The 65,242-nt window shown below is 47.0% G+C and overlaps 2 protein-coding genes and 1 pseudogene across 2 annotated transcripts in view; 1 reads left to right on the forward strand and 2 right to left on the reverse strand.

The window, feature by feature from the left end:
• The first annotated feature begins 2,853 nt into the window (after nucleotides 1-2,853).
• LOC134367149 (G-protein coupled receptor 143) lies at nucleotides 2,854-52,175 on the forward strand. The gene is made up of 9 exons (XM_063083792.1): nucleotides 2,854-3,118; nucleotides 10,807-10,916; nucleotides 11,935-12,029; nucleotides 25,371-25,463; nucleotides 27,733-27,842; nucleotides 29,315-29,423; nucleotides 30,547-30,664; nucleotides 32,234-32,477; nucleotides 52,081-52,175. The coding sequence occupies exons 1-9, from the start codon at nucleotides 2,869-2,871 to the stop codon at nucleotides 52,173-52,175; spliced, it is 1,224 nt and encodes a 407-aa protein (XP_062939862.1). The 5' UTR covers nucleotides 2,854-2,868.
• LOC134367741 (cytochrome c oxidase subunit 6B1-like) lies at nucleotides 17,520-17,766 on the reverse strand (annotated as a pseudogene).
• A 10,068-nt stretch (nucleotides 52,176-62,243) lies between the features above and the next one.
• The window catches only part of LOC134366820 (F-box-like/WD repeat-containing protein TBL1X), an 18,398-nt gene continuing 15,399 nt past the window's right edge, over nucleotides 62,244-65,242 (reverse strand). The window contains exons 10-12 of the mRNA XM_063083279.1: nucleotides 63,457-63,622; nucleotides 62,942-63,043; nucleotides 62,244-62,270 (exon numbers count right to left, since the gene is read on the reverse strand). Coding sequence (XP_062939349.1) covers nucleotides 62,244-62,270; nucleotides 62,942-63,043; nucleotides 63,457-63,622 — 295 coding nt within the window. The remainder of the gene's footprint in view (nucleotides 62,271-62,941; nucleotides 63,044-63,456; nucleotides 63,623-65,242) is intronic.

Below are 65,242 nucleotides of genomic sequence, written 5' to 3' on the forward strand. Positions count from 1 at the left end.
CTCTGTTAGTAGGCTTACAGGAACTGCAACCTATGGCCCTTTGCCTGTTTTGTGAGTAAAGTTTTATTGAAGCATAGATATAGCCATTCACTTCTGTATTACCTACATCAGTTTAAATATCAGTAAAATCCACCTGAAAGGCTCATTTTGAGTATTAAATGAGATGATGATAGTAAAATTTGAAGCATGGTGCTTACACATACTGCATAAATTATTTTGTTATTTCAATCTTATTTGTTATTTACATCCACATTATTGTGAATAACAGTCTCCTCGCTTAGGCCTTTCCTACCATCCATCTACCTCCAGCTACCTCCTCCACTGGACTCTGGAATTCCTGAGATTCTTACCATGAACTCAGTCCTTGTGGTTGAGACATGTGGATGTCAAGGGGACTCACTGTGAGAAATAAGTTGCCTGGGAGAGAAACCCACTGAGCCTCTCCCAGCAGTTATTACATCTGACCCAGTGGGAATGGCAGGCAAATGTGGATTGTGGGGAGAAGAGACATCCAACGTCATGGGTATTTCCAGGGGACAGATGCCCAGGGTAGCCCAGACTGAAAAGGGAGAGTGAATCCAGGTGGAAGGGAGAGAAAAAGGAGGCAGAGTAAACAGAAAAATGAACATATGTTCATGTACTCGAAGTCCTGATTTTTACTGCAAAATATCTCAAAGTTCATGTTCAGCAATGCCATCTTTGTATTTCTGACATCTGCAGTACTTCCAGATGTTTCTGCCTCCCACTTAGTGTGTGAGCACACGAGTGTGTATTTGCTTTGCCTCATTTACTGTTTCTCATATTTGTACTTGCACTGTTTCACGAAAAAGTTTCTGTTATCTCAGTTTTATTCCTCATACTAATTTCAAGTTCTTTCTTACTTTGATGACAGTTAAAAAATAGTCTTATATCCATGATTGTGCACGTCGTCTGTGAGGCCCATGTTTTGCATAGTCGTCTGCGCGGTTCAGGCCTAAGAATCTGCATTCGCAACAATTTCCTCCCTAAGGAAATATTGACCACTGACCCCCGTGGGAGGCTGGACCTTGAATGCCATTGGAGTCAGCCAGAGCCCCTGGGCCAGTGCCCCCAAGTTTGCATGTGGAAGCAGACAGGGGAGGTGTGTACAGCAGGGACATAACACAGACACTGAAATTCAGATGCCCTTGCACGGACTGGCCACACAAACCCTTAGCACTGGGGCAGATATACAGATGCTCCTATTTTGTTTTTATCTTTGAAAGCACATTCTGTACACTAACCTTCAGAAGCAACCTCTGCTTATCCAGAGAGAAGGAAAACGGAGATCCACTGTCCAAATTAGATATTTTCAATATCAACATTTGGGGTTCCTACTGTTTGGTGCTTTCTACTGTTTTTACAACCATGTGTGTAATATAGAGGAGCTGTTAAGGTTTTCGACCATGCGGGTCTGTTCCGACGCCCACCAGGGTAGCTGCAGCATGGGCAGGCTGCGTGTGCAGACGTGCCAGGTCTTGATTCTTTTGAAGTGCTGGTGTTTGAGGCCCATTGTTCCATGAGGCTCCGCTTCCCGTCTGGCAGTGGAGCCTCCTGGCTTCCGTCCGTGGGGTCCCAGCAGACAGGAAGCCCCGGGCTGTGGTCCCCGGAGGAAGAAAGCGCAGGAGCTGAGCTCAAACGTTGCCTTCTAGCATCTCAGAGCTGGGGTGGACATTTAGAGGAGCCGCTGGGATGGGAGGGTAAGTAAGTGTTTGCATCTGTGTCCAGTAAGACAAGAGCCCACGAAAACAATGGGGCCTCCTGAGCTTTGGCAGATGGAAAAAAATTCCAGAGAAGGGCCCGTCTTACCGGGAGAGAGGAGGAAGACTGTCTCTTGCGGTGGCAAAGGAACCTGTTAGGTTTATTGGTGATGACAAATACGACAGAGGTGGGGAGTTTTGTTTGAAACAAAAGCCACAATCTAGAGAGGTCTTTTCTATTTTTAACCTTGAAGATCTTTTTCAATATCACGCACTATGCTTATTGTTATCATGAGCACTGATATTATTTGAAATTATGTGTATTGACTAAGCCAAGATTTGCAATGTGTGAGAAATATATCGAAAAATTGTGAGGAAAAATTTGAATACACTTGAATAAGTTTTTTTTTTAAAAAAAACAGTATTGATTTTGAAAGTTAATTCAGTGTCAAAAACAACCCTATATTGTTGCAGCTGAGTAGAAATGGAGCAAACCTGAAAGTTGAGGTGCAGTGTGTGTGTGTGTGTGTGTGTGTGTGTGTGTGTGTGTGTGTGTGTGTGTGTGTGTCTAGTTATGCTAAGTACTGTCCCCTTTCCTTAGGATTTCTCTTAAAGTCCATTCGTTAACTTTAAACGGAAACCCTACCTCTGTGGGGTTGTTTCCATGGGGCAGAGGGACAATAAAAAAGCACGATTTTAACAACAGTCCCAACTTAGGAGAGATGCAGTCACAGCCAGCCACAGTTTATGAAAATGTTCTGAAAAGCATCATGAGGCCTGTTTTTCTAGCAAAGCCAGTTAAGACCAGATGGCAGGGTTGGGGCTGTGGACTGTGGAGAACTAAACCTCCGGGGAGGCTTGGACAATGGGAAGAAAGCTGACCTCCCCGACCTCTCCTCTCGCGCTTCTTCTTGCCACACACACCCCCCGTCCTCCTCCCGACCAAGCATCATCCTCGTGAGGCCTTGTGGCATTGGCAGAGGAAGCACAGCCCCCACCGAGCCTGGCGCCCTTTCTGCAAGCGCGGGGGGGTTGGGGTGGGCGAGAGGCCCAGGGCACATGATGCCGCCCCCGCCAGCCCGCCCAGCACATGACCCAGGGCGGCCAGCGGGGTCTTGGCAGACCCGAGCTGCGTCCCCCAGCACGGCCCATGGCCTCCCCGCGCCTGGGGACCTTCTGCTGCCCCACGCGGGACGCGGCCACGCAGCTGGTGCTGAACTTCCAGCCGCGGGCCTTCCACGCTCTGTGCCTCGGCAGCGGCGCGCTCCGCCTGGCGCTCGGCCTCCTGCAGCTGCTAACCGGCCGCCGGCCTCCGGGCCCCGCGACCCCCTCGACCGCCCCGCCCGCCTCCGTGCGCATCCTGCGCGCCGCCGTCGCCTGCGATTTGCTCGGCTGCTTGGGTAAGGGCCGCGACCCGCGGGTGGGGCGACCTGGGCCAGCGTGGGGGGGGGGGGGGAAACACCTGCTCCGTGGGGGGTGAGGACGCGCGGCCCGCGGGGCTCCTGCTCCGTGCGGGGTGAAGGCTCGCGTCTCGTGGTGGGGACCTGTTCCCTGCTGGGTGAGGGCTCCAGACCTCATCAGTGTCCGGCTGAAGGCGCGCGGCCCGCGGGAGGGACCTGCTCTGTGCGTGGTGAGAGCGCGTGGTCCGCGGGGGAACCTGCTCCATGCGGGGTAAAGACGCGCGGGCCGCGGAGGGGAACCTGATCCTCCGGAGTGACGGCGCGCGGAACGCGGGGGGTGGGACCAAGTCCTGCGGGTGACGGGGCGCAGCCGGCGGGGTACCTGCTCCGTGCGGGGTGAGGGCGCGCGGAAAGGTAGGGAACCTACTCCATGCGTGCTGAGGGCGTGGGGTCCACAGGCTGTCCTGATCCGTGCGGGGTGAGGGCGCGTGGCCGGCGGCGGGGTCCCTGCTTCTGTGGGTGAAGGCGCGCGACAGAGGGGGGTCCTGCTCCGTGTGGTGTGAGAGCGCACATCCAGCGGCAGGGGGAACTGCTCCTGCAGCTGAGGGGGCGCTGCCCGCGGGAGACACCTGCTCCTGCGGTGAGGGCGGCGGCCTACATGGGGACCTGCTCCGTGCGGTGCGAGGGCGCACGGCCCGCGCAGTTCCTTCTTTATGCCGGATGAGGGCGCGGGGCCCAAGTTTGGGGGACCTGCTCCTACGGGGTGAGGGCTAAGACTTTATTGCTGTCCGGGTGAGGGCGCTCTGTCCGCGCGGCGACCCGCTCCAACCGGGATGAAAGTACACCGCTCGCGGGTGGGACCTGTTCCGTGCGGTATAAAGGTGCGTGGCCCGCGCAGGGGGACCAGCTCCTGCTGGGTGAGAGCGCGGTCCGCGAGGGGGAGGACTTGCTCCTGTGGGGTGAGGGCGTGTGGCCCGCAGGAGGACCCGCTCCGTGCGGGGTGACGGCGCCAAATTTTATCGTGTTCGGATGAAGCGCGCGTCCCGCGGTAGGGACAATATTATCTATGATGTCCCTCTCTGATACCTTCTCTATGATGCTATTACCCATAATGTCCCATCAGGTCACCCCTCTCTATGATATGACCGAAGATGTCCCTGTATGAAACCCTTCTGTGTGATCCTACTGTCTATGATGTCCCTGTATGACACCCCCTCTATGATGCTATTATCTATAATGCCCCTCTATGATTCCTCTCTCTCTCTCTGTTATCTATGATGCCCCTCTATGATACCCCACTCCATGATGCTGTTATCTACGATTTCCCTGATTCCCCTTTTCATGACATTATGCATGATGTCCCTCTATACCACCCCTGTCTATGGTATTATCAGTAATGTACCTTTCTGATACCCCCTGTATGATATCTATGATGTCCCTCTATGATACCCCACTCTATGATATCACCTAAGAAGTCCCTCTATGAAACCCTTCCCTATGATGCCATTATCTATGATATCCCCTCTATGATACCCGTATGTATATTATCTATGATATCCCCACTATGACACCCGTCTCTATGATAGTAGCTAAGACGTCACTCAACGAAACTCTTCTCTATGACCCTACTGTCTATGATGTCCCTCTATGATTCGTCCCGCTAGATTACCTATAATGCCCTCTATGATTCCTCTTTCTATGATATTATCTATAATGCCCCTCTATGATTCGGCTCGCTGATGTTATCTATAATGCCTCTCTATGATTTGGCTCTCTATGATACTATTTGTAATGCCCCGCTATGATATTATCTAGTAATGCTCCCCTATGATTCCTCTATATTATCTATAATGCCTCTCTCAGATTCGGCCCTCTATGATGTTATCTATAATGCCTGGCTATGATTCGGCTCTCTATGAGGTTACTTATAATTCCCCTCTATGATTCGGCTCTCTATGATACTATCTTTAATGCCCCTCTATGATTCGGCTCTCTATGATACTATCTATAATGCCCGATTATGATTCGGCTATGATGTTACCTATAATGCCCCTCTATGATTCAGCTCTCTATGATAATATGTGTAAGGCCCCTCTATGATTCGGCTCTCTATGATACTTTCTATAATGCCACTCTATGATTCGGCTCTCTATGATACTTTCTATAATGCCCCTCTATGATTCGGCTCTCAGATATTATCTATAATGCCTCTCTATGATTCCACTCTCTATGATATTATGTGTCAGGCCGGTCTGTGATTCAGCTCTCTTTGATAGCATCTATAACGCCCCTCTATGATTCGGCTCTTTATGATACTATCTGTTATGCCCCTCTATGATTCCGCTCTCTATGATACTACCTAGAATGCCCCTCTATGATTCGGCGTCCAGATATTATCTATAATGCCCCTCTATGATTCAGCTCTCTACGATATTGTGTGTTAGGGTCGTCTATGATTCGGCTCTCTATGAATATATCTATAGTGCCCGGCTATGATTCAGCTTCCTTATGTTATCTATAATGCCAGTCTATAACTCAGCTCTCTATATTATCTATAATGCTCCTCTATGATTCCCTCTCTATGATTTTATCTATAATGCCCGGCTATGATTGGCTCGCTGATGTTATCTATAATGCCCGTCTATGATTCTGCTCTCTATGATATCATGTGTAAGGACCCTCTATGATTCCGCCGTAGGGGAACATACTCCATCCGGGTGGAGGTTGCGCGGTCTGTGGGGGTCCAGCTCCCTGTGGGGTGAGGGGGTGCGTCCGACGGGGAGATATGCTCTTGGGGATTGAGAGCGCCTCGGCCGCGGGGCTGAGGAGGTGGAGATTGGCTCCTGCTGGGTAACGGCGCACGGCCAGCTGTGGGCACCTGTTCCGTGGAGAGGGAGGGCTCTCGTCTTGGGGAGCAGGGGATCCGCTCCGTGCGCTGGGAGGGCACGTGGCCTGCGGTGGGTACCGGCTCCATACAGCGTGAGGACTCCAGACTTTGTTGGTGTCCGGTTGACGGGGTGGGGACTTGCTCTGCATCGCTGAGAGCGCGCAGCCCACGTGACAAGGACCTGCTCCTACGGGATGCGCGATCCTGATTTTACCGGTGTCCCGGTGAGGTCCCGCGGTCCTCTGGGGGCGACATGCTGTTGAGGGGTGAGGGCACGCGGCCGGGGGGGTGGGGAGGTGGCGATCTGTTCCTGCTGGTAGCGGCGGGTGGCCTGCTGTGGGCAACTACTCCGTGAAAGGTGCGGGCTCGCGTCTCGCGTGGCGGGGCATCTGCTCTGTGGGGTGGGAGGGCGCGCGGCTCGCGGGAGTCTTGTTTCCTGTGAAGTGAGATGATGCGACACTCGCAGAAACGTGGGCCAATCGTACGGTGTGAAGACTCACAGCCCTTGGCCTGACGTTCTCACTGAGCCATAAGGGTAAAAGGGCAGCGCGGGGAACTGCTGCGCCGTCTTGGGCGAGGGCATTCCACTGGCTTCTGGGACCTGCTCCGTCAGGGCTAAAGGCGCAGGACCCTCATTGGTGAGATCCCGTGACCCTGGCGGGGGCGTGCTCCGTGCGTGCGGGGTGAGGGTGCGCTGCGGGTTTGGAGACCTGCTTACTGCGTTGGGGGACTAGAGACTTTATCGGTGTCCCCTTGAGGCACGCGTCCCACTCTAGGGACCCGTTAATGGTAGAGTGAGGTTGCGCGTCCCGCAGTGGGGTATCATGCACCATTCAGCTGCAGGACGCGCGGCCCGCGGGGGTCCTGCTCCCTGTGGGGTGAGGTCCTGCAGTCAGCTCGGGGCGACCAGCTCTTGAGGGGTGAAGGCCCGCAACCCGCGGGAGTCCTGCATCCTGTGGGCTGAGGTCCCGCGGACGGCTGGATGTGACATGTTCTTCAGGGGTGAGGGCGCACCGTCCTGCTGGGGTCCAGCTCCCTGTAGGGTGAGGTCCCGCGGTATGCTGGGGGCGACCTGCTCTTCAGGGGTCATGGAGCGGGACCTGCGGGTTCCTGCGTGCTGTGGGGTGAGGTCCCGCTGTCCCCTAGGGGCGACATGCTCTTGAAGCGTGGAGGTGTGCGGCCCCCTGGGGTCCTGCTCCCTATGGGGTGATGTCCTGCGGTCAACTCGGGGCGACCAGCTCTTGAGCGGTGAAAGCGCCCGACCAGCTGGAATCCTGCATCCTGTGGGCTAAGGTCCCGCGGACGGCTGGATGTGACATGTTCTTCAGGGATGAGGGCGCACCGTTCCGCTGGGTTCCTGCTCCCTGTGGGGTGAGGTCCCACGGTCTGTTGGGGACGACATGTTCTTAAAGGGTGAAGACGCTCGGCCCGCGGGACGGATCTGGTCCTTGAAGTCTGGGCCTTACAGGTGTCCAGGCGAGGCGTGCATCCCATGATAGGGACCTGCTCAGTGCAGAGGGAGGGCGCGCTTCCCGCGGTAGACGAGTATACTCCATTTGGAGGGAGGGCATACGGCCCGCGGGAGTCTCGTTCCCTGTGAAGTGAGATGATGCGACACTGGCGGGAACGTGGGCCCAGAGTAAGATCTGAGGGCTCACGGCCGGTGGGTGACCTTCTCAGTGCGGGATAAGGGCACATGGCCAGCGCGGGGAACTATGGCGTCTGTGGTGAAGGCATTCCCCTGGATTCTGGGACCTGCTCCGTGAGTGGTAATGGCGCGCGACCCACGTTGGCGACCTGATCCTGCGTGGTGAGGGCATGCGGTCCGAGGCACAGTGGGGGACTTGTTCCTGTGGGGTGAGGGACCATGGCCCACGTGGGTACTTCCTGCGTGCCGGGTCAGGGTGCGCGTCTCGCCGGTGTACATGCTTCGTGCGGATTGTGGTCTCTAGATCTTTCAGGTGTCGAGGTGACTGTGCGTGGCCCGCGGGGGTCCTGCTCCCTGTGGGGTGGGGGCCTGCGGTCCGCTGTCGGGGACCTGCTCTTGAGGGGTTCGGGCGCGGGGTCCGCGGGAGTGGGGAGGTGGTGATGTGCCCCTGCTGTGTGATGGCGCGCGGCCCGCTGTGGGTACGTGCTCCATGAAGAGCGGGGCTCGCGTGTCGCCGGGCAGGGCATCAGCTTCGTGTGGTGGGAGGGCGCGCGGCCTTCGGGAGATCGTGCTTTTTGTGGGATGAGGGCGCGGGTGCCAAGTCAGGGTGACCTGCTGCGTGTGGGGCGAGAGCTCCAAACCTTATCCGTGTCAGGGTGAGGGCGCACGCCTCGCAGAGGTCCTGCTCAGTGCGTAGTGAGGGCGCGCACCCCGCTGGGGGCCCTGCTTTGTGTGGGGTGAATGCTCCAGACTGTACTGGTGTCCCAGTTAGGGCTCTCAGTCGCGGGTTGGGCGGGACATCTGAGCACAGATAAAGGGGGTCATCCAGGAGTGCTTTTCTAGGGAATTCTGCAAATACGATGGTCGGTAAAATTCATGTCCCAGGGACGTTGGTTTTTCAGGTTTGGTTTTTACACCACAGGTGCGCAAGCTGCTGTCCAGGACCGAATCCGGCTTGCTGCTCATTTCCTATGGCCCATGAGCTAAGAGTGGATGTACATCTTTAAATGTTTTTTAAAATCGAGAGAGGAATAGTATATGTTGCCATGTGACTGTCACATGACGTTTAATTGTCAGTGCCCATAAGTAAAGTTTATGGGAACGCAGCTATGCTGTGCGTTTGTGCGTTGTCTAGGGCTGCCTTTGCCCTGCAAATGCAAAGTTAAGTTCTGGTCAGACAAAGCCAGAAATATTTACTATCTGGCCCTTTACAGAACAAGTTTGCCAACATCTGCTTTAAATTATAGCATGGCACTTTTTACAGACATCTAAGCTAGATTTTGCCATTTTGTTTAACATTTTATGTTGGAAAATTTCCAGCATATGTAAATGTAGTAAATGATATATAAACGAATATAATAAATCCCCCTTACCCTTCATTCAGCTCATCTACACCGCCTCCTCACCCTCCTCATTGGATTAATTTGAAGCAAATCCCAGAATTTTTATCATTTCATCCCTACAGATTCCAGTGTACAGCTCTAGAAGACAAAGAGTCTTAAACATATATAACCTTAATATCATTATCACTTTAAAATGATTAAAACCAATTCTTTAATGTCATCAGTGTATGTTTAGTTGTATCATAAATGTTTTTATTGTTTTTGTTTTGTACAATAGATTTCTTTGAATCGGGGTCAAAATACTGTCCACACTGGCAATTGGGTGATAGGGGCTGACCATTTTGGAATCATGTATTTGCAGAATGTTTGTCCTTGAAGGCTGTTAGGTATTTGCTAACTGCCCTCCATACCCCACCTTGTGCAAGTTTCTGGGCACAGGGCTGTGTGTCTAGGGCCCAGCTGTTCTGTCCCCTTGCCCAGAGTGCCAAAAACGTGACTGAAGGTGCTCAAGAAACTTGACTTCAAATAAATGCTTTGCAACCTCAAGTTACTTTATCAGACTTGAGGAATAAGACAGGGAAGCAATATTTCCTTTTTATTAGGGGTAAAATCACTTGGGTGCATGCTAATTCAATCAAAACTGCTTTTCTTCCTGATTCTGCTAAGTCGTTTTGGAAAAGCATCTTAATAGTAACTTAGTTTCTATAACTTGAATATCTGGAAGTAAAGGTGTACCCAGACATCTTTTGATGGTTAGTGAAATATTATGCGTACATCTTTTAGCCTAAGAAAGGGTGGTGGATAGTGTTGTGGGCAAATGAGGAGAAAGCAGAAGTCAGAAGAAGGCTGGTGACCTGTCCCCTTACAGAAAAATAAGAAATACGATGCCTACCTCATAGGGCTTTTATTGAGCTCAAAGGAGTGCTATGTGCCAAAAATTATATACAGAAGAAAGGCATTATTTTTGTTAGCAGTGGCTTGATAATGAGAAATAGTATGTCTTAGTGTTCCCAGTTCTCCTTTAGTAGTGTATTACATAGTGTATGTTTAAACAAAGGGTATTGTATTACCTAATGAAAAAACCATAATATGTACGGTAAGTGTGTGCGCTGTTTTAAGTAGCATTAGATATTTGAGTCTAATAGCAAGGGAAACTCACAAATAATAAATGTTAAAAGCAAATTTTTGAGAGCTAATTTGTGAAAATCTTAAATGTAGGTTTTTAAAAAGGAATGAAGGATTTATATATTTAAACTTCCAAACTGTGCTTTTTGAATAATTCGTTTTTATATGAGGTATAATTAACATGGACATTAAAATTGCAGCTGAGAAGTACAGATTGCTATTCACAAAATCACTTTGCAATGCCAAGCAAACAAACAAAAAAAATTAGGGACGAGATTGTAGCCAAAGATGGTTCAATTTGAAATCAGAGTGCCTGGGATTGCTTTGCTATCATAAGAGTTATTTTCTGAGTAACACAGTCTTTTTTCTTTCTCTCTCTCTGCACACTCTAATATGTGTGGATTTTTCTTACTTACTTCCATTCCCTTCTCTTCCCTTCCATCCTCTCCCCTCCCCTTCCCCTCTCTTCCTCCCTTCCTATCTATCATCTATCTTTATGTGTCATGTTTATCTTCTATCATATCTATCTAGCTTCCTCACTATCATATCTGTTGTCTATCTGTCTGTCTGTCTGTCTATATCTCTGTCTGTCCATCTATCTATCTGTTATCTGTACAAAGCAAAAAAAGGCAGCTTTAGATTTGAATTAGGATCAGACACCAAGCATCATTTAATTCTCACGTAGGTATCATAATCCGGTCTTCGGTGTGGTTAGGACTCCCAGATTTCGTTGAGAACATCTCCGATGTGAACGGAACAGACATCTGGCCTGCCACTTTCTGCGTGGGGAGTGCGGTAGGTGCGCCCGCCTTTGTTCCCCTCTCCTCCCTACCTGCGTTCCTGTCACACTGCTGTCCTCAAAGGGCAGCCCCAGCAGCCCCTGGGCATCTGCTAGAAATGCAAAGGCTCAGGCCATGCCCCAGACCTACTGATCAGGAACGCTGGCTGGAGCTCAGCCAGGTCTGTGTTTTAATAAACCCTCCAGGGGATGCTGATGCACACGCAAGTGTGGCTTCTCCACCCTCAGCCCTGGAAGCACAAGTGTGCGCCCTTACCCTACTTACCCTAAACGGAGCCACAAGCACACAAAAACATTATCAATTAAGTGAAGGAAATATATTGAAATATATAATGGTAACATATAAACATTTTATATTTAACTTATATCACACAAACATTTTATATTCAAACATATTATGTTACATATAATAATAACATATACTAAACATATTCATGGTTTATAAACCATGAAATAAATAAATATGTATAATACACATGCACACGTTATGCTCTGTTCACCAAGTGGATGCTCAAGGGAGTGATGTAAAGCTTACCCAGGTGGTGCTGATTCTCTGTCCTGTAGCAGAATTGCCCGCTTCCTTCCTTCCCTTCCATGGCCTCCTGATGAAGCATCTGTCTCAGCCCACAACGGCAAGGCTTAGTGATCTTCCAACACCCTGAGCCCCCTTCCATCCCCTTCTACTTGGAAGGACTTTCTGAGCCTTTTCTGCCTGTACTCATTCATTCCCAGAGAAAAAGCTTCTACTTCCGAGCCCCTAGAACCCTCATGCCAGTTTAAACTGCACTTCTTGGAGCCTTGTCTACTGTGCCTGCAAGTGTGCCAGAAAGTGGGTTTGTCAGTGAGGTCCAGCTGAGCAGACAGAGGACAGAGGCCACAGCCGGCCCTCAGTTCCAGAGACCGCGTCCACATGTGTGCCAGGAGCCTTCCTGTGTTGCCTGTCATCTCACGGATGGGCTGGACATCTCATGCCTGTCTGCGGGAGCTTTGATGCTGGGCTCTTCCTGCTTGCAGATGTGGATCCAGCTGTTGTACAGCGCCTGCTTCTGGTGGCTGTTCTGCTATGCAGTGGATGCCTACCTGGTGATACGGAGATCGGCAGGACTGAGGTATGTGCTGCCAAAATGAGCAGGGATTTCTGCCCTAGTTCCATCTCATGAGGGAAGTGTGGAGCTACCACCGAGCATTTGCAAGGGTTTTGCAGTAGGGCAGGTGCCCTCAGTCAAACTATCATCTGGCCCCTCCACCCAGAAACATCTATGACAGCTCATTTGTGTCAGAGGCCAAAGGCAGATTCAAAATATTGAGGAGTTCAAAACCTTGAAAATAAGTAATTCAAGAAATTAAATATTTGGAACTGAAGAAATACTAAAAAAGGATTGGTGCGAATATAAGCAATTTTTCATTGTATACAAAGGTCAGAGGAAAAACATTCTTCTGAGAATATATTGACACTTTATGCTAAACACGGAATTGAGACCCTGGAGTTGCAGGTGGCTGTCTGGAGGGGATCACACAGTGGCTAGTAAGTTGGGCACTGGTGGCTTTGAACTCCTGCCCAAGTGCTCGGTAGCTGTGTGACTGTTGGCAAATTGCTTAACCTCTCTGGACTTCTGTTTTCTCAGCTGTTAAATGGTACCCACCTCATAAGGCCACTGGCAGGAGCAAGTAAACGCAGTGAAATGTGTACATGGACAGTGCCTGGCACGTAGCAGGCTCTCCGTAGGTGTCGCTGTTAGTGTAGCTGGGATGTGAATGTGTGTTGAGGAAAGAGCAACACACAAGAGAACTTGTGTGACAGACGAGCTGGACGCAGAAGGGCAGGGCGAGCATCCAGGTCTTCTGGCTCCAAGTCCAGGAAGCATTTGTCCCCCACCAAGTTCATGGTCTGCTTGAATCAGGTCCCCTTTGGATGGAGCCCCTGCGTGCTTTCTATCAACAATTTTATAAAGTTCACACGTTAAAAAGTGTGAAATCCAGCAGTTTTTAGTATATTCACACTGTTATGCAACCATCACCATCATTTAATTTTATGATGTTCTAAACATCCCCAGAAGAATCACTGTGCCAGTTACCAGTCACTCACCATTCTACCATCCTTCCAGCCTCTGGCAACCCCAAATCTACTTTCTGTCTCCCCGGATTTGCGTGTTCTGGATATTTCATTTAAATGGAATCATAAAATATGTGATCTTGTGTGTGTGGCTTTTTAAACAGCATAATATTTTCAAGGTTTATCCATGTTGTAGCAAGTGTCAGTACTTTATTCCTACTATGGTCTGAATATTTGTGTCCCCCCAAATTTGTATGTTGAAATGGTGTTAGGAGGTGGGGCTTTTGGGGAGGTGATTAGATCAGGAAGGTGGAGTCCTTGTGAATGTGCTTAGTGCTTTTATAAACGAGACCCCAGAGAGTAGTCTTGTCCCTTCCAGTGTGTGAAGACACAGAAAGTGTCATCTGTGATCCAGAAGGGGGCCCTCACCAGACACTGAATCTGCCAGCACCTTGATCTTGCACCTCCAGCCTCCGGAACTGTGATAAATATAACATCTGTTGTTTATAAGCCACCCAGTTTGTGGTATTTTGTTACAGCAGCCCAAATAGGCTAAGACAATTCCTTTTTATTGCTGAATAACATTCCGGTGTATGAATATGCTGTATTTTGTTTTTTCATTTATCAGTTGATGAGCATTTAGGGTGTTTCCATTGTGCTTAATATTAGGAATAACGCTTCAATGAACATTTGTATACTAGTGTTTGTGTGAACATGTTTTCATCATATAATCCTGGGCATACACCTGGGAGTGGAGTTGCTGAACCACATGGTAACTCTAGGTATAATCTTGTAAGAAACTGTTAAACTGCCTTCCAAAGTGACTGCACCATTTTGCCAGCAGTGTATGAGAGTTCCAGTTTCTCCCCAGCCTCGCTAACACTTCTTATCTGTTCATTTGTTTTAATTTTAGCTGTCCTAGAGTGTGTGAGGTGGTAACTCATTGTGGTTGTGATTTCAGCAGTGGCTAATAACGTTGATCATCTTTTTGTGTGCTTGCTGGCCATTTGCATACCTTCTTGTAGAAATGTCTATTCAACTGCTTTGCCCATTTTTAAATTGGATTATTTGTCTTTTTATTATGGAGTTGTAAGAGTCCATTATATATTCTAGATACAAGTACCTTATTAGATATGTGATCTGCAAAGTTTTCTCCCATTCTGTGTGTTGTTTTTCCACTTACTTCGTGGTATCTTTTGAAGCACAAGAGCTTTTCATTTTCATGAAGTCCAATTTAAAATTGTTTTTCTTTGGTTTATTATGCTCTTGCGGTCGTATTTAAGAAACCATTGCCTAACCCAAGGTCACAAAGATTTATACCTATGTTTTCTTATGGTTCAAACACTTCCATTCAGTCTGCATTAGTCCATTTCTGCTGCTTATAACAAAATACACAGAACTGGGCAATTTATAAAGAACACGAAATTTATTGCTTACAGTTTCTGAGCCTGGGACATCCAAAGTCCAGGGAACACATCTGGTGAGGATCTTGGTGGTGACTTCAGTGACGTGGGTATCACATTGTGAAATAGCAGAGCAGAGAGAACAAGAGACCAACTTCCTCATTCTCTCTCCTTTTAAAGCCCTCAGAACCACGCCTCTGACCACCATTACTAATCCATTCACTACTGCACGGTCCTACAATCTAATCACCTCTTCAAGGCCCCACCTTACAATTACCATAATAGCACTTCCTACTGCTTAACAGTCACAGTGGGGGCCAAGTTTCTAATACATGAAACATGGGGGACACATTTCAAGCTTCAGTGAATTTTGGGGGAACATAATTCAATGCACTACAGAGTCTATTTAGGTCCATTTTGAGTTAATTTTTGTGTACAAGTGAGGAATGGGTCCATCTTTATTCTTTTGCATATGGGTATTGCTTTGTTCCAGCACCATTTGTTGGATAAATTCACTCTTAAAACAAATATCAGTAAACAAATAGAGATTATATGCAGATTGTAGAGTATATTGGGTAGTCTAGATAGATCCCTGTTCTAAAACCATTGACGTCCCTTATATGTGTCACATCATCATTATCTTTGATCTCTCTGGCCTGTGGTTCGGTGCTTACTTCATTTTCTATGCTTTTCCCTTCCTTTTTTTTTTTTTTTTTTTTTTTTTAACTTATCTACCAAACTCTTACACATCTGTATGGAACACAGATATTTCTGGCTGTGAAAATCCTCCAGAGAAGATGGTCAAAGCCAAAGGCAGCCAACCAGGTGGATCAGTGAGGATTCTTTTTGGCTGCATAAAATACATAAAATAATAGTGTCTTAAACATGATAGAACTTCTCTTTCATGCTAAAGGAGCCCAGTGGTGGGCAATCCAGGGTTCTTCTGATGGACATCAGAAACTCAGGCTTCTTTTACCACCCTGCTCCACCAGCCTATTGTTTGACTTCCATCCTCAAGGTGTCATGGCCCAGTATAGCTGCTGGTGCCCCAGCCATCACACCTGCATTCCAAGCAGCAAGAAGGAGGAAGAGGGTGATACAGAAAGGGCCCATTTCCCCTGAGCCAGTTTTAAGCAGCATCTCTGGAAGTTTCACACAACGCTACTTACATATTCTTGGCCAGAACTTAGTTTTGTGGTGCTATGGTCTGAATGTCCCCTCCAAAGTTCATGTGGAACTTAATCTTCAATATGGCATTTGAGAGGTGGGGCCTTTAAAAGGTGATTGGATTGTGAGGACTGTGCCCACATGCCTGGGTTCATTCATTCATGGAGTAATGGGTTAATAGTTTAATGGGTTGTCAGGAAGTAGACTGGGGGCTTCATAAGGAGAGTGAGTGAGCATGTTAGATGCGCTCTTGCCATGTGATTTCCTGCATTGCTATGGACTCTGTAGAGAGTTCCCACCCAGGAGAAGGTCCTCACCAGATATGCCCCCTGGACTTGGACTTCCCAGCCTCCAAACTGTAAGAAATACATTTCATTTCTTTATAAATTACCCAGTTTCAGGTATTTTGTTATCAGCAACAGAAAACAGAGTAGTACACGTGGTCACACTTAGCTGCAGGAAGAGGTAGGAAGCATGGTCTGCTAGCCAAGCATGTCACTGCTCTGTGTGACAAGTTAATAAAGATAAAGGAGAGAATGGCTTTGGGTAGGCAACTAGCAGCATGGGAAGGCCTTGTTCCTGCAGCCTATGCAATGGTGTGTCTCCAACCATTCCCTCAATCAGATTTGGAGGGATCAGAGCAACGACAAAATTAGAGATCTCATAGACCACCAGTTATGGAGATAAGAAGAGCCTTGGAGTGCTGGCAGCAGCTGGAAGAAGTGCATTACTCCTGTTGTCATAGGAAGATGCATTACTTCACCGTCACCCATGGTGGGGATGCAAGGGAGATGGGGCCAGATGGGACAGGGTGGGCACTGTCTGTACCCAGAGGACAGACGAGCCCCGAGAGAGCAGGAGAGGCAATCAGGAAGCCCTCCTCACACCCAGGAGCGTGTTTGCAAATATATTTTGCAGCTCAGTGTTCAGGTAGGCAGGATGCTGGGTGCCAGAGACTAAAGGATACTGGGCAGAGCCTAGCTTCTGAGGACCCACCATCATGCAGAAGGTGCACATTCAAGGTGAGACATCCAGACATCTTGCCTCCGAGGGGCAAGAGCAAGGGCAGGTTTCCAGTACTAGGATGACTGTCTGTTGTGAGTGGGGTAGGCTCTCCCATCAAAGAGGAACACGCTACACAGCAGAGAAACAAGACAGCTGCTCAGTGGCTGTGCAGATCAAGTCCTCACCCCTACCTGGTGGAAGTTGTACTTCCTGGAGCCTGGGTGTGGGGTCTCCAAGAGGATCCCCCTGGATGGTTTGAGCCACAGCTGAGAGTGTGGGATCAGAAGCCTCCGTAGCTTCTCTGTAGGAGCCAGCTTGCCTGGGGTGGGGTTCATTCTGCGGGTGGCTGTTGAGAGACCGCAGCTGGTGGGGACGGTAGTGTCCTGCTGAATTCCAGGGTAGGGGCTGCAATTTGTAGGTATGTCTGGATTAAACTCCACACTCTCTTCTAGATCCTTTCAGTACTTAGCTATTTTCTTTGGCACAGGAGTATTGGTTCTTGTAATCCAAATCTTAACAAATGTCATTAAGGCAGATATAAAATTAAAATTTAAACTGCTACTCTGGTTTCAGGTTGTGGGATATACAGGTGTTAAACAATAACAGAAGGTGCTTGGGATCTTTGAAAAGTGACTTGAATTGAAGTCACTCCTTGCTCTAAGAAAATGACAGTGTGAGAATAAAGAGGGTCTAGGGAGGACTTTCACTCACTTGGACGTGGAAGCTGTCCAGGGGTTGGACAAAGGAACTGTGGTCTTCAGCTGGGGCCTGGATGCTTGGAGCTGGGTTGGAGCTCAGACTCTCACCCCTTGGGCATTTCAGATGCCTCAGTTATTATTTATTTATTTTCACAGGTTTCCAATGTGTTTTTATTATTAGTTAAGTCATGCTTCAGAGTCCCAGGGTAGGTCTCCCTTTACCACACCCCAGGAGAAGGACAGAAGACAGAGGAGAGGTGAGGTGCAGCCAGATCAGATCTTCTCAGGAAATGTGCCTTCAGCCCAATAGTCATCCCAAGCTGAGACTCAGGCTATGTGGTAGAGGGACATGTACACACAGTGGTACCACTCACACACAGAAACATTGCTTTTTTAGTGGTCATTGCCTTCTCGCAGTGGTGGAAGTCCAGGTAGTTCTGGTCTGGTTCTGGATGGGGAAGTGGCTGTCAGAAGGAGCAATCTTGTAATTCTTGATTTTGGTCTTGATGTCTTCTGCCATGGTGCTGACTCCTCAAGATGCTCTTGTAGCACTTGAAGCTCAGTGCTGGATGCCTAAGTTATTGGTGTGGCTGCCGCTGCATAACTGGGCCGCACCTGAGCCCTATCCTGCACGCCTGTTTGGGGGCAGAGAACTATTGACCGGGCTTTGGTGAGCTCCAGCCCCAGACTTGCCTGGCCTCACGCCTGCCCGCTGTCCCACCTCAGCCCACAATTGTCATGCAGCCCAAGGGTAGGGTCTGGAATGAGAGACTGTGCACTCTTAGTGCTCCAGCCCTTTGCTGAAAGCCACTCCACTGGGTATCTGCGCCTCCTGGGCAGGACCCCGCATTGCTCAGACACACCCGACATGCTCCCAGCCCCAGGAAGGCCAAGGAAGGGCTCCTCCTGGCACTGCTTCCAATGTGGGAGGCAAAATATGTTGGAGTCGGTCCCTTATGGCCGCCCAGACAGCTAGCTACAAAATATTTCTCCTTTTGAAGCTCATTCCCCTGTGTGCAATTCCGTGTCTCTTCCCTCTCATCTCATTATAGAAGGGCATCCCATCCCACTCAGATCCCTGACTGCTCCCTTTGTCTACACAGCTTATCTTTCTGAGTTAAAATCCCAATGAGATGGGGGTCACGCTACTTTCCAGGAGTCTGGTGGAATTAGGAATGATGGCCGGCACGTCTGATGGAGCCCTAGCCCCCCGGGGTCCCATCAGACAGAAGAGGCCAAGCGAAGGCGGTGCTGGACCAGTCAGTCAGCTCTGCCTGTGCTACGCTCCCTCTTCCCAGCTGCTTGTGCAAGGCGGTGCCTCAGATCCTGTGGGGAAACAGGGTGGGGTGTAATGAAGCACAAAGAGGAGTGATGCGGACTGTCCAGGAATGTTAACTATGCAGGGAATGGGGACTGGGGAGGTGGGGAAGGAAGAAATGGAACCCCTGCTCTCGTGGATGATCTAATAACCACCGGTCTCTCGAGTCTGGACTCCTTCCTGTTTGGACTGAGCATTCAGATGGTTGCACTTGCACGTTAGGTAGAGGTGGCTTTGGGAAGGAGTGGGGATAGGAGCTCCTTACTTATCAGGTGAAGCCCGCACTGATGTGGCCTTAGGTCTCCCTGGGGGATGCAGGGCCCAAGGACAGGGCCCCTGGTTCATGTCCTTCTTCTGGGAAGCCCCAGATTCAGGGCAAGTTTAGCTCCAGACCCAACTGGATTTACTTCCATATTGGAGATTCAGGCGGTAAACAGAGACCAGACAAAACCAAGAATCTTCCCTTTTCTTCCCTTTCTGTCATCTCCCCCAAAACTTGGAGTCACAGCCACTGGCTGATTTCTTCCCAAAGCTACCTCCCCACTTTCTTACTGAATTTTTCTTCAGATTCTGTTTTGTTTTGTTTTTTTTGGTGGTTGGCAGGTGCAGGCATCTGAACCCTTGACCTTGGTGTTACAAGGCTGTGCTCTAACCAACTGAGCCAGCCACCCAGCCTTCATATTCTGTGTTTTGTAAACTTTAAGACTGTTCTTTATTGCAGTACTTTTTTTGAAAAAATGATGAGTCTTCCAGTGCATTCTCAATATACTTAGACAAAAGTCAACACCATCCTGTGACCCACAGGGACCTCACCACAAGTCCTCCCTCTATCCTCCTTCATTCATTCTCCCTGCTCCAGCCACACCATGCTCCCAGCTTCTAGAACCTGCCCCCATTCCTTGGCTGTGGCCCCTTCCTCTGTCTTCGAAGCCAGCAATGCTGGGTCAAGTCTTCACACTTCCATTCTTCTTGTTCTGTGCAGTTGGTAAAGCCTCTCTGCTTTTGTGGACTCATCAGGTGACATTGGGCCCACACGAATAATCCAGGTTGATCTCTTCATCTCAAAAATCCTTAACTTCATCACATCTGCAAAGTCTCTTTTGCCATGTAACAGAACATATTCACAGGCTCTGGAGATGAGGACGTGGACGTCTTTGGGGGCCCTTATTGGGGCTATCCGAAGTGTTTGGCCACTTTCACTTATAAACATCAGCTCATCTCTTAGATTAATCACAGCTCTGAACTTGATTTCATGTAAAATCTTCTTCACCTAAGCCAGGGCTTCTGTGGCTGCCCCCTCCCCAGCCAGAGTGGCAAGGACATTGCTTCTTGTATGTCACCCTCTCAAGATTGTCACCCCATGAGGGCAGGGCTTTGTGTTGCTCTTAGTGTTTCCAGTGCCTACAGCAGGCAGAAACTTTGCTCAGTAAACACTCAGCCAGTGGACATTGAGTGAGATTCATCACTCTGACACAACTCTATGTTATTCTTTTGATTGAGATATAATTCATATACCATAACATTCACCCTTTAGAATGGAAGATTCAGTGGTGTCTATTGCATTCACAAAATATATTTACTAGTATAACTACCAACCCTAGAACATTTCCACAACCCCAGAACCCATTACCAGTCACTCTCCATCCCCCCATACCCTATCCCCTGGCAACCACTAATCTACTTTCTGTCTCTATGCATTTGCCTCTTCTGGACATTTCATATAAATGGAATCATGTGATATGTGGTTTTCTGCGTCTGGCTTCTTTCACTCAGCATGATGTTTTGAGGTCCATTCACATTGTTGCGTATGTCAATGCTTCATACCTTTGAACTCAGCATTGCCTTTGCACATACCTGAAGGCTGTGCGTATAGGTTAAGAGTGTAGGAAGACTCTCCTATCATTGGCCCCTCTTCTCTAAATAATGTGCAGCCAAATGAAGTTCCTAGAGTGACCATACTGATGGTCCAGCAAATATTTCCAACCTTCCTGAGCACAAGATGACCCCATTGCTGGGGTCTCCTTAACTGTCTTCAAACTTCCTGTCTTACTTCCTGTCCTGGAACTTCCTGTTCTAATACTTCCTGTCCTCACAATTCCTGTCCTCGAACTTCCTGTCCTTGAACTTCCTGTCATACTTCCTCTCCTCCAACTGATCTCACACTTCATGTCTGCAAACTCCCAGTCCTCAAACTTCGTGTCCCCACACTTCCTGTCCTTGAACTTACTGTCTTATACTTCCTGTCCTCCAACTGTCCTTACACTTCCTGTCCTTGAACTTCCTGTCTCATACTTCCTGTCTTCGAACTTCCTGTCCTTGAACTTCCTATCTCATATTTCTGGTAGTTCAACTGTCCTCACACTGACTGTCCTTGAACTTCCTGTCCTCAAACTGTCCTCACATTTCCTGTCTTTGCACTTCCTGTCTCATACTTCCTGTCCTCAAACTTCCTGTCCTCACACTCCCTGTCCTCCTACATCCTGTCCTCAAATTTCCTGTCCTTACTCTCCTCAAACTCAATGGCCAGCCTCATATCATAAGTAATAGAAAGCAGTGGGGGCCTGTTAGTCTGTTTTTGTGTGGCTATAACAGAATACCCGAGACTGGGTGATTTATAAAGAACTGGGGTTTATTTGGCTTATGATTCTGGGACAGCTGCATCTGACACGGGCCTCAGGCTCCTTCTATTCATGGCTGAAAGTAGCAGGCAGCTGGTGGGTAAAGCAGATCACATGGCAAGAGGAAGCAAGAGAGAGAGAGAGGAAGTGCCAGGGTCTTTTTAAGCAACGAGCTCTCATGGGAACTAATAGAGTGAGAACTCGCTCATTAATCCCCCCTGCCCCAGGGAGAGCATTAATCCATTCATGAGGGATCCACCCCATGACTCAAACAGCTCCCAACACTGCCACATTGGGGTCAGATTTCCATGTGAGTTTTGGTGGGGGCAAGACATCCAAACTATCATTCTGCCCCGGCCCCCCAAAAGTCATGTCACTGTCACATACAAATACAATTATTCCATCCCAGCAGTCCCAAAAGTCTTAGCTTGTTCCAGCACCAACTTCAAAGTCCAAAGTCTCATCTGAGACCAAAGGCAAAACTTCCAGCCAGGAACCTGTAAAAATCAAAACCAAATTTATCTACTTCCAAGATACAATAGTGGAACAGACACTGGCTATACATTCCCATTTCAAAAGGGAGGAGTAGACCAGAAGAAAGGAGAAACAGGCCCCAAACAAGCCCAAAGCACATCAGGATAGACATTAAGTCTTAAAGCTCCAAAATAATCTTCTTTGACTCCAAGTCCTGCATCTTGGGCACAATGGAGCATCTGGGCCCCCAAAGCACTGGGCAGCCACACTCCCAGTGCTGTGCAAGGCATAGCCCATTGAGCTGCACTGGTGCCTGCAGCTTTTCCAGGTGGGCGTTCCATGTTGCCAGTGGCCCTACAGCTCTGGGGTCCTGGTGGCAGCCCTGCTGTGTTGGCTCTCCTAGACATTTCTCTGTTGGGGGGGGGGGTCTCTGTGGGAGCTCCGATCCCACTTTCCTGCTTGGCATTGCTCTAGTAGATGGCTTCTGCAGTGGCTCCACATGTGTGGCAGGTATCTGCCTGGGCCCCCAGGCTTTTCTGTACATCCTCTGAAATTGGGGTGGAGGCTGCCATACCTCCACAGCTCTCATGTTCTGCCAGCCTGAAGACTTAACATGATGTGGATGCCACCAAGTGTATTAGTCAGGGTTCTCCAGAGAGACAGAATCAATAGAAAACATTATAATTATATGAGAGGGATTTGTTAGGAGAATTAGCTCACGTGGCTATGAAGAAAAGTCCCACGATAGGCTGTCTATAAGCTACATTCCAGTAGCGTGGCTCACTCCAAGTCCAAAGGCCTCAAAACCAGGGAAGCTGATGGTATCCTTGGTGTAAGTCCTGGATCCCTAAAGCTGAAGAGTCTCAAGCTCTGATGTCCACAGACAGGAGAGAAGAGTTTATCCCAGCTCCAGCAGATCAAGAGAGCTTCACCTCTTTCCTCTGTCTTTTGTTCTCTCTGGGTCCCCAGCAGATTGGATGGTTCCCACCCACACTGAGGGTGGGTCTTTCCCACCCGGTCCACTCAGACTCTCATAGTAATCTCTGCTGGAAACACCCTCATGGACGCACCTGAAAAGATATTTTTACCAGGTTTCTCAGCATTCCTTCATCTAACCAAGTTGGCACCTAGAATTAACCTTCACAAAAAGGTTTCCAGCTTCTGTTCTCCAGAGGTGTTACACAAACCGCACTTGGGGCTGCTTGAGGCAGGGATGCTCCAGCTGGAGCAGCTGGGATGCAGGGAGTGGGTTCCTGAGGGAAGTGGTGCCCCAGGTCTGTTCTCTGGGACACCTTGGGTCTCCTATGCCTCAGGGGTCTGTGTTGGGAGAGGTGCCCTTCCAGATTTCTGAAATGTCATCATGGCTTTTCTCCCATTGTCTTACCTGTTAGCACCTGGCTGCCTCACCGCCAAGCTAATGTCCTTAGCAACCAGTCTATCTGCTTCACCCTTGCGTTTTTCTCCTGCTCTCTGCTTCTCTACCACATGTCCAGGCTGCAAATTTTCTAAATCTTTATGCTCTGCTTCTCTTTTAAATTCTGGCTTTACATCATGCCTTTTCTGCCATAACTGCTGAGTTATGGTTATTGCAAGCACCATGCAACTTCCTGAATGCATTGCTGCTTAGAAATTTTTTCTGCCAAACATTCTGGTTCACAGCTCTTCAGTCCCACCTTCCACAAAGTCCTAGGGCATGAACACAATGCAGCCAAGTTCCTTACTGTGGTGTAGCAAAGGTGGTATTTTGTCCAATTCCCAATAAGTTTACCTAAGACCTCATCATCAGCATGACTTTTACTGTCCACATTTCTATCAACATTCTGGTCACAACCATTTAACCAATCTCTAAAATGTTCCAAACTTTCCCTCATCTTCTTGTCTTCTTTTAGGTCCTCCAATCTCCTCCAACCTTTGCCCATTGCCCAGTTCCAAAGGTGCTTCCACATTTTTAGCTATATGTATAGCAACACCCCACTCCTTGGTACCAATTTTCTGCATTAGTCCATTTTTGTGTTGCTGTAACAGAATACCTGAGACTGGGTAATTTATAAAGAACAGAAGTTTATTTGGTTTACAGTTCTGGGACAGCTGCATGGCCTGATGTCCACTGGCCCTGACTATAGTGGCACAGGCAGGCCATTGAGAGTTTTATCTTTCCTGTGGCTAAGAGCAACCCAAGGCTCTGAGAAGAGGGTTCTGCCCAGATCATGCTGCTAGTAATCACCAGGTGTTTTGGCCTCAGGGCATCTTCCTGGGATTAGGCTAGCAGGCTGTGGATAAGAGGGAGGCTGAGTGGGCCTGGAGGGTTGAGAGGAGCAAGGCACAGGTACCAGGCCTGTGAGATATTGTCTTAGCTAATTTGGGCTGCTCTAACAAAGTACCACAGACTGGGTGTCTTATAAACAACAGACATTTATTGCTCACAGTTCTGGAGGCTAGATGTTTAAGTTCAAGGTGCCAGAAGATTTGGTGTCTGATAAGGGCACACTTCCTGGTTCACAGATGGTGCCTTCTCACTGTGTCCTCACATGGTGGAAGGGATGAGGGAGCTCTCTGGGTTCTCTTTTATAAGGGCATTAATCTCATTCATGAGGGCTCCACCCTCATGACCTCATTTCCACCCAAAGGCCCCACCTCCTAACACCATCACCTTGGGGGTTAGAATTTCAACATAGGAATTTATGTGTGGGAGGGGACACAAACATTCAGTATATAGTAGATGGGAACTGAAAAATTTGTTCAGAGGGTGCTAGAGATGGAATTGTCTATTCCATGGTTTTATTGAAAGTGGGTCCCATTTAGGTCAAGTCTCAAAATTAGCAGCTAGTCCCCTAGGCTGGCTAAAATCAAAAGTGGAAAATAGCAAGTGTTGACAAAGATATGGAGGAACTGGAATCTTTGTACATTGCTGGTGGGAATGTAAAACGGTACATTTGCTGCAGGAAGTAGTTTGGTGGTTCCTCAAAAAGTTAAATGTAGAAATACCATCTGACCCACCAACTCCACTCCTAGATGTAGACCCAAAAGCAAGAAAGCAAGGACTCAGAGAAACACTTGCACATGCATGTTCATAGCAGCACCGTTCGCAATAGCTAACAGGTGGAACAAACTACATATCCATTGACGAATGAATGAATAAACAAAATATGATATAACCGTATAGCATGTTATTATTCACCAATAAAAAGGAATGAAGTTCTGACACATTGTGTCACATGGATGAACCTCAAAAATATTATGCTAAGTGAAAGAAGCCAGACACAAAAGGCCACATACTGTATGATCCCATCTATATAAAATGTCCAGAATGGGCAAATTCACAGAGATGGAAAGTAGCAGGAAGCAGCAGTTGCCAGGGGTTGGGGGTGGGGGGATGGGGAGTGACTGTTTAATGGTATGGGGTCTCCTTTTGGGGGGATGAAAATGCATTGGAACTAGGCAGAGGTGGTTGCATGACATTGCAAATGTACTAAGTGCCACTGAATTGTTCACATTCCAATAGGTAATTTTATGTTACATGCATTTCACCTTGATTGAAAAAAACCAAAAAACAACAACCCACAACCTCAGTAGCAACATAAGGACACTCTCTGTAGAAGGGTTTTGCTGTGTGTGTACTTCCCTGACCTTTCCAGGGCATGGAAGCAGTCTGGTGGTCTCACTGGGGACTTTTTGTCCCCCTATGCTGTTGCTGCCTGCTTTTTTCCTCTCCAGCACCATCCTGCTGTACCACATCATGGCCTGGGGCCTGGCCACCCTACTCTGCCTGGAGGGAGCTGTCATGCTTTACTACCCTTCTGTGTCCAGGTAAGCCAGCACGCCTGGCAGCCCAGGTGTTCCAACCCCAGGCCCATTCTGTGTTCTGCAGGAAATGGACATGCCCTGACCCACAGGGGTCACCTTGCAGGTCACCCCATTGTCTTGTGCCATGTGAGGCCACTCACAATCACGACCTGGAGGGCTCACTGCAGGGCCTTGCACCCGTGATTTCCTTCCCGGCCTCTGCTTTTCTCGTTTGCATGCTCACAGCAGGTATGCAAAGCTTTTGGTATATCCTCTCCGTACTGGTGAAGCTTCCTCATGCCCACTCTTTAATTTTTATTCTTCACGCTTCCTCTGGAGGAGCAGGTGAGTTTAACATTTTAAGCAGGAGTTCGAGATGAGAAGCAAACGGGAGCTCTGGGAGGAGCTAATTCTGTGCCTCTGCTTCCTGCGCTTTCTCCCTTTTCTTCCATCCTGCACTCTTGGCTACCCTGAACACAGATGCAGGAAGATGTGGCCACTGAAACTGTTTCAGGCATTTCTTCAAGTTTAAAATCCCATCAATGCAACCATTTACAAGGCCTGAAGGCACCTGCAAGGACATATATTCTAACTTCCTATGGAAAACTGGAAAACAGGTGAGCAGTACCTGTGATTTTAGGGCTGTGTGGACTGGGATCAGCACAGCACAGCCCTCAGGATAAATTTGGCACTTTGCCTGATTTTGTACATAAAGTTTTATTGGAACCCAGCCCATTTTTTTATGTACTGTCTATGGCTGCTTTTGCACTACAACATCAGAGTAGAGTCGTTGTGACAGAGACTGTGGTATGACCCACAAAGCAGAGAATACTTACTATCTGTCCCTTTACAGAAAAAAATTGCTGGCCCACGGTGTAGATCATTTCTCCCCCTTCTTTTTCAATTTCTTTCAGCTACTCAGTTAGCGGTCTCCAAACTGGTTTTGTCTTATCAGCCGTGAATACTCACAGGAGCTCCGTGTAGATCCATTCGTGTGCTCTCTTTCCTGGAGAACTTGAATAGGGCAGATACAGTGTCAGCAGCTGCTATAAGAGAACGCACTTAATTGGAAAGGGAGTTTCTGTCGCTTGCCCTCACCTGTGGGACCCTGGAGACCCCTGGCAAAGTGGAATCTGCGCCTAAGGGCATGAATGCTGGGGGGCTCACAAGGTGCCCCGAGGTGCTGTCAGGTCTTCAGGAAGCATCTTAATCCTTAATCAGCTCTTAGTCCTCACATCTCCCAACCTAGAGCCTTTGGGTCCTTCAAGCTCGCAGGCTCACTCTCATTTGCATGTACTTTCTGTCTTGGCAGTGGAGTCACTTCTCTTGCTCCTTGTCTCCCTTTCTCCCCTTGAGCCTTTCCAGACTGCATTGTAGCCTTCATAGCTGAAAATGAAAGTGCCTATTAAAAAGGAGGTGGCAGCATGGAAATCCTTCCTATGGCAAGATGGGTATTGCATTTTTCCTGCCTGATTTTTCATATTTTCTGCCATATTTACCTTTTGGTTTGAACGCTCCATGAATATTAAAAGTGCTTTTGTTTTTATCATTTCACCTTCTGTGGCCACAGGGGCTGGCTGTCATCTGCTTTTCTGCCTGCCCCTTTGGTTGGGCCTGCTCCATCTTCTCTCCCCTTTGCCTTGGTTCTCTCTGCCTCTGCACCATTTTTCTTCTCTCCTACATTATGCATTTCTTAGCTGATAGTTCCTACTTGGTAACATCCACTGTGTGGCTCCCCACACATCCTACGGTGACCGGCAATGCCTATGACTCATAAGTATAAAACCTTATCCCTTTCCCTGAAAAGAAACACAGAAGGAATTGATATCCATAATCATGAGAACAAATTTCCTTTGAAATATGAAGCTCAGGTATTTTGAGTTGCTCAGGGAGAGGGACGAGATGTCATTCATGCTACTGGCTAATGTGTAGCATGTAGTAAGTGCTCAAAACCTAACTAGTTGAGTGCCTTTGTTTCTACTTGAATTTTGTGATTTTTTCCTTGAAGAGACCCCATGTAGGGAATCCTCTACCCCAGAGTGTCTTTTCCTTAAATGCCTTACAGGTCCTCCCATTTACGAGACAGAAACATGATTGATTTCCTTATTCTCCTGCAATTTATTGCTTGTTCTCAGACATGAGGAATGAGTCAGATTTCCTTTCGGCAGGGTCAGAAGTAGATTTATGCATTTCCCTTTTCGCTCTCACCCTCTTATCTCGGCTTCCAGATAAGTCTGCATGTTTTAGCCAAAGCTTTGCATTCAAGAAGAATGACTCAGTTTTCTTCTCTCAGGTGTGAAAGGGGTCTGGACCACACCATCCCCCACTATGTCACCATGTACTTGCCACTGCTCCTCGTCCTTGTGGCCAACCCCATCCTGTTCCAAAAGACAGTGACAGCAGGTAAATAATAGGGAAGTTCTCTGGGTACATGGACACTGGGTAGGACACCATGTCTGGGGCTCAGATAATGGCATGTCATCCTTCTGGAATTATCCAGGACAGTGGACCCCATTCATCATCCTCCAGAGGCATAAGCAGAATACAGTTGGATAAAGTAAACAGGTTTAAGAAATGAAAATGAGCAAGCCTGTTTAGTCATGGACCACACAGGTTCTCTGTCAACATTTGTTAGCTCAAGGCCATGACAAGTTGGCCTTTCATTTCTGTGCTGGGCTCATCCTGGGTCTGCCCTTGGCACGCCTTAGAGGCTCCCAGGAATGGCCTTAGGAAACTGTGGAGGTGAGGTAGGAGCAGAAGGGGAGAGAAGGGGTGGGGGGAAGGGATGCAGCAAAGACTGAGGAGTCTGGAGCCTGGTCACTCCCATGATGCTCTTGGCTTGTGTCTTTTCTCAGATGGGCAGGAAACAGGAAATGAGCCAGATGCAATGGGAAGAACTGGATAAGAGGAGTATCGTGAGTCAGTAGAATGTTAGGGAAAGACCTCTGGGCTGGGACTGGGGATTTCCATTCCAGCCCCTACCACCTCTTCAAGGAAGGGTGACCTGGAGCAAGTGTCCAGCTTCCTCGGGCTGCTGTGGATCCCTCAAGGGCAGAATGGGCATAAGGAAGTTTGCCTTCACAGAAGGGTTGTTTGAGGATCAGCTGTTGATTTTAGAATTTTAAAACATTGTTTAAAGTACTCTACCACTAGGAGCAGGAAATTATTGCTGCTATTTGGACCAGTCTATTTATATCTACATTTAAATATGGTGCATTAAACACAGGAATTTTTTTACAAAATTAAGTAAAAAATAGTGATTTAAGTATATCAAACCAATGAAAATGACTCATAGAAAAAAGGACTGAAAAGAAATACAGTAAAACGTTAACAGTGGAGGGACCATGGGTCATTAATTCTTCTGTAAACTTTTATACTTTCTAACTTGTCTATAAGGAGAAACTTAAAATAGTTAAGTATTTTAAATTAACAGGTGTGTATTATTTTTATAATTGAGAAAATAAACCTTTAAAAATATAGTCCCTGAACTAGTAAAATCCAAATAAAACTGGAAGTTTAGTTCATATCAGTGTTAATTTCTTGTTTGTGACAAACGTCCTGTGGTTGTGTAAATTGTTAACACTGGGGGGAAGCTGGGCAAAGAGTATAGGTATACAGAAGCTTTCTGAGCTACCTTTGCAATTTTTAAGTCTGTCTATCTAACATTGCTTCAAAGTAAAAATTTTAAAAATATATATTCCTTAGCGTCTAGGAGGACTCCAGCTTGGAAGTTGTGAGGCATGGAGGTCAGTAGCTTGCTTTGCCTCATGCTCTCTGGTTTTGATTATGGGCTCACATCTGCTCTGATTCTGCTCTCTGTACTCAGTAAACAGAAATAATGAACACTGTGTGTGGTTCCCTTCTGTTCCTCCCAGTGGCCTCTTTACTAAAAGGACGACAAGGCATTTACACGGAGAACGAGCGACGGATGGGAGCTGTGATCAAGATCCGATTTTTCAAAATAATGCTGGTTTTAATTATTTGGTAACCTTTCTTCTATTTTTTTTTTTTTATTGTTTGTGGTAAGGGATAGGCAAATGGTTTGCCCTTTTGCTTTTCCAAGTGTGACCTGGAAGTTCCAAAGAGAAGAGTCTTTGGAGAGGAAATCTTTGAAACAGTGGTAGGTGCCCTTTGAGGAAATACATGGAGGACAGGGGAGCAAGTCCAGAGTGTATGAATTTCAGGAAGAATATCCAAATGTACGCAAATTATATATAACGCTCTTAGAACAAGAACTCCCCGATTTAGTTTTGAAATGTCTCTGCCATATGCATCCAGTATTTCATCCCATTTCTGGGATTAACTGAAATGAAGCAGTTGATCATACTTTCTAAATCCACCCATGTGCCTCACTCGTGACACCAGAATTTCTGTATCTCACAGAAGAGCAAGCGCACATCTTCCGTGTAAAGACTCGTACCTCAGTCATGAAGGGCAGAGAACAGGCTGAGCAATTTTGCTCTTCAGTTTTCCTCATCACTGGTGTCCTACCCAAAAGGACAGGTGGATGCTTTGAAAGTAGACCTGTAGCCAGTGCAAAAAAAGTGGAAATTAGAACAGCCTGCACTGCAGCAAATCAACACTTTGCAGGACAGGGCAAGCCTTTGTGGTCTTAATAACTAATCTGATATTAGGAGATTTGTTTGAACACCCTCCTAGGAGAGACTTAAATTATCTCTCACTAAAAATACACTCAGCTCATCATATCAAACTTCACTGACCCCCAAGAGTAACATTTTAAAGTTCCAGTATAAAATGTCAAAATAAGATTTGTTTTGGTCTACACTGAAACTTCGGGTTACTCCTCAAACAATGAATGAATTCTGGGTTATTTGACACGGTGCTAGAACTTTATACCCTGAAGTGGCACTGAGTGTTACCATTGGAAGGATTTGCTGATCTCTGCTTTAGACTGCGAGGAGTTACATTTCTTAAATTAAATTCTTGGTGTGCTGGTTCCTTGTGGTTTCTTACTGCTGAAGTGGTCTTCCCTCCACCAGGAATTAGGAATTTTAGGCCTTGGTAGAAATCATTCCCTGACCTCAGCATTTAAAAGTGAGTTTTGTTGCATGTTCTCTTTACCCATGGGCCATTTTCTTTCCAACAGTTGGTTGTCAAATATCATCAATGAAAGCCTTTTATTCTATCTTGAAATGCAACCAGATATCAATGGAGGCTCTTTGAAAGGTGTGAGAAGTGCAGCCAAGACCACGTGGTTTATTATGGTAGGTAGATTTAAAATTTTCAGCTTGGAAAGAAAAAACACGCAGAAGTATGATGTATTGTCATATAAATATATAGTGAGTTGAATAGTTTCCTGGGCTACCTATATCTGGCCTTTGTGTGCTAAGCTACCAGGTTTCATTCATTATTGGGATCATTATTAAATGGATACAACTCTGGTAAGTTAATTTGGCACAGTGCATCAAAACTGTCAGGCAGACTCACAATATCAGATCTTTTATCTTGAAGGAGTATTTCAGACCACGAAGAAGCCATAGGGATGAAGAAATTTCTAGTAGCATTATCCATAATTATAAAGCATTATAGGAAACCCAAATTTGAAAAAAAAAGTGGGGGGGATGGTTAAGTAAATTATAGTCTTTCATCCTGGTGGAATGTTACCCCGATTTTTTAAATGACTCTTATGAAATTTCTGATATTAAGTGGACAAGGTAGGATATGAAATTATACCAGTTACAACTACATAAACACATATGTATATAAAAATATTGGCTGGAAATACAAGAAATGATAATAGGGTGGAAGCGCCATGGGTAGACTTCTCCCCCGGTGTTTTGATTATATTACATTTACAATAAGAAAGGCATGCATGAGCTGAAGTCTCCACTGGCGGAGAGGTCCACTCTGTGCTACACAGAATTAATGCTTATGTTGCTTCCGAGTTGGGAAAGATCTGATTCACAAGAACCTTAAAATGAGGACAGCACTAGCCTCCTCAGTCCCTGTGCTTTGGTTTGGAGCTAACAAACCAAACACATGAAGTTAACCAAGGGAACCACACAAATGGAGGGATGTTTCCCAGACTCACCTTTGCCTGAACAACATTTGTTAAATCAAATTCTGAGTTGACAGTGCAAGGTAGAAAGCTACAGGAGAGCAAAGCACCTTAGGCAGAGGCGAGAACGTGCTTGGTTCCATTGCCTGGGTCACATGGATCTCCTCCCCCCACCTTCTTCCCCCTCCCTTCCCCTCCCCCTTTCTCCTTTTTATTTTTTCTTTTTTTTAAAGATGACCGGTAAGGGGATCTCAACCCTTGGCCTGGTGTTGTCAGCAGCACGCTCAGCCAGTCAGCTAACCGGCCATCCCTATATGGGATCCGAACCCATGGCCTTGGTGTTATCAGCACCGCACTCTCCCGAGTGAGCCACAGGCTGGCCCTGACCCTTTCTCCCTTTCTCTGCTTCCTCTCCCCCTTTTTCTCCCCTCCCTCCTCTCTTCCCTCCCCTTCACTCTCCCCCTCCCCTTTTTTTTCCTGGCAGCTGGCGGGTACAGGGATCAAACCCTGGACCTTTATGTTATCAGCACCATGCTCTAACCAATGGACCAACCAGCCAGCTCCTCCACCCCTATTTTCAGGCATGCTTTGAGGTACAGCACCTACTAGCGCCAATCTTTACCTTGCCCCAAACCAACCAACTAAGAGGTCACTCCTCAGTGAGGGCCGCCCAGTAGGCATCCTGGGCAGAGTTTAGCACTTTGAGGACAGAATGCTCTAATTCCCGCTGTACTGCGCTGAGTGCCATGTGTCTTCTTGCCTCCCTCTCTTCCAGGGAATACTGAATCCAGCCCAAGGATTCCTCTTATCTCTGGCCTTCTATGGCTGGACAGGATGCAGCCTGGATTTTCAGGCTCCCCGGAAGGAGATCCAGTGGGAATCTATGACGACCTCTGTCGCTGAGGGAACTTACCTGTCCCCAGGGGGCTCCTGTGTGCCCAGTGAAAACACCACTTCCAGGAAGATGGCACGTGTCAGTGGACACACTTCTGACGACGCCCTGAGCATGCTGTCTGAAGGTAAAGCCCTGCTGTAGGCCAGGGAAGGTAGGCTGGGGCGCTCTGGGGCTTGGAAATCCTTTATCAAACAAGATGAAACTGGAGGATGTCCATGATGTCTACAGCCAACTTCAGGGCACAAACGGAAATTGACAATAGCTGACATTGACTCTACTCTTACATTTCATCATCCACCTCTCCTTTTAATATTTTAATGGTGCCTTTCATTTAGTTACTAAGCACTGTAGCCTTGTATTGATTATAACTGGTCCTCTTGGGCTGGATGGCATTTTTAAATATGTGATAATTTGTCACTTTAAATCCCTTACTAACATTGGCTATGAGGCAATGCATGTTATGACATGACCTCTTTAGATTACAGGTGCAGTTTCATATGTCCAGCTCATTTAAGTTCATTTAACATGAAAGGCAATCAGCCGGTGCTGGCTCTCCTAATCTACTCTTTCCATGTGGGGACTAGCGCTGTGGTCTTCCCATCGTGCTCTGTGGAACCCTAACGTGGTGCTTCAGGCATCTAATAAGTGATTCAAATACCATTCCAAAATTCATGTGAAAATCTGTGATCAGAATTATGCATGCTCAAATGTGTTGGCTACCAAACAGTAACCCATCAACTCATTACCTTGACACCAGTTAGCTCATTTGTATGTGGAGCTCAGAATAATGTTCTCCTACCCTCTTTAAGTGAAGACTGTCCTGAGATGGCAAGCTGGACTGCTTAAAAGCCATTACATTTTCAGCTCCTTAGCCATTTAAAACTAGATTTTCTTGATATGGTGCAATCAAATCAAACCGCTGAAAAGTTAGATGTTCAAGTTGATAGAAGATCATAATGTTTGCCTCAGTTTTTGGTTTCAGAATTTTGTGTTGAGTAAAATGTCCTTATAGTTCTAATTGATAACAACATTAATTAAATTCAAATTGCAACTTATGAAATAAATTTTTGCTAATATTCTCCTCATCTCTCTTTGTCTTAAGGTTTCTAGTAAGGTTTTGCTTTAGCAAGAAACTACCTTTTGGAGAGGAAAAAAAGTTTGAAAATCACCACTTTGACATTTGTGGATTCTTAATGATTTTAAAGTACGAGGAAATTGATCTTTTAAGAGGAAGCATTTGATAGCTATAATTATATAGTAGCCTACTGGATGTCTAAGAAGGAGGGAGAGAGAACTGAGAGAATTAGATTTTTAAAAACATTCAGGGACATAAATGCTGCTTTGCTTATTCTCAGTTGGTCATAGGGACTGGATTGAAATGGAACTTAGTTCTCTGTAAACTCCTTAACCACCTACTGTTTCTTCCTTCAGAGCAGGGTTTCTCAACTTTGGCACTATTAGAACTTAGCACCAGGTCATTCTTTGTCCTGAGGATTGTCCCATGCGGTGTAGAATGTTTAGCAGCTTCTTGGCCTCTGTTGCTTTGCCCCCCATGGATTTGTCACCTCTCTTCCCCTGTGTGATGGAGCCACAAAGGATTACTCAAAGCCCATCTCTTCTGAGCAGTGAGAACCCCTGAAGTGGTTTATTCCCAGAACCCTCAAGAGAGAAGCATTCCTTTCATTTGGGAAATTATCCATGAATTGGGGTTCCCTTCTTGTATTTATTCTCCAGCCCAGGAAGTTACAGCAAGAGACATAGGTGGGGTTATAGTGTGACAATATAGGCTGGTAACTTTCAGTAAAAAGAAGTCAGATGACATTCCATTAGACAATTAAGTGATCCACCAGCAAAAGCTTGATCTTAGCAAATGTTCTCTTTTTACAGCTGCTTCCCAGTAACTTTACATATCAATCAGTCACTTGTCTGTCTTTGAGCCAGCAACCTTGCTGTGTTATAACTCTTTATCTTACAACAGAGACTCAATAGCCTGGGGAAAATTTCCCAATTTTTGTAAGGTCAATATTTGAAACTACAAGGCTTTGGAAAACCAGGCCCTGTGAAGTACATTTGCTTTATGCATACTTCACAGGCCTCTACCCACTAGATGCAGTTTCCAAAACTGTTTCTAGACAATGACAAATGTCCCTTGGGGAGGCACAGTGGCCCCAGTACAGACCAAAATCATGTCTCAGAGTGATTAGCCTTTTCAGAGGCTTGAATCCAAAACTTTGCTTTCCCCAACATGTTATCTGTGCTGGCAATTGAAAGAAAGTGAGCCAAAATGCCGGGTACTGATCAAGCTTTAGCAAAGGAAAAGAATCTGCCAGGCTGCACTCAAAATGGAGAGCAGCAACCAGAGTCAGGGTGGGAGGGCTTACATAGGTTGTAAGGAAGGCTGATGTAATCAGGGAGGGGTTTGGTGCTGGTGTGGAGGGGTTTGGTGCTGGTTTCTCTTTCTCAGAAAGCACAAGGTTTCTTGTAAGGGAAAAGCTGGTGGCCATTTTGTGCTGAGTGTGTGAAAAATGGCACTAGTCACGTCCAAGATGGTGCCAGTCACATCCAAGATCCATCATTCTTGCCTTTTAAGTATAGAGAGAAAGGAAAAGGGGTGAAGGTCTCATTCTTCTGAAGCTGCTTCCTGCTGGAGATGTGCAAAGATAGGAAATAAATAAAACAATTAGGTGGTGGAGTATTGGTTTCATGGGGGTTGGGTGTATTCTGGGGAAGGGTTAACAGTTCTCAGAGGCTGATATCCTCCTCCCAGGAACAATTCGGCAACCTTTTGGTTGGTGAATGCCTGCATATGTTCCTGCAAGAAATTAGAGAAACACCGAAAGAGCCAGGGACCAAGAAGGAAGATAAGTCCCATCATGGTCAGGGGTCTGACGTGTTTTGTCCTGAAGTCCTCCCCCATTGCTATAGCCTCAGTGAGTGGTTTAGGTGAAGCAGAAATGTTTTGTTGGGTGGGCACTGGACTCCAGCAGAATCCCCTTTGGAAAGAGCTATCCAGTAGTTTTTAACCCCATAAGCACATGATTGGCTATTGTCTGGTCATAGCATGTTGTGGGAACGTATGTCAGGAATGTGAACGTGTCCTGTAGGGTTCCCCTGAAGATTCTGGGTGGCTGACCCAGGAGGTTGGAAAGTGTCCTTCTACCCACCAAGACCTTGGTTATACATTGTGAACAGGTTGTGGCACATGTCTCTGTTAGAAAAAGAAGCAAGAGGAAGAGAAAAGGCAAGCGTTCAGGGGCTGAGACATTGAGAGGGTGCATAGTAGGAAAAAGGAGTAGAGGGTAACCTTGTTGGGGCTGTAATCACAGAAGGTGCCCTGCCAGGCTAACTCAGTTACCCACTCAAGAGCATCTTCAACACTGGAGGTGGTGGGTCGGGACCAGTCTTGGAGCAGCTCCTGTGTGAAAGACATGAAGTGGGCCAGCAAGAGTGAAAGGACAATTACCAGGGGAAAGATCATCCTTCTTCTGGGATTGGGGGAAGAGTGGAGGTCCTGGAGGTTTTCAATTTTGTGGGTCCTAAAATGGATGAAGTGTAAGGAGATGTTGGGTTGGGGGTTGAGCAGAGGGACTCCTCTGGCTTGGTGTTAACAGATTCTTTGGGTAAAGTCTCAGGTCCTAGTTTTACCAAGGATAAGTGATACCAAGGGGCCTTTCCTAGTACTTTTACTGCCATGGGGGTGGTGAGAAGTGCTATACAAGGCCCTTCCCAACATGGCGAGAGAGGCTTTGGGGAGAGTCATTTAAGGGCTGAAGACCGTGTAGTGGGGGTTCATAGCCTATATGAATTATGGAAATCTAAAAGGATTTGCTCAGTTTGTGTGGCAGGGAGGACATAGTGACCAGAGACAGTATACCAGTTGTCCTTCCTCTGTGTCCCCAACTGTTGGAGGTGTTGTATTTCTTGGGGTTTGTATTGGGATAAGGGCATAGGGACCATGAGAAAGACTGAGCAGGAGAGGAAATGTGGGGGCCTGGTGATTGAGCAGCCTGTTTTGCAGTTAGATCTGCCAGTTTGTTTCTCTGGGCTATGGGGTCATTGGACGTTTGGTGTCCTCTGCAGTGTATAACCCAACCTCCTTTGGGAGTTGTGCAGCCTCAAGAAGTATCTTGATAAGATGTCCGTTTTTTATGGGCCCTTCTTGATTGGTCATGTATCCTCTCTCCTTCCATATGGCCGCACAGGAGTGTAGGATGTGGTGAGCACACTCAAAATCAGTGTATATATTGACTCGTTTGTTACTTGCCAGAGTGAGAGTGCTGGTGAGGGCAATGAGCTCTGCCTGTTGGGACTTGGTGTTAGGGGGAGAGGGGGCAGCCTCAATAGTTTGTGTTAGTTTTACTATGGCATAACCCACCCAGGGGGTGGGGGTGGAGGTGGCACTCCATTCTATGAACGATGTATGTTGGGGCTGTGTAATGGGATGTGGGGAGGTGTGTGGAAAGGGATTGAGAAAGAGTCTAAAGCCTCCATGCAATTATGTTCCAAGGGTCATGAGTGTTTTGGGATGAGAGTGGCTGGATTTAAGGGAGGGCAAGGTTTAACGGAGAACTGGGAATTTTCAATGCAGGTAAGGTGCATAAGTTGTAGGCGGGAAGGGGAGAGAGTCAACATGTTCTCATGGCTGAGATGGTCTTCAAGATGATGGGGGGAACAAATGACTGTTTGTTGTCCAAAAGTTAGTTTAGAGCTATCTTGTGCTAAAAGGGCGGCTGCCACCAAGGCCCATAAACAGGGAGCCCATCCTCGAGCTGTGGTGTCCAATTGTTTGGAAAGGTATGCAACAGGGGAGGAGATATCTCCTGCCTCTTGTCCTAAAACCCCGACCACCAATCCTTGGGTTTCAGTGATGTATAGGATAAAAGGATGAGATAGGTTTGGGAGGGATAGAGCTGGGGCTGCAAGGAGAGCAGCTTTTAATCACTGGAAGTGAGAATGAATGGGCTTTGTGGGATCTAAGGGAATGGCAGGATTCCCTCTGGCTGCCTCATAACGTGGTTTTGCTAGCACGCCAGAGTTAGGAATCTATGGTCGAAGATACCCCGCAAGCCCCAAGAAAGAAAGGATTTCACCTTTTGTGGTAGGAGTAGGGAGTTCAGAAATTAAACTCTTGCAATCCTTCATTATTTCTCTGGTGTTGGGGTGAGGTGGACTCCCAAATAGGTGACTGAAGGAGAAGAAATTTGGGCCTTGCTGGGGGACACTCAATATCCCCTGGAAGCCAGGAAATTAAGGAGAGCAACAGTGTGGGACTGTGAACCCTCATAGGAGTGGCTACAAAGGAGGAGGTCATCCACGTATTGTATTAAAGTGCTAGAGGTTGGAGGAAGTTCAGATAAGTCTTGAGCTAAGGCCTGGCTGAAGAAGTGGAGGCTACCCCGAAACCCCTGAGGCAGTACTGTCCAGGTGAGTTGTTGGGAACGATGTGTATCAGGGTCAGTCCAAGTGAAGGCGAACAGGTTTTGATAGGAAGGGTTTAAGGGGATAGAAAAAAAGGCATCTTTGAGGTCAACTACAGAGAAGAAATGTGTTGTTGTTGGGATTTATGGATAGAAGAGTATAGGGGTTAGAAACAATTGGGGTTATGGGTAAAATGGCCACATTAAAGGCCCTGAGGTCTTGAACTAAATGGTATGAGCCATTAGGCTTTATAACCAGAAGGGTGGGTATATTAAAAGCCAAGTAGGTAGGCTGTAAGAGATGAGAAGAAAGGAGTTTGTGTATGATGGGTTTTAAGCCTATTAGGTGTTTGTTAGTGATGGGGTATTGTGGGACATTAGGGAACAAAGAAGCGTTCTGCAATTTAACCAGTATAGGGGAATGTTGCATAGCAATGGAGGGAGAAGAAGTGTCCCATATTACAGGATTAACCTTGTCCGAGCGGAAGGGGAGGTTGGAAGCCTCAGGTACCAGGTCTGGGGCAGCCTGTAACAGGAGTATTGTAGATGGACTTAAAGTGTTTAGGGTAAGAGTAGCTGTGAATTTGGAAAGGATGTCCTGTCCCAGTAAGGGGGTTGGGCATTGAGGTATTATTAAAAATGTACATGTGAATCGGGTGTGATGTAGGGTGCAGGAAAGGTGTTGAGTGATCCACGGGTGTTATTCTGATCCCATGACCCCTACTATTGTGATAGAGGATGGGTTGTTGGTCCTGCATATTCAGGAAGGATAGAGTAAGTGCCCCCTGTATGGATGACAAAAGAGATTGGCTTACCTGCTACGAGGTGAGTTACCAGGGGCTCAAACATGTGATCTCCTTTGGGACCTCAGGCCCTGGGCATCTCAGTCCTCGTCCTGGGCAAATCCAAGCAGTTCTGGTCAGGATGGCCATGAAGCCAAAGGGTTAGTTGGGGACTGGGCCATTCCCTCTCTCATGAGTGGAACGGTCAACCCCCCAGTGACCTGGCTCTTTGCAGTGCAGACAGGACCTGGGGTTAGGATATGGCAGTACTCAGTGGCCCGGTTGACTACATTTGAAGCAGTTCCCAGGTGATGTGCCCGTAGAGGCAGCCAGCTTTGGAGTGTGTAATCTCTGGATAGCATTAGCCAGGAGCTAATATTTGGCCTGATCTCTTTTGTATCAATCCTTCTTCTTCTCCTCCTCTCTATTGTTAAAAACCTTGAAAGGTGCATTGAGGAGGTCTCGTTGGGTAATAAAATGAGAGTGTAAGAGAGCCATGCCTGCAAGGGAGTTTGGGTGCATGCATGTGTATTTATGTAAAGCATCAGAGAGGCGGGTTAGGAACTAGCTGGGATTTTTGGTGGATCGCTGTGTGATTTCTCTAAGCATGTCATAATTGACTGACTTGTGAGTAGCCTTTTGGAGGCCATAAATCATGTGTGTGATCATATTATCCCGGAGATCCTAGTCACCATGGCTGGACCAGTAGTCTCAATTTGGGTCCATGTGAGGGACGGCAGTGGCTCCCACAGACTGCCTATTATTTTGGGCATGTACCTCGCCTGCCTGTTGGTGGGCCATTATCCAGACCTGCTCCCTATCCTCACGGGACAAGGTGGAAGTTAGAATCATGAAAACATTATGCTGCCAGGTGAGATCGTAAGACTGAGTGAGGTATCTGAATTCCTTAAGATATGTGTCCACGTTGGAATGGAAAAATCCCAGCATTTTTTGATTTGGGAGAGATCAAAAAGAGAAAAGGGAATATGGACCCAGACAATTCCCTTTGTCCCTGCCACTTCATGGAGGGGGTATAAAGGAGCTGGAGCTGAGGTGGGGTTGTCACCTGATGAAGGGGAAAAAGGAGAGGGGTTGAGTGGCTGAGGACAAAGAGAGGGAAAAGGTGAAGGGGCTAGTGGAGGATCTGGAGCATAAGGAGGTGGTTGGGGAGCAGAGTGGTCTGACGGATCAAAAGATTGATCCGAGTCCAGAAGGGGAGGTCAGGCATGAGTTAGGAGAATTTGAGATGTAGAATAGTTTTGACAGAGAGAAGGATGAGATCGGATATAGAAGAAGGCTTGAACATAAGGAATCTCTCTGGCTTTGCAGTTTCGGTGACAAAGGTTGTCTCGGTCTCTGAGAGGATCCAATTTGAAAGTGCCATTTTCTGGCCGTTGGGATCCATTGTCTAGTTTGTATTTAGGCCAAACCTGATTACAGTAGAAAGTGAGGCATTTGCCTTAATATCTCCCCGGAGGCCAAGAGGTTGGCCAGGAGACAGCCCAGAGGCATAGAGCAGGGAGAAAATGAGATGTTTAGGTTTAATGTCTCCCTGGAGGCCAAGGGGTTGTAGAAAATGAGACGTTTCAGTTTAAATTGGCCAGGAGACAGCCCAAGGGTGTAGAGCATGGAGGTCTGGATTGTGAGGATCCCATTTAGCGGGTGAGAAAGGAGGTGATCAGTCCCAGTTGAAGAAGGGGAACACCAAGGAGCATTGTCATTGTGGCGCACCTCCTTTTCCAGAGGGAAGCCACTGACCAGCTAGAGGAGCATCCTCCAATAGCCAGGGGCATGAGAGGGGCTCCCTCTGCCAGGCGCCTGGTCTTCAGGAAGTAGCCTGGTCTTTGGTAAGTAGACAGTAGTCATAGAAAGTAGTCAGGGGAACCCGTAGATATAGGACAGACCCCCTGACACACCCTGAATTGAGGCCAATGGTGGATGTGTTGGTCTGAAACAGCAAAGGGAGAGAGTCCCTGAGGTACCTGGTTCAGCAGGTCCAGGAAGGGTGGCTGGGGGGGGCAATCAACCCAAGAGAGGGGATCATCCAAAGGTCACAGCCTGGACCCCCTGGGTTTCAGCACCAAGATGAATGTGAGCCCAAACACCGGGTACCAATCAAGCTTTATTAAAGGAAAAGAATCTGCCGGGCTGCACTCAAAATGGAGAGCAGCAACTGGCGTCAGAGTGGGAGGGCTTACATAGGTTGTAAGGAAGGCTGATGTAATCAGGGAGAGGTTTGGTGCTGGTGTGGAGGAGTTTCTATTTCTCAGAAACCACGAGGTTTCTCATAAGGGAAAGGCTGGTGGCCATTTTGTGTTGAGTGTGTGTAACATGGTGCTGGTCACATCCAAATTCCATCAGTAATAAATTGTGCGTACACACACACACACACACACACACACACACACACACACACACACACACACACACACACTAAACCAAAGACAAACACCTCACACTCCAAACCACTTTGGTTTGCACAAGAATAATGTTGAAATTTGGAGCAGGAAAAATGCTCAAGAGTATGTTTGGTAATGGCTAAAATAATTCCATTTTCTTTTCCATTTCTATTATCCAAATATGCTGAAGGGAGTTTTCATTTTTAGATGATAAAAGGTTGGTTTATTCTGAAGGCGCAAAAATATGATGAGAAATTGATGAGCTGATTCCATGAGACAGGACTGTCTGGTTGTAATTGGGAGCCTCAAAGGGAAACAGAGAAGTAGTTTTGGCCAAAGCTAAAAGACAGAGACCATGTGTTTATGAACTTTCTATCTGGTACAAACAGTTCATCAAGGGTCAGGGACTCACCAACTGGAATTGCTGTTAGCATGTAGAGTTATTGAAACCACCTGGGGAGTAAACCAAATTCTTATCTTGACTTATTTGTCTTTGTTTTTATTCCCATCCTGGTGATTTAAACTGGCCAAGCCAATCTTTGACATTCAACCAAAATACTAAAAATAATAATAAAAACCATCCCAGTCCGTCTGCTGCACCCCACCCCAGTCACCACGAAACAAAACCATTTCTTTGTTTTGCAAACTGTTGCATTGGACTGGTGCTCAAAAGTGGGAGGTTTTCACACAAAGTTTTAGAAATAGCAAATAGAGATCCAGCAGAAAAGCCAACAGGGCAGCCTTTCCCCACAGCTGCTCTCCACTGAGGCTGCCGTTCTCTGCTTACCTCCTGCTTATTGAAAGCACTTGACAAGGGTTGATATCTTGTAACAACAATTCACATCAATATGGTCAGGCACGAGTAGCAGTTTGCCTTTGAAATTTGAACGCCATTTGTTTAGTCAGTCTATATTTTGGAAAATAACAGAAGAAGTAAACATCTTAAAAGACTGAGTTTAGATAGTGACACTGCTACCTGGTGAAGTGGGACGTTCCACAGTGGCATTTTCGCTTCTTTATGGGAAGTTAGGGATCTCTGGTTTTTCAGCTGCAGAGAACAACTAAGGTATAGGGGTTCTAATCACAGGCTGCTCATTCCTCCTTCCTTTGCATTTTTAAAAAATTGAGATATAATCCACATACCATAAAATTCACCCTTTTGGAATGTACACTTTAGTGGCTTTAAGTCTATCACAAGGCTGTGCAACCATGTCTACTATCTAAATCCAGAACATTTTCTTCACTCCAAAAAGAAACCTGCACACTTTAGCAGACAAGCCCTGTTCCTCTCAACCTCCAGTCCCTGCTGACCCCTAACCTATTTTCTGTCCCTATGGATGTGCCTATTCCGGACGTATCATATATGTGGCATAATGTATCTGTTCTTTTCTGCCTGGCTTTTTTTACTTAGCATTGCATTTTCCAAATTCAGCCATGTTGTAGCAGAACTTCATTCTTTTTATGGCTGAATAATATTCAATTGTACGGATATACCCATTGTTTTTTCTTTTAATAACTACTGATAACCACTCAAAACTCCACCAGGTCCTGTATTAGGAAGTGTGTTGGGTGTAGGTACTAGACATATGTAAACTTTCCCTCAAGGATATTGCAGTTTACAATTGAAGAAAAAATATTTTAAAATCTTTAAGTTATTCTTTTGTAAGAATTGAATAATCTAGAGAAATACCAGTTTGAGAACTCCTCGGAGGAAAAACAAAGCACGTAAGGAAAGCCTTTTGAGAAAATCAGTACAATTAGTATTTCTGATTGTGGAAAGAATTTCTGTAAAAATGCCAGCTACCAGTTTAGAGCCCATAGTGATGTATTTTTAGCTAACATGTGTTGAGTAAGGCTTTGGGGAGATTTTTTTTTTTTTTTTTTTGAAGCCAGAGTAAGTTTGTAGTGTTAACAACAAACAATTTCTGCAAAAGTATAAAGTTTAGATGCTACTGGGGTGGCAGTCAGGGCGTTCAGTTTTCATCTAACCCCTCTTGGAATATTTTAAGATCGTCCATAATATACAGTCATCACCATTTTGTACGGTAACCCATTGCAGGAATTTGCATACATCAATCTAAAAAGAATTAAGAGGGATTTTGTTTGTAAATTAAATAATTTAGATGTTTTGCTGCTTAGGACACTTCAGCACATTTATAAGTACATCCACATCTGAGTTGTGGCTGTCATCACCATTGTATTATCTGGTGACAATTTTAGGATTCCTTCTAAATTCCCTGGTCAGTATGTCTCTGGGGCCACTTGCCTGTCAGTGGTGGAGGAAACTCAAATGTCATTCAAATTTTCTTGCCAGGGGCTTTACCAACTTGCAGAAATGTTTGAAGTTTGCTTCCCTCCCTGCCTGTGGGCACAGGCTAACCGTGTGGAGAAGCCAGGCAGCAGGATCCCTGGGACTATGGAAATTCTCACCTCTCCTCCCCTCCACTACCTACCTGACCCTTTGCTAAATAGAATTAGATTTGAGTAAGTTAAATGTGTGTATGATGCTACTTCCGTGCATAAAGTCAAGGTCAACCTCTTACTAGAACTCTTTTCCTTTTGACTAAACCTGATCATTGGTACCTAAGCAGATACAGAGGAAACTTAGCTGTGGGTAGGCTTCTCGTATGTAAACTGCCCAGATGAAGCTTGACTTGCTCATCGTGCCCTTAACATTCTGCTTCTGTAGGTTTCCTTCCAAGACCAAGGGGCTCACACTGAGCCTTATGAAATATCTGGTGTGTTCTTTCGCACCTAACAGGGCACTTGGCACAAGTTAACTGAATTTGATCTTAAATATTCACTGAGCATCTGCTATAGGGCCAGCACCATTTTAGCCAGGATGGGTGTGTCCTTGAGAAGTATAATGTATCAAACTCACAGATAAGTAAGGACAATACTATCTTTTATTTTTTAGAAATCTGTGAAGTGTTAAAGGAACTGTCTTGGGTTTTGGAGTACTGGGGGAGTTTCTGGAGGTGGCGATGTGCAGGCTGGGTGTTGTGGGACAGAGACAATCTAGGGGAGACGTAGAGCAGGAAGTCTGCGTCTTGTTTGCAAATGGCCACAGTGTGGAAGGTTGTGGAGGGCTTGTGGGAAGCTGGAGAGGCAGGTTGGGACCACACGATGAAGGGTTTTTACAGGTTCTGCTCAGGAGGGTGGACATCACCCGGTGGCCAATGAAAGGCCAGTGAAAGTTTAAGTAAAGAGATATTCCTGCTTGCTTGAAGGACCAGCCCAGTTCATGGCAATGAGATAAGTGATTTAATGCATCGCCTTCTGTGCGCCATCTGAAGCCGCAGTTCACTTCTCGCGGCCCCTTCGGGTGTCCCCGACCCCCTGGGAAGGGAGCCTGTGGGCGGGCCCTGGGTGGCACTGGGGGCACGACATCCCACAGGGGTGAGGCGGGGGCTGAGGCCTTGCTGGGGTGAGCAGAGGCGAGGCTTGAATGGCACATTGGGGACCAGCACCCACTCGGGTGGCCTGGTCCCCGCAGAGTAGGGAGCCTGGCAGGCAAGTGTGGGGCGTCGCCGTGTCTCTCCCACGACTCCTAACCCACCGTCTTCCGTTGGGGTCTGCGTCTCTCCTTTCACGGTTCCATTTCTCTCACCATCCCTGTGTTTCCCACATGTGGCGTCGCTCCCACACCTGCTTGTATCTCCCACAGTTCCATGTCTCTTCTGTGTTCTGCTGTCCCACAACTCTCGCTCATTCCTACTTCCATTTCCCCCACACGACTGTGAGGGGTGAGTCAAAAAGTTCACGGAAAGGTTAGAATTATATTTTAACTCTATTCTGCCAAAAGCTTTCTGAAGTGTGTTTGTATTTCTCTCACAATTCCCTCTTTCCCTCAATTCCTTGACTTCCCCCACCAGTCTCCCTTCGGGGGACGTCCACACAGATCCACATTTTCTGCTCCTTTGTTCTCTACCATTCCCGCTCCCCCCCCCCACAATCCCATTTCACCTGCCATTCTCCATTCTCTGCAATTGCTTCCTTCCCTCGATTCCCTGCCTGTCCCACAATTCCTGTTCTTTCCCATAACACACTGCTTCTCCCACAATTCCTCTCTTCTCAGCAACGTTTGTCCCTCTTTGTTCCTGTTCCTCCCAGAATCCTTTTCCCCACAATTCTTTCTCGCCCATAAGTCTCTTCTCTCCCACGGTTCCTCTTTTCTCCCACGATCCTTGCCTCTCCCGCAACTCTCTCTTCTCTCCCATACTCCGTTGTTTTCCCAGAATCCTCTGCTCTGTCTCCCAAAAATCCGCTTTGCCCTCGATTCTACATTTCTGTTACAATTTCCACTCTCTGACAATTCCGTTTTCCCGTACTGTTCTCTTTTTCTCCTCCAATATCAGTTTTCATCTGCCATTCTCTGTGCTCTCCCACATTCTGTGTCCCCTCTGATGGCTTTGTCTAGCAACACTGTGTTCTCCACAATCATGACTTACGTCTCACAATTCCCCGCCTCTCCCACAATTCTTGTTCTCTCCCATAACACTTTGGTTCTCCCACAATTCCTGTCGTCCCAACCCTTCTGTCTCCCACCATTCATTGTTTCTCCCACAATCCTTGTCATTCCCACCATTTGGTCCCTCCCATAAAGCTCTGCTCCTACCCACAATTCCTTGCTTCACCCACAGTCCTTGACTATTCCATGTCTTTCTTCTCTCCCATAATCCTTTGTTCTCCCAGTATTCTGTCTCTTCCGTAATTCCATTTTCTATACATTTCCATATTTCTGTTACAATTTCCACTTTCTGACAATTGTTTTCCCTTACTTTTCTCTTTTTTTCCTCAGTAGACTGTTTTCATCTATAAATCTGTTTTGTGTTTTGTGTTGCAAGACTCTGTCTTCCACCATCATTGTGTATCTCCTATTTCCCTCCCTCTCTCACATTTCCTGTTCTTTCCCAAAAACCTTTGTTTCTCCCACAATTCTTTTCCCAGCACCTTGTGTTTCTCACCATTCCTTGTTTCTCCCACAACCCTTCTCTTTCCCATACATCTGCTCTTTTCGATAATCCTTTATTATATCCCTGAATTGCCTCTCCCACAATGCCTTGTCTCCCACAATTCTATATTTCTGTTACTATTCCGTACAATTCTATATTTCTGTTACTAATATGGAAATATTTCCATATTTCTGTTACTATTTCCTCTTTCTGACAATTCCAGTTTCCCCCACTATTCTCCTTTATTTAATTCTCTCACAAATCTGTTTTCATCTTTAATCCTTGGAGCTCTACTATATTGTCTCTGCTATAATTCCCTTGTGCTACAATTCTATGTCCTCATCTCCCACGGTTTTGTCTCTACTACAATTTCCTGTCTCGCCTTTAATGCCTTGTTAGTGTCTCCCTCAATTCCTATTTTCTCCATAATGTTCTGTCTCTATCATAATGTCTTGCCTTTTCTGTTTTTCCTACAATACCACTTTTTAAAATATATTTATTTAAACGTTTTTATTATTATTAAAGAATAAATATTATATTTATAGGGAGGGGAGAGGGGGAGGGGATAAGATGGGAGGAGAAAGGAGGAGGAGGGGTGTGTTTGAGGCCCATGGCACCCCATTCATTCAAGCAGGGGAGCCCAGGGGACTTCCAGTCGTGTCTTTTTTATTGCTGGGCAGGATGCGGATGCTGAGGGGCATGGCTGGGGCCCCAGCCCCCCCAACCCCTTCTCAGGAGCCTGGGGTGCTTCCGGTAGCTGCTGAGTGGTTGTTGCTGGGTTACATGGGAACATCCAGGGGACATGGCTGAGGCTCTTGGCCCCCCTACCGCCCTGGCTTGGGAGCCTGGGGTGCTTCCAGTGGTGGCTCGGTGGTCATTGTTGGTTGGCTGCAGATGTCAGTGTGATGTGGCTGAGGCCCTTGGCCCCCCACAACCCTGCTTGGCAGCCTGGGGCGTTTCCAGCAGTGGCTAAGTGGTCATCACTGGGCTGAGTGCAGATGTTGGGGGTGTGGCTAACGCCCTTGGCCCCCCACTGCATGAGCTTGGGAGCTTGGGGTGCCTCTGGCAGCAGCCTGGTGGTCACTGCTGGGCTGTATGCAGTCATTGAGCTGGGGCCATGGCTGAGGCTCTTGGCCTTCCCCGAACCCTGGCTTGGGAGCTTGGGAGGCTTCCTCTCCTTCTAGGTTTTATAAGTGTTCTTTGGAGGTGTTAGGCCTTTCGTGGTTAATATCAAAACTTTGTCTCAGATCTAAGGGTTTTTTGTTTTCTCTTTCGGTTCTGTGTTGGATTATTCTCTGTTCTGAGCACTGGAACTGATTTGTTGTCCTTTGCTTACTTATAAAATGGGGGGACTTCCTAAGGAAACCAGCTCTTGAGCCCTGTGGTTGAGCTAAATTGCTGCTTTGCTGTCAATTCTCTGGCAAAGGCTTTTTGTGCAGCTCAGGTTTTAATTGTTGACCTTGTAAGCACTTCTGGGTCTTGTGAGGTCTGGTACACCTGGGTTGTGTGGAAACTCCAGTCTGGGCCTGAGTCCTTTCAGTGAACTACACCCCCTGCAGTTCTATATTCCAGACTAGTCTACAGTGAGTGGTCCTGTGCTGATTGTGGGACAGATCAGCTGTCCATGCTGTGCCCCAGTGTTCCCCCAGTGGGCCCGTCACATCCACTGCCCATACTCCAAACATTTCCCATGGGATGGGACATGCCCTGGTTCCCTGTGATGACTCACCAGCTTCTGAGTGGCTCCTTTATTCAGTTGTCTTTGGCCCCTCACTCCTATGTGGGTCCACAGGATTCTCGTTAGTGGTCTTGCTGGCCTGGGGGCCACCACGGCCCTCTTGTCCCCTACAGTCTCCAAACAACTTCATATGAAGGGCACAGCTATGGCTTTTCCCAGATCTTGTTTCGTGTGCTCACCAGCCCTGAAATGGCCGGGTCTCAAAATGGTCAGAGTGGTCCTTTCTCTCATCATGGCTTCTCCTGCCTTCATGAACTCTGTAGGTCTCTCTTGTTCCCCTGAGCTCTAGTGGCCCCAGATTGGCAGCCAATCCTTTTTACTAGCTGTAAGTTGGTTGATCGTGGGAAAGGGTGATGCTGGGGACTGTCTATTCCACCATCTTGACCACAATTGTCTCCCACCATTTCTTGTTTCCCCTACAGTACCTGTGTTTCCCACAGTTCCCATTAGTTCTGTCATAATTTCTGGTTTCTCCCACAATTCCATATTTCTGTCAGAATTCCTCTTTCCCACAGTTTGCAGGGATTTTTCCACAATTACCCATTCTCCACTTTTTCTCATAAATCTTTTTTCCTATAATTCTTTGTTATGTCCTATAATTTTGTCACCTGACTATACTCTTCTCTGCCATAATTGCTTCTCTCCCACAATTTCCCTTCATTCCCACAATTCCCATATCTCAGTTTCTCTCACCATTCTTTCCCACCATGCCTTGTGTCTCCCACAGTTCTTTGTTTTTGCCTACAATCTATCTTTCCCACAATTCTGTTCTCACCCACAATTCCTTGTTTTTCCCACAGTACCATGTCTCTCACAATTTCTTCTTTCCCACGATTCATTGCTTTCTCTCACAATTCATTCTTCCTTTCTCACAAATCTGTTTTCTTTTATAATTCTCTTCTCAACCACATTCTGTCTCCCCTACAATTTGGTTTCTCCTACATTTCTAATTTCTCTACCATAATTCTCATCCAAAATCTGATTCTCTCCCCAAATTCCCTCCTCTTTACACAATTTCCTGTCATTTCTATAACTCTACATTCTTGAACATAATCCTGTCTTTTTCACAGTTTTTTGTTCTCTCCCCAAATTTGTTTCTCCCATAATTCCCTGCCTCTCCCACAATTCTTTTCCCCACACAACTGTCCATTTTCAGCATAAATCTTTGTCTCTCCCCAAATTCCTTGTTATTCTCACATTACCTTGAGTGTCCCACAATTCCTTTTGCCTTCCACTAATCCTTTTATCTTGTATCTCCTATCATTCTCCTGTGTCTCACTTGTAGGCTCCTTACCCAGCACTGTGCATGTGAAGATTTTTTTGAGTGGCCTATCCTCTAAGTAGTGCCCTGAGGCTCTTCTCAAGAACTGAACATTATCCCACTCCTCCACACAATCAGCCCGTGTTAGGTGGAGTCTCTTGGGCTTGGGTTCTGGGAAATCAGCTTTCCCCTCACAGCAATCTGTTCTCACTTCATCTCTCCCTGAAAGTAACACCCACTAGCCACATGAATTGTAGCTGCTAGGAGAGTGCAGAAGAAAACATACCCCAGGACCTTGGACTCTGTTGAGCTGGCCAGATTATATTTAACGCCTTGAAGTGGAGTCACGCCCAGGTGTCAGGTTTTCTGTGGCTCATGCTCGGTGTCCAGTGGTTGAGGGTTCCAGTTCTAGGCCTTCAATATTTTCAAGGGATCCAAGAAAGGCAGATGAGGGCACAGGAGATATCCAATATACATTCAAATCTCAGTTCTACATGGGGCTCCCCAAAATCTGCCTGGACTTGCATGGCTCATTCAAGGGGACCAGTAGGAAGGGGTTGGCCCTTGGGCACCATGATGTTACTGGAGCCTGCATTTCCTGCAGGGATGTTCCTTAGATAGTCATAGACATAGCACCCATAGGAAATTAGTCAACATTCCCCAACAGCCTTGTTGAATTATCTTCTCAGAGACTTGCTCAGCCAGCATATTCTCTTCGAGGAGACCTTTAAGAGCAGGCCTGCTGGAAAGCACCCATCCAACTCAGCACAGGCAGGGCTGGGCTTAGGCAGCCCTGTTCCAGCAGCATTTGCTTCAAGAAAGTTGCTATGCATAAACTTTCTTTTCCATGGAGCCCCAGGGGGAGGATGAAAGGACCGGGAGCTCTTCAAAGCCACAGGACCCAGAGCATGTCCCAAAGTGTGGGGTCATGGGGGAGTATCCTCAGCCCAGAGCTTGATCACAAGCCACCATGTGACACCCCAGTCCAGAGTCTTTGGGAAAAGAACCGCAGAAATTGCACAAGTTCCCATGAGCACAGGATGTTCTCATGAACAGTGGGTGACCCTGCTAGAATCAAGTCTGTGAAGTGCTACACAGGCCACAATGTCTATGTGCATGTCAGGGGACACGGTAGTGTCATACTTGCCTTCTTGGTAATATTGTCGCCTGTTTCTGTAGCTCAGACTTTGCTAGTCTTTTCCAAGCACACCTCTCCAATTGCCACAATTTACCACCTTCTCTTTTCCACGTAACGCTAATGTTCTTTTGTTTTTTCCTTACGTGTCCTCTCGGACTCTACATGTGTCTCTTGTAAAATCGCACTTGTTCCTGCCCCTCCTTATACTCATTGGTCTTAGTCAGTGCTGCAGTGGATGTCAGGGCACTTACCTGTGTTTGTCCATTCGACTCACTTATTGAGCACCTTCTATGTGACAGATGTGGTTTTAGGCATTAGTGATACTAGGGCGATGAAGACAGACAAATTCCCTGCTCACTGAGACATTCTAGTGGCAGAGACAGAGAATAAAAAGCACAAGTAATAATATAATATTCGATCCTGATAGTGAGCAGTGCTATGAAGAAAAGCAAATCAGGGAGTGGGGTCAGAGAGTGGACGTAGTTAGGGTGTCCCAGAAGTCTCCCCAAGATGAGCTGACATTGAACCTAAATGAAGAGCAGGAAGGGGCCATGAGGAAATCTGGAGAAGAGCTCTACAGGCAGAAAAAGGGAAGAGCAAAGGTCCTGTGGCAGGACCAAGCTTGCAGTGTGGAAAACAGGGAGGCCAGTGTGCCTGAGGGATGCACGGGGAGGCTGTCATTGCCAGCAGGGCCCAGAGATGGAGGGACTTGGAGCTCTTGTGAAGGGCAGTCATTTGTCCCGCCTGCATCGGTGAAAAGGCCACCCTTCTTTGGGTCTTCCATCTGTGTATTCCCCGTGCACAGCCTATGGGCTGGCAGAGAGCAGGCACTCCTGGATATTTGTGGACTGAGAGAATAATTCTGACATTTGTTGCAAAGGATCTCACAGGTTCTGAAGGAAGCTGTGTGGGAATGATTAAACAGACCTGCAGGATCACTCATTTGAGGAGAGTGATGTGTGCTTTCACACTACCGACTGGCGCGCAATATTTTATTCCTCATGGTGTTGCACTGCTTTTTGTAAGCCAGCTCATGTTCTGGAGAAAGGACAGGGAAAAGGGGAAAATAGATTAATAAGGAGGCCCAAAGGAGAATCACGATGAAATCAGAATAAAGCCAGGTAGAATTAGCACCATGTGCTTATTTAAAATGGGCTGTTAGTTTGGTTCTGAGCTCCCTAGACGGGAAGTGAAGGAGAAAATGTGATCTGTTCCAAGATTCTTAATTGTCCACAAGAAAACATACCAAGTGTGCACGGAAGCACACATTCTCTTGAAACCCAGGCCTGAGAAAAAGTGTCCCCTCAGATGTTTCATGAAGTTGAAGCCGAATAACGTTGAGTATATTTGGATATATCAATTTAGGTATTACAAACGCCATCGTGGGTCACTTTATAACCACATATCATGGTCCCAGTTTGTGATCAGAACCAAGAAGCCCAATTTGGGAGAGATTTAGCAGGCATGTACTATTGTGTATGCAATTGGGCTTTGAAAGAGGGAAACGTTTTCCATGGGTTGAGGTAGGTGCTGGCATAGAGGAGCTGCTTGCTGAAACCATGTGGCATGAACCATGACAAGACAATGGGGAGGAGGCTTAGTCGTACAGAGGGTGCTGGTCCCTCCCTCTGGGCACCTCTTGGAACTGAGCGCAGGTAGGCAGGCAAGCGTGAGGGCGCTGCTGCCTGAGTTTGCATCCCCTGCCGGAGCTGCACCTGCCCATTGCTCCTCCGTCAGACAGTGCACGTGTCATGGCTCCAGAACCTCCTGGGTCAGTAGTTGTGGTTTCCTGCAGCATCCATCCACACACCACCCACTTATCAATTGCCCGACATGATTCTGGGGGATTTGTTTTATCCTTTGTAATGATGTCATCATGTAATGATGTCATACAATGTTGATGAAACGTATGCTATAGCTTTTCTTCTTTTTTTCACAGACAACACGAATGCTACAGCTCTGTCCATTTTCGGAAATGGACACAGACATAGGACACAGACACCATCACAATCTCTTCTCTTCTCTTTTTCCCGCCAGGTTCTGATGCCAGCACCATTGAAATCCATACTACAAGTGGGTCCCGCAATGCAAATGATTTGGACTCTGCTCCCCAAACACGTGGAGACCTATGAAGGGAACTTGACAGGCGACCAGCTCCCACATTCCTCAGACTCTTCACTTTTCATTCTTTAGAATCATGTTCTCACCTTCCCATCCCCGTGCTGCCAAGCTGTCGCATCCCCCAGACCTCACTGTCATCACGTGAGAGCTTCTTCCGGAGGCTCCTCTTGATGATAGGAACAGCGGTCCATGCGTGTGCACCTGTGAGTGCAGGAGCGTCCCTTCTAGACCATTCAGTCACTTCTCTAGACTCTTAGTTGCTACTAGAGTTTCTCTGAGGCTGGTCGTAATGTACGTGCAAGATCCGAGTCCTTGGGAAAGAATTTAAATAATAAAGTAATTGAGGCTGAACTCCCAGCCAGACTTGGATTCTGTCTGAACAACACCTCTAGCAAATGCTGTTGTTTTTAAAATTTTAATGAACACATTGTAATTGTACATACTTAAGGGGGTACAATCTGATATTTTGATACATACATATGTTGTATAAAATATGCCTGTTGGCCATTCGTATATCTTCTTTTGAGAAGTGTGTATTAAGATCCTTTGCCCACTTCTCAATTGAGCCATTTGGTTTTATTGCTGTTGAGTTGTTTAAGTTCCTCACATGTGCTTGATGTTATCCTCTTCTCAGATGTAAAGTTTGCAAATACTTTCTTCCGTTCTGTAGGTTGTCTCTTACTCTGTCAAGTTTCCTTTGATGTGCAAAATCTTTTTACTTTCACGTAATCCCACTCGTCTATTTTGGTTTCATTAATTGTGCTTCTGAAGTCTTATTTTAAAAATCCTTGCCAAACCCCATATCGTGGATTGTTTCCCCTATGTTTTCTTCTAACAGTTTCATAGCTTCAGGTTTTACATTTAAATCTTTAATCCATTTTGAATTGATTTTTGTATGTAGTGAGAGGTAGGGGTCTAGTCTCATTCTGCTGCATGTGGTGTCCAGTTTCCCAGCACCATTTACTGAAAAGAATATCTTCCACCCAATATGTTTACCTTTGCCAAAGATCAACTGGCTGGAGGTGAAGGAATTTATTTCTGGGTTCTCTGTTCTGTTCCATTGGTCCATGTGTCTGTTTTCATGCCAGTACCATGCAGTTATGGTTACTTTAGCTTCATAGTATAATTTGATGTCAGGTAGTGTGATGACTCCAGCTTTGTTCATTTTTTTCAGGATCTCTGGCTATTTGGGGTCGTTTTTGGATTCCATATGAATTCTAAGATTGTTTTTCTATTTCAGTGAAGGACGTCATTGGCATTTTGATAGGGATTGCATTAAATCTATAGATCACTTTGGGTAGAATAGCCATTAAACTATATTCGTTCTTCCAATCCATGAACATGGAATATCTTTCCATATGTTTATGCCCCCTTCAATTTCTCTCTACAACTTTTATACTTTTTATTGTAGAAGTCTTTCACTTCCTTGGTTAAGTTTATTCCTCGGTATGTAAATATTTTTGTAATTATCATTAGAGGAATTGTTTTCTTGATTTCCTTTTCAGATAGTTCACCATTAGTATATAGGAATACTAATTTTGTAACGGTTTTTTTTGTGCAGTCCTTAGGGTTTTCAACATATAAGATCATCTTGTTTGCAAACAAGGGACAGTTTGACTTCTTCCTTTCCAATTCAGATGACTTTTCTTCTCTCTCTTGCTAATTGCTCTGGCTAGGAATTTCGGTACTATGTTGAAGGTGAAAGTGGGTCCCCTTGTCTAGTTCCTAATCAAAGAGGGAAAACTCTCAGGTTTTCCCCATTCAGTATGATGTTAGCTGCGGTTCTGTCATATATGACCTTTATTGTATTGCAGTACATGCCTTCAATACCTAGTTTATTAAGAGTTTTTATCACGAAAGGATATTGAATTTTGTCAAATGCTTTTGCTGCATCAATTGAAGTGATCATATGATTTTTGTCTTTATTTCTGTTAACATGGTTGTTGAATTTATTGATACATCCTTGGATCCCTGGGATAAGTCCCAATTGATCACAGTGAATGATCGTATTAATGTGCTGTTGAATTCGGTTTACCAGTGTCTTGTTGAGAATTTTTGCATCTATGTTTATCAGATATTTGCCTACAAATTTCTTTTTTTTGTGTGTCCTTGTCTGGTTTTGGATCTGAGTAATGCTGGCCTCATAAAATGAGTTCAGATGTATTCCTTCCTCCTCAATGTCTAGAATAATCTGAAGATAAGTGGTGTCAACTCTTCTTTAAAAGCTTGGTAGAATTCAGCAGTGAAGCCATCAGGTCCTGGACTTCCTTTTAATGGAAGATTTTTTATAACTGATTCCATTTCCTCACTTGTTTTTCGTCTGTTCAGATTTTCTATTTCTTCATAATTGTATTTTTTCAGGAATTTATCCATTTCTTCTGTTATCAAATTTGTTGGCATAGTTATTCATAATAGACCCTTATGATCCTTTTAATTTTTGTGGCATCAGCTATAATTTGTCCTTTTTCATTTCTCATTTTATTTATTTGAATCTTCTCTCTTTTTTTCTTGGTTAATCTGGATAAAGTTTGGCCAAGTTTGTTTATCTTTTGAAAAAACCAACTCTTCGTTTCATTGACCTTTTCAATTGTTTAAGTTTCTATTTCATTTATTTCTACTCCGAGCTTAATAATTTCTTTCCTTCTGCCAATTTTGGGTTTAATTTTGTTGTTCTTTCTCTAGTGCCTTTAGGTTGTTTATTAGAAATCTTTTTCTATGAAGGCATTTAGTGCTGTCAACTTTCCTCTCCGAACTGCTTTTGCTGTGTCCCATAGGTTTTGGTATGATGTGTTTCCATTCTCATTTGTGTCAAAAAGCTTTTTAATTTCCCTTTTAATTTCTTCATTAACCCATTGGTTGTTTAGGAGGGTGTTGTTTAATTTCCATGTATTTGTATAGTTTCTAAGTTTTTCTTGTTCATTCTAGCAAATGCTCTTGAGTAGGGCATTGATGGGGCCAGAGGCAAGGTAGCAATCCAGCTGGATGAAAAGGAAATGGGGGTGTCACAGAGCAGCTGCACAGCATGTCCTCAATACACCCACTAGTGGGCAGAGAAGGGGCATGGCTTTTGTCACTAATTTAGCCTGTGTTCCCACGCTGGGCTGACCGATGACATAGTCAAAAGAATCCTTGGAACCTGACTTTGCTCAGATCCTTGTTCGTATCTACACACAGTTATGCATCACTTAACATTGAGGATCTGTTCTGAGAAACGTGTCGTTAGGTGGTGTCATCATTGTGTGAACATCATAGAGAGTACCTACACGAACCTAGATGGTATAGCCTAGTACACACTTAGGCTATATGGTATAGTCATTATAATCTGATGGGACCGCTGTCGTATATGCTGCTCATTGTTGACTGAAATGTTGTTATGCAGAGCATGAACGTACGTATGTGTGTGTGTGTGTGTGTGTGTGTGTGTGTGTGTATTTTTTCCTTCTTGCAAAAAGTGTTGCAGCATGCATTGGGGTCACAAGACACCCAGGTATTAAATAGAAAAGCCAGACACGATTTTCTCAGGACACTGTGGACAGCTCTGCCATGTGACATTTCCCTTCACATCAAGATTAAGTCTCCCTTTCATTCTAGAAGAGCTGTTCCAGAAAGCATCTGGATTTGGACTTTTGGAGTCACAAAGCTGCAGATGCATTTAGAGCACCCTGTGACCTTGGTATCTGGGTTGCCCAGGGGTCTCTGATAGTTGTTGCTGTACCTTCTTAATCTCTCCTTGAGCATTCTCTCCAACCTGATGAGGCACAGCTCCACCTCTCATTCTAGAAGCAGAGAGGCTAGCTACTTGCTTTTCCAGCCTCTCTTGCAGCTAGAGCAGGTTGCATGACTTTGCAGTGCCAGTCAGATATGTCTCCCAAGTCTCTAAGTTAGAAGTGAGGGCCCAAGAGAACGGGTGGCAGAGAAGCTGTTCTGAAGGAGCAGTGGCAGCAGTGGCAGCAGCAGGGAGGTCTGTGCTGGGAGGTGCATTGGGTGGGCTTTGAGGGGTGGGTCCAGAGTCCAGTTTCAGGGTGTGGGCAGTATCCACTGCTGTCTTTGCCATCATCTTGGCCAAGTTTTGCAGTCTGATGTTGGCGGTTCTGTGTACCTGCCAAATTGGTTCTCCAGAGATTCTCAAAGCTGCCACAATCCCTCTCAATCCTTTTTGGCTTACGTTAGCCAGTCAGTTTCTCCAGCTTGCAAATCAGAACCCCGACTGATCTGATTATGCAGTGAAAGGGACCCCTCCAAGACAGGACACTGAGCATCACCAGCTGACGCCCAGAGCATGATGCTTTTTACTGGGGTGAGCTGCGAGAGGAAGAGGGTGAGCGGACACCTTCTCACAGCGACTCGACACGCACTGGGCATGGAAAAATGCACATCAGGGACGTCGTGTATAAAGTCGATCTAGGGAACAAGGAGACGATGATTGAGCAAGCAAAGGAAGAAATGAGATGATAATTGGTTTGGGGCCATTTCTGTGGAAGTCTCATTGCTGCAGGGGCCGTACAGTCACGGGAGGCTTGTTTTGTTATTGTTTTCATGATGACCGACGTTAGAGCATGTTGAGATGCTGAGGGGAATGATCCCGCGGAGGGAACACGATGATGATAGTGGGATGGAGGGACAACTGCAGGAGGGACGTTCTCTCTTCAGGGAGAGCGGGAACTGGGACATACAGCCAGGAGTCTGGGCTGGTCTGTGAGGACAAGGCTGTGACAGAGGGGAGTCTGGCTGGAAAGATGAAACTGTGACCAGCGGACAGCTCCCATCTGACTTTAATTTACTGGCCATTTTTTCAGCCAGTTTAGTTGTCACACCATCAAAAGCTTTAAGTCTACTCTTCTCCCCCAGTGCAGAGTAAGATATCACCATCATCGTCACCGTCTACGACTGTGCAATGACGGTAGGATATATACACCCAGCTACTGTCCTGAGTGTCTCTGAATAAGTACCTCCTGCTTGAGGACAACTATATTCCTAACGAAATCCTCAGTCTTCAGTGTCAACATCAAGTTTTAGGGGAAGGTTAGTCCTGTTGGTGACATCCGCCCGGCCCAGTCCCGCTGTCCCCTGCGCCCTCTACTCCGTTCTCCACATAGAGCTGTGTCCGGATGCCTTGCTTACCTTGCTGTGCATCAGATGCTTCAGAGACACAGGATCCAGGCTGGACAAAGAACATTCAGCCAAATACAAAGTCCTTTTTTAAGGGCATGAATCTGTTCCCCACCCGCACCTGCCCCTTCTCATGCATGTCACAGAGTGACTTCTGGGTTTCTGTCAACAGTAATTAACAGGCAGAACCCACAGGGGCAGAGAATACTCTCTGTGAACACAGAAAATGTTCTCAAATATCCTTTTGGAACGGTACCATGGTGGGGGCAATTAAGAAAAAAAAAAGGTTTCTGTTCAGTGAGTTGAAGCTTAAATTTCCAAACTAAATACAATTAAGTTGGGAGCCTCAATGGACAAAGGACAACATTTTTGGAATCCCTGCAGCAAACGGTTACATGTATCTGAGTATTAAAGTTACATAAATCTTGGGCAATCATGTGATCCCAGTCACTTCCTCTACAGGATAAAGAAACACACTGAAAGCTATTAATATGTGACCAGCATTGTCGTCGAAGCCCTAAAAGGCACATCACATAATGTTCCTCCTGGGGACTCTGTCACACGCTTTGTGGGCTGCCCACTGAGGGATGGCACGAGGTTCTTCCCGGGGGCCTCCTGTGGCTTCTGTATTAGGGTTTAGGGTACTCAGAATGTTACCACAAATCCACTAACTGGAAATGTGCTTGGTCAAAAAGCAAAAGAATAAGACTGGAAGACAAGATAGGTTTCCCTGAAGGTGACAGTTGGTCACTTCACATTTAGTCTCAAGTTGCCAATTCAGGACATGTGCTTGGGATCAGGCTCTGCCAGAATCTGAGTCACAGGCCACAGACACCCTCCACTGAAGCACTGAGCCAAGGCGGGCAGGAACGGCCTTAGCCCCCTGCTTTGTTCCAGCGCAGGGACAAGATAGGATCGGAGGCAAGGGGCACCATGATTGTCTTTGTCACTCACTTGTTCATGAAACCTGATGCTAAGAGTGACAGTGTCTGCTGATCTGCCTTCTCTGCCTCTCTGAATCTATTGCCTCCTCATAAAACAGGGACTGCAACATCCATGAACTCATTCAATTATGTGACACCCACCAAGTAATTAAAGTGGCATAGATGGGACCTGGTAGGGTCCAGCACAGAGCACATGTCGGTAAATACTGCAACGTGTTCCTCTGCGACAGGCTGAAGTGACCGTCAGTAGTTAGCCATGTCCTATAACTTTAGGTTCTTCCAGTTACTCAGGGCTAATCCTTGAACTCAAATTCCTCGCAAAGCAATCTGCTAACAAGAGAGAATTCATTTGCATTGACTTTTTTAAACAACCGGCCTGAACTAAAATAATGAAAAGGAAACACTTTGTTAAAAAGCACGCTCCCTTTGCATGGCGGCTGTTTAGAACAGGCAGGGCTCTTTCCCTACTGAATGTGGCAGTTCTGGAAAGGGGCACTCCAGCCATTTTCTTCTGGAGAAAAGGCCGAGCTGTCTTCATTCATGGGTGTTCATGTGGCCCCAAGAGTGACCAAGTGACATGGAGAGAGCACACCAACCAGGTTCTCTAATATCAAAATAGAGCAATTTATTCAAGACACTGAATATGATCTGTTGATTTTCTCTCGAAACAAATGAGCTACAACACACAAGGTGATTCTTTTTTTCCAGAGAGCGTGAGGGTGAGTGGGGGTGGAAGGAGAACAGGACGGGGCTCCATGTCACTGCAACAGGATCTGGGCAACGCGGACAGGAAGCAGGTCTGGCTGTACGTCTGACACAGACAATAAAACTGCAGAAGCCAGAATTCGAAGCTTCAGTGAGTGGCGGGAGGGACATTTCTGCACTGGACAAGAAACACCATGAAAAAAAACCAAAAAAGGTGGAACGAGAGGTTAAAAAAGAGAGAAATAAGAAGGAACAAAGACCTTTACGATTGACAAAGTGCACTTCTCTGGGCTCCAGGATCTAGTTTTAGAAAGACAAAACCAAAGTCAAGTCCTATGGTGTTGCGCGGGGTCAGAGGTTTCACCCTGTGACATCCGGCCCTTCCGGCCCGGGGCAGCTCCCTCCCCAGGTGCGTGCTGGACGTGGCTCTTGGTCATTTCAAATCCAACCAAAGGTTCCAGGAAGGATCGTTGTGTTATGTCTGCTTTCGAGGTTGAATTTGGTCACTAAGACTGAAGCGACCCTCACGAGGGTTTCAGAGCTGTAAGCGACGTCCGACAGTCACATGTCCAGGTGGCCACCCTGGACCCTGAACGTGAATCTCCCGTGTGCCTGGCAGGAGGGCACGATGGCCACATGTGTCAGGGGCCCCAAACTAGTCGTCGATGGCGCTGTTTGCTGAGGACAGGCACGGATTCGAGGGGCGCCAGCGACACCCTCATGCTTGGTCCCTGTGGCCAGCTCGGGGATGGCCACCCCCCTTCATCCGAGGCTCACTGTTGTGCACAGGGATAGGAAGCCCGTCGTCCGTGGCCCCAGCCCTCGGCTCCAACCTAACAATCCCGAGGTGCTTGAGATTCATGAGGAGGCTGAAGCCAGCGCTTTGGTGAGACCCTGGCTCCCGACATTCCCAGGAAGATTGTCTAGTGAATCCCTCCCGGTACGTCCCCGGTCACCATGCCACGCCAGTCTCTGGTTGCCACGCACAAGCCACATCCTGACCGTGGTCCGATGTCCGGCAGCCGATGCTCTGCGGAGATGAAAACGCTCTCATCTGGGGAGGGGGGGATGGTCTTCATCTGGACCCCAACACGCTGCCCCCCAAACCTCACGCACTCTGGGGACAGGAATCAGCGGTGAGTCTGGGGGTGCCGGCTGTCTTCAGACACGGGAGTGGTTACTCCATGGGACTTCGGCCTTCATCACTAAGTGTTCAGGTGACAGAGCCCCAATAAAGCCTTACTTGGAAACAGAGCACTTTCTGGGCTTGAATAATTCACAGGCCCTGGTGGAGGCCAGTGAATGACCCGGGAATGACCGACGCCCGTTGGCTTTGGTAGCTGGTCCCGGCCCATTCCAAGTTCTCTAGGAAGCCCCTGCCCTTCCCAGATGTCGGTTTTCGGCTCCAAAGAGGGGTGCCGCCCCCTGAATAACACGGTCTCGTGGCTGGAAGGAACACACACCAGTGAACCCACCACTGCCAGCCGCCACCGCCGCCACCGCCACAGGCCTGCCACCGTCCTCAGATCTTCCCTGGCCCACAGGACGCCGATGAGAGACGGGCCCCAGCCGTCGGTCCTTGCCCCCGTTGCTGATTTCAAAAGTAAGCCAGTGTCGGGTTGTGACAATACTAGCACGGAGGTCACCCGATCCAATGAAAAGAAACTTTTCTAAGGAATTCAAAGCCTTGTTTAATTTTTAAAAAACACTAAAAAGATTCATTCTTTAAAAAAACCCTCTTTCTCCTAGTCTCGTGTGAGGGAAGGAAATGATAAAGACAGCAGAAACGATCAGTGACGCTCTGCCTACAGCGTTCGCCGTTGGGGCTGCAACGCTGCCTTTTGCGCATCCTTTTGTCATCATTAGACCAAGTGACGCCCTGGAGCCTTGAAGTCAGCTTTGCAAGGACTGGCCTGGCCCACTCTTGGAGAAACGACGCTGCTGTGGGGAGGAGGCAGCTGCGGCCACGGCGAGCCAAGCTGTGGCTTTCGATGGCTTCGGTGCCTCTTGGTTCTGGGGACGAGTCCTCAGGGTCAGAGCACACCGTCCTGCCAGCCGCTAAGGTCACCCACCCCGAAAGAGGCCACGTGGTTCTTCGTCCTCCGGGCGGGCCACAGAGCCACCCACTGCTCACCCATAGGACTCACCCTTCCCACCCAGTTTCCTGACCACCTGTGGAGCTGAAGGGAACGGGGGAAGCCACCTCCGGCCCTGCCTGTGTCTCCTGACAGCTTTTCTAGACTATGAATCACACACAGCTCTCTATGTCTGATGGCCATTTTAGGATTTTTAAATTGTTTTAACATAAAAATATTTTTTTTTCCAAAAATACTCCAGGCTCTTTCTCTTATAAGTCATTTTTTTTTTCTCCTGTAAAAAGTCCCCCTGCCCTGCCTTCTTAACATAAAGCACTTATTATGCGCCCAAAGTGCCCTTGAGACCTAAGATCTGAAGCAACTATGAGGACGGGACAGAGAAGGGTGAGGAGGGGTAGGGGCAGGGAGGGCGGGATGGAGGAGGGGACAGAGGGAGGGAGGAAGCTGTGCACTGGAGACTTCTGTCACCGTGTCCATGTGGCTGCATCGACCGAGGGGTCCTGAAAAGCCAGACCACAGCAGACAAGGGGAAAAGGTGGAGGGGTCAGGGAATGACAGAGGGAAGACGCAACAAACCCAAAACAGTTTCCATCTCAGACCAAAGGCCCCCAGACGACAGAATTCCAGCTGATAGAAAAACCACTGAACAAAGAAGATTCTAGAAAATAGAAAGTGTTGGGATTACAAAGTTGCGCATCGCATCAGTACAAACTGGTCTTTGAACATCCTTTGCCAGAGCAGCTGTAGTGTCCCAATTGTCAGGGGAAAGAAAACACCCACGCGAGGAGAGGACATTTCTCCTTCTGGTTTATCACAGCATTTTGCTTCTTTGTTTTGTTTTTTGTTTTTGTTTTTTTGGCACAGCTTCCTTTTTTCTTGTTTTCCGTTCAGCCATCAGAGCCTCTTCCGGATGGAAACCACACCGTGCACGTCTAGCTTCCTGTTTCCTGGGCTGAATGTCCTGGGTGGAGAGACCACTCTTCCCCCTCTGATATGACTGTGTGTATGCTTTTGTTTTTGCTTGTTTGTTTTGGAACTTCTTGATGAAGATTACGAAAACTTATAGACTCCTGTGGCCAGGGACGAGTTGATTTCCAAGTACACTCTAACGCAAGTCAAGTTCGTACAGTTTTGGAGCTGACAGAATGGTGTCTGGAGAGGGCCACGACCCACACGTTCTCTGCTGGTCCACTAGAACTCTTGAGTTTTCTATAATATTTTGTGTTTACTCCCGCAGATCTAAAACACACACCTGGAAGGAAAGACAGAGGCGTCTGTTATCTCGAGAGATGACACAAATGTGCCTTTAGAGCAGGGGTCGGTAGACGGTGGTCAACCACCGATTTTTGTGAATAAAGTTTTACTGGAACACAGTGATGAAGGTCAGAGAAGCTCCAAGAACAGGCTAATGCCTGCACACCTGACCAACCAAACTCAAGCAAAGAGCACTGGGGGAAACACCAGGGCAAGGACTAAGGTCGACGTGGCAGAGTGACAGTGCCAGCAGCAGAAGCCACAGCCAGATGCCTACATGGCGAGGTAGGTGGCAGCTTAGGCCTAAGTGCAAGGCCTCCGAGTACATTTGGGGACCCTGGCCTTCGAGGTCAATGCTGTGCTGTGCATGGGAGGAGGTTGTGCTGCATCTCTGGGTTCCACCAAGGAGATGCCAGGAGCCCCCTAACCCTAAGCCGTGACAGCCCAACAGGCCTCCAGGTATTGCCTAATGTCCTCAGAGGGGCAGAGCACCCCAATTTCATCCAGGAAATGTTGACCAGAAGGACATTCTGCAAGGGCTGAAGCGAGGGCCACTATCAGATGTGGGGCCACCCCAAGCGGTCCCCGCACACGAGCTGAGCCCTGCCGAGTGCCATCCCAGCTTGCCCCAACCGCATGCTTGCCCCTGCCAACTCGAGCACTGCTTACGGAGCCATCGGAGGCACTGGCGCCCACTTTGTCCCCGCGAGCGTTCCAGCACACCTCGAAGATGCCACCGGTGCCTCGGTAGCTGTGGACGAGACTGCCACTCTGCGGAGAAAGCACAGTGACCAGCGCTTACTACACGGGGTGCAGCCCAGCTGCCCGCCCAGGTGCTGCACGGGTCTCGGGGACAGCGGGGAGCTGCTCATAAAGGGGAAAAGAAGGTGGTGGCTCCTCCAAGGAGGGACGTCTCCAAGATGTCTTGCTTGGAGCTGTGAGCCCTGAGGACAACAGAAGCAGACACCTTTCCCGGGGAGGGAGTGGCCCTGGGTGTGTGTCCCGGGCAAGGGCGCAGCCAGGCGGAGCTGGACAGACAGCCCGGGACTGGGCTCTCCATGGGGGGCGGCAGCTCAATCCTGAGCACCGGTTCCCCAGTGGCTGTTCTGAGCCCAGGTCACTGCAAACACAGCTACTCAGGTATTACTTTGCAAAGGACTCAACCCCGAGGGTCAAGAGATTACCTGAGTATTCCAGATATGGACACACTTGTCAAAGGAGCCACTGGCCAAGTACTTCCCGTTGGGGCTAAAAGCGACACTGTAGACAGGTTCCTGGTGTTTGGTCAGCGTGTGGATACACACCCCACGCTCCACATCCCACAGCAGGACCGTGGAGTCAAACGAAGCACTGCGGAGATGGAGGGGCCACGTTATCACCTGAGCACGCGGGCGTTTAGCACACGTCCCTCCAACACGGGCCACACCTCACAGGACCCGTCTCTCTCTCCCCGCTTCTAGGTCCAGATCGGTGAGCTTCTCCTCCTAAAATGCAGCTCAGATGCAGTGAAAACAAAGCCATCGTCACAAAACAAACAACTTTTGGTGCTGTTATTACGAAAGCAAATTGATACCCACGTTCCTATGTTTCTGCATTTGTTTAAAGATATAAATGGTAAATACTTTTGTGGAATATTTATCAAGTTTTCTAAGATGCTCTTACATTGAAAAACTTCTATTGTTACCAACAAATGTAGATAGCCAGGTTTGGAAAAACAGCGAATAGAGTGAATAAATATTTATAAAATTTTTAATCCAACAGGAATTAAAACACAGTCACATCTACACATTCGACCACATTGCTGAGACCTGCAAATTTCAGTTATTTTCAAATTTAAAATAAAGTACATATCACAAACCTGCTATCTGGCTTTCTTTTTCTCTACAGGGCTGGTACCACCCTGTCCTTTTCGTGTGTCCTGACTAAAGGGTCATTTATGTTCCTAACGGGTAACACGTGACACAAAAGGACCTCCCAAGTCACCAATACATGATTATAGCATGCGGTGCTGTATCGTATTAATTTAAGTGGCTTTTAGGACAATTACGTGATATAAGAGAATTATGGCCTTTGTGTTGTTCTGTTCAACCACTCGGCTGATACAGGGATTCTTTCCAGTCTTTTCTAAGAAACAAGCTTGGTTGGGCTGAGCACTTTCAACAAGCTGCTCGCTCCTGGCGCGGCCGGCTGGCTCCCGCTGCCCCAGAGGCAGGTGGCAGGCGTTCTCTGCTTACAGGAGGTGTGTGCCCGCCTGTCACTACCCTCTCTCTGCAGCTACACAGAATAACCCGCTGCTGCCTCCTGGTACCCAAACATTCCCCTTAACTCTCCTCTCTTGTAGGCTAAGGGGACATCCACATTTCATGGGTCTAGATCCTGGTTTTCAGACCCCTAAGGAGCTCGGCATTCGGTCTCAGAATCTCTTTAGCTTGTTCTTCTAAAAGTTCTTCCTGAAATAACGAGAGTGGAACGTTCTACTCTTAATGGGGTCTGGCGAGCATCAGGGCACAATAATGCTCTTGAATGAAGTCTAAAGCCACGTGGTTTTGGGGAGGCCACCTTTGTCACTTATAACTCCTCTTCCCAATTCTGGCTGTGACTGGCTGCCCACTCTGCTCCCTCCCAAGCTGGTGTCTTAGGGGACTCACTATATAAAATGTCAGGTCAAGTCTGGCTGTGGCTGGGGGAACCTTTATCCCTGCTTGAAATTCCTGCCCCTGTAAGCCCTGAGTTGAACGAATAAACCAAGCCCAAGGTCCGAGGTGAACTCTTTCCCTTTCCTTTCTCTGCTGTCAGGAAAGCCTTCAGCAAAGCCAAGTGCCTGAAGCCCTCCCAACACGTGCCTTCTCCCAGCCTCACTTAAAAGGCTTTCAAAAGGGAGCTACGACGTTCAATGCTTCAGCTAAACGTCCTGTTCTCTCCACGTATGAGGAAGTTCTGCTGCTGTGCTGCTGACTCAGTGACAGCGGG

This window comes from Cynocephalus volans, chromosome X (genome assembly GCF_027409185.1).
Source record: "Cynocephalus volans isolate mCynVol1 chromosome X, mCynVol1.pri, whole genome shotgun sequence".
Lineage (NCBI taxonomy): Eukaryota > Metazoa > Chordata > Mammalia > Dermoptera > Cynocephalidae > Cynocephalus > Cynocephalus volans.

Coding starts and splice junctions, on each gene's coding strand:
- LOC134367149 (XM_063083792.1), top strand. CDS start 2,869: ATGGCCTCCCCGCGCCTGGGGACCTTCTGCTGCCCCACGCGGGACGCG. Junction 10,917..11,934: donor CTTTCTGCGTGGGGAGTGCG/GTAGGTGCGCCC, acceptor TCCTGCTTGCAG/ATGTGGATCCAGCTGTTGTA. Junction 27,843..29,314: donor CCAAAAGACAGTGACAGCAG/GTAAATAATAGG, acceptor TGTTCCTCCCAG/TGGCCTCTTTACTAAAAGGA.